The 72089-nt window shown below is 34.9% G+C and overlaps 2 protein-coding genes across 2 annotated transcripts; both read left to right on the forward strand.

Moving 5' to 3' along the window:
* Positions 1 to 5230: 5230 nt before the first annotated feature.
* On the forward strand, positions 5231 to 28908 carry LOTGIDRAFT_197410 (hypothetical protein). Its single transcript, XM_009067732.1, has 14 exons — positions 5231 to 5355; positions 5939 to 6046; positions 6293 to 6403; positions 6725 to 6792; positions 7082 to 7223; positions 7655 to 7786; positions 8027 to 8209; positions 10343 to 10504; positions 11515 to 11643; positions 12950 to 13081; positions 15038 to 15114; positions 19000 to 19303; positions 23714 to 23875; positions 27581 to 28908. Exons 1-14 carry the CDS (start codon positions 5353 to 5355, stop codon positions 27686 to 27688), a joined length of 1821 nt encoding a protein of 606 aa, XP_009065980.1. The 5' UTR covers positions 5231 to 5352; the 3' UTR covers positions 27689 to 28908.
* Positions 28909 to 37623: 8715 nt separating this feature from the next.
* Positions 37624 to 38076, forward strand: LOTGIDRAFT_56260 (hypothetical protein; the record flags this gene model as incomplete). Its single annotated transcript, XM_009067669.1, has 1 exon — positions 37624 to 38076. A coding segment is annotated over one exon (453 nt), but the record flags the coding sequence as incomplete, so codon positions are not given.
* Between the last annotated feature and the right edge of the window lie 34013 nt (positions 38077 to 72089).

Here is a 72089-nt window from a genome sequence, read left to right on the forward strand (position 1 = left end):
AAGCAGATGAATGGTGAGAGAAGTTTTGTCAAATATTTAATCCATATTTTATTTATGAGGAGAAAGCAAACATAAACTCATCTAAACTGCAATATAAAACACCTTTAACTTGTCTGTTGAGTTGAGTCAATCAATTTACCAGTTCAGCTAATGTGTATCAGAGACACTGATAGCATCAATATACATCATTCCTATTTTCAACGTCTGTGGTTCTTGCAATTCCACTAAAACTAAGCGTTTGATGATGTCACTATCCTAAAAACTGTTAATAATATCTAAAGGTATGATATAACGCCTTTTATGGTAATACCAATTACTAGTAAGTGCATTTTGCCAATTTTTCAAAAGTGAATTTGTATGAATTTCAGCTTCAAATCTTTATTGATATTTTAGAATGAAAAATAAGACATCTTTATATTACAGGTCTGACGATGTGGCCGATGAAATAGCCTCTCTTTCAATTGAAAATAATGATACTGAATCAAGTATGAAATCATCCCAGAAAGCAAAGGTTGGTATTGTTTGATCTTATAATTTTTATCAAATTAAGATTTAGATTACAATTTTACAGTGAAACCTAAAGTAGTGTAATTTGACATTGGTTTCACAATCTCTCACAGAGGGAGGCCAGGCCCTCCTAAGATTATTTTGGACCCCCCACCTCTGAAACATTTAGATGACTAGTTGAGCCCCCCTTAAAAATTTTGGCCCTCCCCTGAGACCCTGGGCTAGCTACGGGCCTGATTCTACATTCATTTAGTCACTGTTAGCAATCAGAGGCTGAAAAGTAGCTCTAGCAAAATATTATCTTACAGGAATTCATTCAGACATCTGACTGAAAATTGGAATGGTACAAATCGAAGCTATGAGTGATCCCAATAAATTTGAATTTTATTTTTGAAAAGCTTTTCTTCGATCCCTTTAATTCTCTTGATCTTGTTCTTGGTAGTAAAATATGTCTTGTAAATCTTAACAAATTTCAGGAGAAAACTAAAAAGAAGGTTGTCAGTGAAGACGAAGAGTCAGAAGAAGAAGAAAAGGGAGATAAACCTGGTAAGAAGAAACCAGTAGGATTTGCTGCCCTTGGTTTGTTTGGTGGAGATGATGATGATGATGATGATGTATCAGATGAACAAGAGTCTGATGTAAGTTGAACAATTTATTTTTTTCCCTTAATACGCCCCAGTTTCTCTTGTGTTATGTTTATCGTTATGGTAACAAAATGTCCTAACATCCCTCTTTAAAAGAGATTAGTCAACAGATTTCAAACTCTTTTTTTTATGTAATTCAGGGTCATTAATATCTTCTATTTGCATCATTCAAATTGTTAGTCGGATGTCTGTGGATATTGTTATTACAGACATGCTTAATCGTTTGACGTTACTATAACAACAGCTGCTGAAATATCTAAGAGTCTTTGGGATGGTGACGTCATGAAATGCTTAGATTTAGTGAAATTGCAAGACCCACAGACGTCTGACTGAAAATTTTCTACCGTATTGATAATCCACACCCTTAAAGAGACAATTTTTTTTTTCATTCACAAACAGAAAGAAGAATCCAAGCCAGTAAAAGTTGTTGAGGAACATGTCCATGAAGGTGGCAACAAGAAGAAAAACAATCGAAAGAAAAAGAAAGGTAAAGATGAAGATTTTGATATCGATGCCATCGTGGCCGATATAGATTCCAAAGACAAAGGCTCGAAGAAAAAGAAGGGTAAGAAAGGGGAGTCGAAAGATGGCGATGAAGATGGTGAAACTGAAAGTAAAGCTCCAGAAGTTGAGAAAGTTGAACCACAGATTGTGTCCATTGATGATATTGATGATGATTATTACGAGAAAGATAAGAAGAAGAAAAAAAAGAAGGAGAAGAAAGAGAAGGCAGGAGATGAAGGTGAAGAAGGTGAAAAAGAAGAGGGCACTGAAGAAGGAGGGACGATGAAGTCAGCCGCTCAAAAGAAGAAAGAGAAGAAGGAAAGAGAAAAAGAGAAAAAAAGATTGGTGAGTACTAACATAGTCATTCTAGTCCACCCAGTTGTAAATAGGTACTAATAATCTGTGAAGATCAATGCTAAGGGGTTTGGCCAAGGACCAGCTGGTAGAAAGGATCCTTGTGAAATTGTTATTCTTGTGAAAAATGGCTATTAGTTGTTATTGATGATTTTTCTTTTTCTTGCTCTGTGTTTTTATGACAGTCCATTGGTTCACTGCCAGGTGTTGTCATGGCAGATCATTGATTCAAGGCCCTGTGTTGTCTTGGCAATTCATTGATTCATGGCCCTGTGTTGTCAATGCAGTTGATTGATTCGTGGACCTGTGTTTTCATGGCAGTTCATTGATTCAAGGCCCTGTGTTGTCATGGCAGTTCATTGATTCATGGCCCTGTGTTTTTTTTCTATCAGGAAAAAGAAAAAGAAAAAAAGAAGAAGAAAACAGAAGAACCTAAAGATGATAAAAAAGATGAGGATGGAGAGAAAGAGGGTAAAAATGATGAGGAAGGACAAAAGGAGGATAAAATAGAGGTGGGAGAACTGTCAGAGGATAAGAAAGAAGGTGAAAATAAAGAAAAGACAGAAAAAGGTGGGTTTGAAAGAAATTTCGACATGTTGGTCTTTTTAAAACTCAACATGAATAACTGACAGTAAATATTTATCAATGAATTTACAAATGCATTATGAAGATCTTCAGAATGAGAAAAATTTGTATTTTAGTCACTCAAGACTAAATTCTCACGGCTGCCAGTGGGTGTATGATACCTTACCTGGCAAGTTATCTTTAATGTTACTTTCAAATTATTTTCTCCAGGTACAGAAGGGGAGAAGCCAGTGGAAGAAACAACTAAAAGTAAAAAGAAAAAGAAAAAAGACACGGAAGGAAAAGATGGGAAGGAAGGAAAGGAGACTAAAATTAAAAAACCAAATAAACAGGTGAGTGTGTCGTTTGTTCACTCTGGACCCAAATTTTTTTTACGACAAATATGATTGGAAAATATTTTATTAATCTGGTTCCTGTATTAGATCTGGAATGAATAACTTCATTTCAAAATTTCACATTTTTATTCATCATTGTATATTTCAGATCAAAATGATTCAAGAAATGTTACGAGCGAAGAAGGAGGCTGAAGAAGAAGCTCAGAGAGAACTGGAAGAATTTGAAAGAAAGGAAGAAGAAAGAATTAGACTCTTGGAGGAAGAGGTTAATTGTTGAGTTGCTTCAAACTGTTCCATATCTTCTCTGACTTTCAGAATATTGTATTGAATTCAGATGATCTTAGAGTTGCACTGACTCAGTGATAAAGACACTTGCTTGCTAACCTGAAGGTCCAGGTTTTAATTCTGGCATAGGTCGAGATGATTTGTCAAGTCCCTTTGTGTTACAGGCTGTGAATGTTTAACATCTCTAATCAAATTGAAATAGAAAAAGAGTAGGCTACTCCTGATGTCTTGTCCCTTCTCAGAATGATTGTAAAGCAAGTTCAACTAACGTTTCTGACCAAATTAAAAAAAGTTAACTCTGTAACAAACTGTGAATATTGGCAAAAAGTTAAATTTTTTCATTGCTCAATTCATATCTGTGCCCACAATCAGCCCACAAGGATTCAGAAATGTAAATTTTATTTTAATTTCTACAGAAAAAACGAAAAGAAGAAGAGAGAGCGTTGAAGAAACAAGCTGAAAAAGAGAGAAAAGAGGAATTGAAAGCTCAAGGAAAATTATTAACCAAAAAGCAGGAAGAAGACCAAAGAAAATTACAACAAATGTTAGAGTCTTTAAAACAACAAGGTAGGCTGAGTTTTCTCCCTGTCATTGTGTCGTATTTCCTTTATTATCAGTTATTATTATTACTGCATTAAAATCTATAGGCTGGAGAAAACCTCAACACAAAACCCGAAATCCAAAATAATAGTTCAACAATATGTTGGTAGTATATTAATTCATAAGTGAGTAAGTATTTCATAATGTGGTGGTATCAGGTGTCGAGAGGAGTAAGCATGTCTGGTGCCATCACATGCTTCAAAATCATCAGCTTGACTCCACAAAAATGTATGAAATAGGCAAAGGTTTTGGCACATTACATTCTGGATCTTTTCTCATTCAGTCCCTTGGTCACAAAAGTAAAGGTGTTATTTTTCGTGAACACAATGTTTATAAATTACAGGTTACAAGATCCCTGATAAAGATAAAGCTAAAAAAGCTCCACCAGTTTATGAGGACAGAAGAAGAAAAAAACAAAAACAGGGTTAGTGGTTGAAAGCTTTGAAATTTTCTACAATGGACATATACTGTATATTTGTGTATATAATGCACACCCTTTTTACCCAAGAATTATTTGTATATTTAATAAACAATGCACTCTTCAATACAAGCCTATGTTGTTTATGTAGGCTACTAGTAAATGGCTTTTTTTGAAAGATATTCAATACTTGAGCAATTGAAAAACAATGAATTTTGGAGGTAGCTTTGGATAGTTCTTGTTAAGATCTCGATGCATTAATTGTCCAAAATGTCTGATTTTTTAAGTTTTTATTTTTTGAAATTTTTGTATTTGCTTATGATCCAAAGATGTACTAGAATATATGAATTGATATAGCAAAGTTTTGAGCTTTATTCATATTGTGCTTCTATTTTTAGTTCAAAAAGAAAAAACACCAACTGAAGAGAAACCTTCGACTTCTATAGCTGAGGTCAAAGTTGAAACTAAAGCGAAAGAAGAAGTGAAAGTAGAAGCTGTAAAAGAAGAAGAGAAAGAGGATGTAAAAGGAGCTTGGGATGAAAGCAGTGGTGAAGAGGACAATTCAGGTAGTGGTGCCCTCACACCATCACCATAGCGATCATCAGTGACGTATGGTTGCGAAGGAGAATAGAAGTCATAAGTTTCAAACGAGACTCTCATGCAACCGAGTTGTGAGTTGCATTCGGAACTCATGGCTACTTTCATTCTTTACAACCATACACAAATGGTAATTGCTATGATGTAAAGACACACTAAGAAAGAACCAAAAGCCAAACAGAATATTGATAATAGTAGGAACAAAATCACTGGACTATTTCACAAACCAATGCTGAATTGATATTGAGTGTTAATCTTAGATTTTCTAATTTTAGTCACAGAAGAACCAAAGAATACAGAAGCCAAGACACCAACAGAGGAGAAGAAAGTGGAGGTTAAAAAAGCAGAAGTGAGAAAGGCAGACATCAAAAAGCCAGAAGTGAAGAAGCTAGAAAAGAAAGTGTCTATAGAGGAGAGTGAGGAATCTTCAGAGGAAGAAAGTGAAAGTAGTGATGACAGTTCTGATGATGATGATTCTAGTGATGAAGATTTAGCTCCTATTGAACGAGCTCGTGAAAAAATCATGGTGAGTAAATGGAGAGCAAATGGAGAGCAAATGGAGAGCAAATGGAGAGCAAATTGCTTGTATGTATCTATAATATTGTAACTTGATATAACATCAGGCCCTGGCTAGGAAATACCAGCCACAGCATACAGAGATGTACTACTTCCGAAAATTTACGTAATTCTGGAAATAGAAATGGGTTGCAGATGCATTTCTTTCCGGATAAGCAGAGCTAAACACTTCGCTGCCTACGCTTTCCAAAAGTTCCGGAAATGAATTCAATGGTCACTAACATCTCTAAGCATATTACCTTGAGGAACTTTTTTTATTTCTTTAAATGTCAAGATATTATCTACTGTTGTCACATGGTAAAGATATCACATCCATCATTTGGACAGCTAATTTGAAATCAACAGATAAATTTGCAGCAGGTGCACTTGATAAGTGGCAAAGTTTGTGAAGTCACTGAACATAATGAGAGTAGAATCAGTTGGAGATCAAATATTTAATCAATTGATCATTGTTCTTGGTGTGTATTTACTTTCTTTAAATGATTCCAATTTAGTTTTTGATGTAAAATTTGGTCCCTATTTTGGTATTCTAGAAACACCATGCTGAATGTGAGAAGAAGAGAAATACAGATAATTTACGTGCCCCTGTGGTCTGTGTATTGGGCCACGTAGATACTGGTAAAACTAAAATCTTAGATAAGGTAAGATAAGAATTTCTTTGACTCACCGATTAAGAAATAGTTGTGTTTGATGGCTTCAGTCGGGAGAAAGAAGCAATCATATTTACAAAGATAACAACTTAGTTCCACTACAATTCTTTATGAATCTTTCTCAGATTATTTGTACCCTTTTACAGCTGGGTCGACTTGAATGACAAGATCATCAGACTAGCACCATCTTTGTCAATATTAATTTCCTAAATTTTATTTATTTACTTTTTTTTCTAGTTACGTCGCACGAATGTACAAGATGGAGAAGCAGGGGGTATTACCCAACAAATTGGTGCCACAAATGTTCCACATGAGAAAATTCTTGAACATACCAAAATGTGTAAAGATGTAAGTTATGATATTTCTGATTAGAGAATTGTAAACTCAGGTGTTTTATTTAAAGGTAGTTTGATAATGAAAAAGACAACATGCAAGTCAAGATAACATAAGCCCACAAACAGCTGTCATTGTAAACTAGGTGACTTGTCATCTTAAAAAGACAAAATTTGAGACTTTAAATCCAAATCAACCCCCAAAATGGCGAACCATGACCATTATTAGTGAGTTATTGCCCTTGTAACGAAAATACCATGAAATTTGCATGTTCGTTCATATTGATGTAGAACTTGATGAAAACTTGAATATTGATGTTTATTGTTTTATTATCAGTTTCAGAAGAATCCACTAAAACTACCTGGTTTGTTAATTATAGACACACCTGGTCACGAGTCTTTCAGGTGAGATTTTAATTATATTTCATTTGGAAAAGTCATTGATAACATTAAAAAGTTCAATAGCTGCTGATTTCAGTTTTCATTTTGTTGTTTGGATCATTATTACTTAGCTGTTTATTGGTATTTGTATTCATTAACCTTAAGCCCATGATATCTCATACTTAAAATGCAAAAAATCGAGTTTCACTGAACTTGGAGGTAAATGGAGGTGCTGATCATTTGCGCATTCTATTCATTATGATACGGTATATAACCGAAATATAAAGATGACAATATTGATATTATATTTCAGTAATTTACGTACTCGAGGCTCGTCTCTCTGTGATATAGCCATCTTAGTTATTGATATTATGCATGGTGTGGAGCCTCAGACTCTAGAATCTATTAATTTATTGAAGGAAAGAAAGACGCCATTTGTTGTTGCTTTAAATAAGGTTAGTAGATCTTAGTTTCAAACCTAAAAGTGGATCATAGAAGTAATGATGGTCATGATAATAAAATTCTTGGCAACTCGTTGGTCTCCATTAGACACATCAGGAGCAGAAAAGGGTACGATCTTTTTGTACATTGATTCATTCAGTTGATTCATGCATCATTGATACATTCATTCATACATTTATTCTTGGTTCATGCATTCATACTTTCTTTCATACAATCATTGATTTACTCTGTCATTCATACTTTCACTCATTCATTCATTCATACTTTCTTACATTTGTTAATTTACTCAATCATTCATATGTTCATTCACTCATTCGTTCATACTTTCTTTCATACATTCATTCATAAATTCGATCATTAATTGATTTGATCATTGATTGATTCATTGATTAATTGATTGATTCATTTATTCATTCTGTTGTAGATTGACAGATTGTACCAATGGCAGAGTAACCCTAGAAACGATGTAGTCAATGTTATAAAGAAACAGCAACATAATGTAAAATTAGAATTTGACAAACGAGTCAATGATGTCATATTACAATTAGCCAATGAGGTTCGTTAATTTCTTACAATTATCAGATGCTTGCTCGCTAACCAGAAGATCCAGGTTCCATCCTGGCATAGATGACAGGGCTACCGCAATCCAGTTTCCCCCCGACATAGCAAAAAGAATTACTTAGTGTCTTTAGCATCTGTAGCAATTCAATAATTGTAGTTGCCTCCCCTTAACCATAACAACTCTTCATTTCATTCGTTTTTCTGGCACAAGTAACCAATTTCTTGTTCTTTCCAGAGTTTGAATGCAGCGTTATTTTATGAAAATAAGAATCCCAAAGAATACATATCCCTGGTACCCACGTCTGCCCACAGTGGTGATGGCATGGGAAATCTAATAGCACTGATATCAGAATTGTCGCAGACTCTACTGGCTAAACGTGTTTCCTACAGTGAAGAGCTGAATGCCACTGTCATGGAGGTAAGGACCTTACATATCTCAGTCCAAACTTTTCGACAGCCCTCTTGAACTCGATGATGTCTGCTTTAACCAATAAAATTTCTAGCCTCTAGAAAAATAGCTATGAACCATGTTCGTGTGTGTTATATATTCATGTAAGAACCATACGTATGCTATACTTGATGTCCCACAGTGAGAATTTATAATTGGGCGTTTTTGGAGACAAATGGACATGACAGGCAAATCAACACAAATGAAAAATAAAAGCCAATTTTGAAATAAAAAGTAAAATTGTGAAGCTAAGATACTAAATGTAAGAGGTGGATGGTGTTTTGTCCAAGAATTAGTTCCTACTTTCATCTTATTATTATCATTATCATCTGAAATCCCCAAAAACAAACAGAAAATATTTGAGGCAATTCGTAGAAAATAACTTTATTTTGTCTGTTGAATTAAGGTACAAATGTGAGTTCTTTGAAGATCTAACGTGTGATTTTTTCATAATTTTTGCCTTTGATGAATATAAATTTGAAAATGTGTCTGGTTTTTGTTTCTTTCTCTGGAAGCTACATACTGCTTAGGAAAATATATTTCCATTGCTAAATTTGAATGCAAAATTTTTTTGAGTTTTCGAGAAAATGAAATATTTACATCGTTGCTTACAAACATGAAATTAAGAATAGGGACACAGACTGAAAATAGGTCAGTTGTCTGAAGATCAAATAGCGTAAAACTCTGAGTAATAACATGTTTTTATCAGTTCTGTTTTATATTCTTTATCGCTAATTAAAATCTAACTTAATAAATTACTTAGAACCATTATGTGCGTAATTTTTCAATGATAATACTCTTGTCTTTATTAAGTAATGATACACAAGTAACTAAATGTCCCTCAATGAAATCTGAATTGACAATGTTAAAACAGGGTTTAATTGTACCTTTAATAACAAAACTACAAGTAGATAGAAAGGTAAATAGAGGGTTTCCTGTTATAATCTGTCAGTTGATATCTTCAAGTATCTTTGTAACATCCTTGTTTAATACTTCAATAACAATACCTGGCCTATTGTTATAGCTAGTTTTATCAGTATCGAGGTCTGTACACCACTTAATACTGACCCTTTAAGATAATCAGGGCCTGTCCTGAGGGTGAGGGTGGTGAGGTTGGGTAGTGGGTAGTGTCTCTTCAAGGAACCTTTTATACAGTTATAGCATTCTGAAATGAACGGCAAACACATGGCAGATTTTGATATATTATATAGTAAAAGAAAATTTTCGGCCTACAAAAAATATCATACTGAGCCTTAAAGAAATCATTTCTATTTCTAGGTAAAGGCTATCCATGAATTAGGAACCACTATAGATGTTATATTAGTCAATGTTATGTATTTGATTATGTTCTAGGTAAAGGCTATCCATGGTCTAGGAACCACTATGGATGTTATATTAGTCAATGTTATGTATTTGATTATGTTCTAGGTAAAGGCTATCCATGGTCTAGGAACCACTATAGATGTTATATTAGTCAATGTTATGTATTTGATTATGTTCTAGGTAAAGGCTATCCATGGTCTAGGAACCACTATAGATGTTATATTAGTCAATGTTATGTATTTGATTATGTTCTAGGTAAAGGCTATCCATGGTCTAGGAACCACTATAGATGTTATATTAGTCAATGTTATGTATTTTATTATGTTCTAGGTAAAGGCTATCCATGGTCTAGGAACCACTATAGATGTTATATTAGTCAATGTTATGTATTTTATTATGTTCTAGGTAAAGGCTATCCATGGTCTAGGAACCACTATAGATGTTATATTAGTCAATGTTATGTATTTTATTATGTTCTAGGTAAAGGCTATCCATGGTCTAGGAACCACTATAGATGTTATATTAGTCAATGTTATGTATTTGATTATGTTCTAGGTAAAGGCTATCCATGGTCTAGGAACCACTATTGATGTTATATTAGTCAATGTTATGTATTTGATTATGTTCTAGGTAAAGGCTATCCATGGTCTAGGAACCACTATAGATGTTATATTAGTCAATGTTATGTATTTTATTATGTTCTAGGTAAAGGCTATCCATGGTCTAGGAACCACTATAGATGTTATATTAGTCAATGTTATGTATTTTATTATGTTCTAGGTAAAGGCTATCCATGGTCTAGGAACCACTATAGATGTTATATTAGTCAATGGAAGTATTAAGGAAGGAGAAGCTATAGTAATAGCTGGTACAGAGGGTCCTATTGTCACCTCTATCAGAGGTTTACTCATGCCTCAACCCATGAAAGAACTTCGAGTCAAGGTAAGTTTCTTTTATATTTCTCAGACAATTTATTAGACTGTAGAGGTGTGTATTTGATTGACGGTCTGTGACATTGTGGTCTGTAGTATAAATGATTATTGGCCTGTAGAGGTGTGTATTTGATTGACGGTCTGTGACATTGTGGTCTGTAGTATAAATGATTATTAGACTGTAGAGGTGTGTATTTGATTGACGGTCTGTGACATTGTGGTCTGTAGTATAAATGATTATTAGACTGTAGAGGTGTGTATTTGACTGACAGCCTGTGTTACATTGTGGTCTGTAGTATAAATGATTATTGGCCTGTAGAGGTGTGTATTTGATTGACGGTCTGTGACATTGTGGTCTGTAGTATAAATGATTATTGGCCTGTAGAGGTGTGTATTTGATTGACGGTCTGTGACATTGTGGTCTGTAGTATAAATGATTATTAGACTGTAGAGGTGTGTATTTGATTGGCGGTCTGTGACATTGTGGTCTGTAGTATAAATGATTATTGGGCTGTAGAGGTGTGTATTTGACTGACAGCCTGTGACATTGTGGACTGGAGTTTATACAAATAGACCCAGTGTCAGTCTGTTGACTTGTTACACACAATCTTATTATCATTTCTTCACTCTCTAGCTCTCGACTTGACCACTGTAATACATTGAGTATGATCGTTAAATTGTGTCCCTGATACATTTAGAAAAAAATATCAAAACAGAACCTAAAGCATGTTGTTACTCAGAGTTTCTTGCCATGCAATCTTCAGACAACTGACCTATTTCAGACTGATATAGTCTCTTTTCAGTTCCTTTAAGACAATAGTATTTTCAGACTTATTTTCAGATAGAAAACGTATCCCAAAATGTATGTCTCCATGGATATACTTTTGGAATTCACCAAATTTGGTGCACAGAATCAGTCAATTTGAGAAGAAAATAAACCACAAATACATTCACAATGTCAAGGGAATTCAGTGCCCCTAGAATATTTGTATTGAAAACTATTTGACTTGTCTATTTCAGAATCAGTATGAACACCATAAAGAAGTGAAGGCGGCCCAAGGTGTGAAGATTATTGCTAAAGATATGGAGAAAGCTATGGCAGGGTTACCGTTATATGTTGCTCACACCCCAGATGAGGTGGATTATTATGTGGTTAGTAGCTCAGTTTTATCTCTAGTGTGTCTGAGTTTGCTTTTACTCTGATAATCTCCTTTTTGGTTAATTTGGTCTATTAAGGGTTTCTGAGTCGGTCATGACATGTAGCCTTTGATCCTATGATATTTTTGTCACTTAATTCTGATGATCTCCCTTAGTTAGTACTCATTTTAACTATCAAAGGGTGTTGGAGTCAGGTATGACTTGTAGCCTTTGATCTAATACAAATCATGGAACAACGAAACCACAAGAGGCAGTCATAATCTCTACTTTCGGTTTCGCAATCCAACAATCTGATCTATTGTGTTATCAAGAAAAGGGTTCTACATGACATGGTTTGATTGGTTAAGATAATGTCATTAGAACACAACTGTGGTAGATAACTTGTTAGATTACAATGGAGAAGAAAAATATCTGGAAAAAAAAAAAACAAAAAAGGAAATTGTCTAATTTATATAAGATTTTTTTTGGCCTTGCTTAGTCACAAAGCTGCAAAATTAACCATCAGGATTCTTATGATTAAGAATTGGTTTATGATCAAAGAAAAGCCCTTTAAGGTGTCCTTAACCTGCTGGGTTGTCATGGTAAAATGCCTAGGTAGAATAGTTAACAATAGCCCCTTTGCTCTCATTTTGCTCTTTGATATTGTTCATTAAAATAGAAATAAAAAAAATGTGTAAGCCTACTTGTTAGAGTTTGAATTATGCAAATTGACTGTTATTTTGGTATCTTGTTGACCTTGAGATACGAATAAATTAAATAAATTATAACATTGAGGTAATATATGACAGGAAGTGATGTCATTGTAAATTTACTCCGGAAACATTAATCATTCTTACCTGAATTCTAAACAAACAAATCAAGGTGTTTTTTTTTAGTATGTGTCCTCTGTATTTTTTTTTTGTCCAATTTGATTTATAATTTTGATATCACAGTAATTTAACTCATGATGAAAAAGAAAAATACAAGAGATTATCTTCATGTTATTAACGAGGAAACATTTAGCAACTATGGGTATTTCCGTAAAGCAGAATCTACCTGAATTACAAAATGGAACAAATGATTGTCTCTTCTGAGAGAGAGGGCTCTTTACATTGACATTTTATCACTTGTTTGTCAAAAGATTGTAACATAGCAACATGAATATAGTCCATAATAGACAGGTCTCAACACCTGGAGATCGTAAAAAAAATCAGGTTAAAGCACTACGTAAATTTCCCTCATTGCACACTGCTTGTGATTAGACCAATCATTTCGTTTTATTTAAATCTGTTTTGTATATATATATATATATTTTCAGAAAGAAATTTCTTCAGCATTGGAAGATGTTTTGTCATCTATAAAGATATCTGATAAAGGTGTTTTTGTTCAAGCCTCCACCCTCGGGTCTTTAGAAGCCTTGTTAGAATTCTTACGTACTTCCAAAATTCCAGTAAGTATGTTTACTATTTCTTCAACACCGTTAGCTACCTCAGTCAACAAGCAGCTTTCTAGTGACCTTCTTATATGTCACCTTTCTTCATTAGTCAAAATAACTCCAAATGATCTTAATGTTCCAGTCCATTGATTGGTCAATCACTAAAACTGATTTTAAATTTCGTTTTAATATCCAATCAGATTACTGTTTTCTGAACTTTAATAAGTTTTGTTAATCAGGCCCCATCTGTATATGGCTACAGATAATTTGAAGGGAGTTGGCCAAAGCCTATTTGGTAAACAGGATCAACAGGAAATGTTTTTAATTATATGTGTGATAGGGTTTGTGAAACGACATCAGGCCCACTATCAGAAAGACAGACCATGGCATCATAATTCTTCTTACCTTGAGTGGGATTCAAACCCAAGGCACATAATCACCCAGCAGACGCCAATCCAACTCACTTCTGTCTGAGTTTGAATGTTGCTTGCTCTGGATGAGCTTCAATAACTCCTTTTCAGACAAGCTTATCGTTAGCAGCCATTTTTACCTGAAATCTGACACATCTGGCTGAATGAAATTAACATCCCTTGTGTAAAAGGTTCATAGTTTTGCACCGAGCCACCTGATGTATATTGTTGATAGTAATTTGATTTCTGTGTAGTTTTTTATCGTGCTGTATTTACAATGGTCTCTCTGTTTTGTCGATTTACTACCAAGGTTTGAAATCTGATTATTTTGTGTTGTACTGAGCTACCCCCAGACATCAAAGAGGAATCATTATTACAGTGATATGGAATCTAATGATGTAAAAATATAAGAATATGGCTAATTTTTTCCTCGCAGCATGATTCATCTTAAAGTCTGCACCAAGCCTTACTTTGTACTTTTGAAAGATGTTTTTTTTTCGTCTTGTTTGGTGCAGACTCGTGTAGAAATTAGATCTGTGAAGCCTAGTGCACACTGACCAAACACTGACGGAGCGTCTCAGGTTGTTTTGATGGCTTCCACCCGTGTTGACTTTTGATCGAGACTTGGGCATTTAAGGTCATCTCCTGAAGAGCAACCAGAGATACTCCCTGATCTCTGCCACACCAGACTTAGATTGTGTCATTTCCTAACTTTCAAGGTAGATTCAACCAATGCATTTTGGAAGCATGACATCAATTGAACATCAAGAACATCTTAGCCTTATGTTCTAAACAGGAAATGGAATGGGGGAAGATTTGAAAGCGTCTTGTTTATTGCACCAATAAATCTGAACTCTGAAAATATCATCTGAAACATCAAGGAACTCAAAGATCTAGACTATTCTAGACTATCTTTCTGATTTTCAATTACTAGAAATTCTGTTATAATGTGATAAGCCCTTTTAAAATAATTTTTTATGTACCAAAAACACGTACGTGTGAAAATATGATGAGATAGATTGTAGATTGGACTTATCACCATCTTTATTTGATAGTTAGTGTTTAAAACGTGTAAAATGAAATATAAACACCTAATAATAAAATAAAAAATAAAAGGCATGTTCTTGTGTGGTCGAGATTTTCACACTTCTAATTGTTGTGACATTCGATACCTAGCGTAAAATTTTTTACCTCATTTTTTTTTTTTATCACAAAGTGAAATCCGCCTTTTTTTCTTTCTTAACTCTTAAGAGCACTGTGAACTGCATGTTGTCTTAAGTTTGGTTTCCTCTGAAAAAAAAAATGGCACTGAAAAGAGAGTTCAGAGGTCGTATTCTCCAAATACTTTAAAAATCCAGATTTGAAGAAATACACTAGTCTGATTGGATACTAAAACTAAATTTAAAATTGATTTTAGTGATTGACAAATGAGATGAATGGAACACTAAAATCATCTTAAGTTAAGTTTTCAAGAATAAGGTCCCCCTGGTGACATTGACAATAAGAAAAAGGAAAATGTCATGTATACATATAAATTTTAAATATACATTCTATATTTCAGTATGCTGGTATCAATATTGGACCGGTCCATAAAAAAGATGTGATGAAAACTTCGGCCATGTTGGAACACGACGGACAGTAAGTAGAATGTTTTATTTTTATACGGTTTGAAACAATGGAAAGCATCGAGGCAAGAAAATATATTTGTGCCGAGACAGCATTAGAGATTGAAAGCCGACACTGGACTGAATGTTGAATGCACTGGCAGTGGCTTCAGAATCTTTTTCCTCAAGGATTCAAACCCAAGGCACCTAATTGCTAATTGTCAGCTTGACATGACTGAGGAAGTATTCATAACAATTTAAATTGACATATAGATATATAAGATAACAAAAGATATAAGATATATTGATAACAAAAGATATAAGATATATTGATAACAAAAGAAGTAAATATCAGGTATATATTGATAACAATACAAATTGACAATAACAAAAGATACAATTAATATAAATACATTGAACAAATTTCATATGGGATGGCACAACACAAATTCATATTAACAACAAATAAATACAGGGAAAATAAATTACTTAATTTTTTGATATAAATTTCATCTGGGATAGCATCTTTAAGTTAAACTAATGGAGGATGAATTATTGAGAGTAAAACTTGAATGGAAGTTAGTTGAACGAAGTAATTTAATATACAAAGTCGGTAAAAGTGTGTGGGTTGGAATATTTACATAATTTGACCCAGGTGTATATTGGCCTACCTATCACCCCTACAGGCTTATCTATAATAGACTAGTCTAGGTTATTATTGCCGACTTTATGAATGAGAAAAAGAAATCCACCATAAAACATGTGACATTTCAAATTCTGGCTTTTTCTCCGCTGTTTTTTTTTTATCCAGCTGTCATAAACTGATTGTTGAGATAATATTAAAATCTTTTGTCAGCTTGAGTAAAAAATATGTAGAATTCATTCTCGCGGTGGAGGTGGAGGCATTGTGTGCTAATTTATTGTTTAAATTTTGAAAAGGGTTTTAAGTTAATTTTAATTTTCATAAAATTCGAATTGACTACTGACATGCTGTTAAAATCCTTTGTTAGCTCTCACCAAAATTCCATAGTTTTGGTCCATTGTGTAGATTTGGGAGTCTATCAACTTACTACAGTAAAACTGAGCCCTTAAAAGACTGGGCTGTCATCATCATCATCATCAGTATCATAGTCATCATTATTTTCATTATTATCATCATCAATCATAATTATCAATTATCATTTCCATAAGAATCATCATAGTCACCATTACCATTATCATTTTCATTGTCAATCACCTTCATAGTCATTGTCATTCATCATTATTATGATCATCATCATTTTTATTATCATCATCAATCATCTTAATAGTCATTCATCATTATTATCAACATCATAACAGTCATCATTGTCATTCATCATTATTATTATCATTGTCATCATTATAGTCATCATAATCATTGATCACCAATCATCATCATCATCAATGTATGATGAGTGACCAGGATTTTTGTAAATCATGAAATATTTTGATTCTCTATGGACACTGTCCTAATTGTTATGTATGACTAATAACTGGAATGCTTGAACACGGTCAGTGTGTGTAATAAACTATAGAATGAGGTTATGAGCGATTTGAGTCAGAAACAGATGTTGTAATTTTATTAGTAATGTTTCATTATTATATCATTATACTGTGTGGACTATTTACCGATAATCTATTGACTTATATACTTATTGACTTATATATACCACTAACTTATTGACTTATAGGGTTGTTTAGTACATGTCAGAGAACATTGTTTTATATTGATATTTGAAATGGGGATGGATGCTGCAATTGATCATTGGTATATTCTGTAGTTTCATACTGGGTATTTTTGTGTGATAAATACAGTATATTATCAGTATTGTTTAAAATGGGTATTTTTGTGGGATGGATAATGTAATTTTCATCAGCATATTCTGTGGTTCCATAAAGGGTATTCTTGTGGGATAAATACAGTATATTTTATTTATCTATTCTAATTTTTTTTGGGGGGGTGGGGGGGGGGGGGGGTTGGATGCTTTAATTGGATAGTATGGAACACCTGATGCCAGACTTCCTGCATCTTTTTTGTCAACTCTGAATTACTCATAGAGTTCACAAAAGTTAATAAAGAAATAGCTATTTTGATGACTAATCCAGTGATCAAGGTTACAAATTTAAAATAATATCTACAATATATTTGATCTGACAAACTCAGTGATTCTGAGATCATGGAAAATTTGAGACTAAGTTATATTATATGAAAGTAATATTTTATGTGGTTTTAATTGGGTAGTAAAATAAGTAATTCAGTGACCATTTGAGTACAAGAAAGGCGTTAGTAATATTCAATTCAATATTTTTATGGTCTTTTAATTGGCTACTAAATTCCGTTGAAGGTTTCCTATTCAACGTCCTATCCTTTCTGTATTGATTTTGAATTTATTAACCTATATTCACGCCATGTAAACAGTATTCAATATTGAGTTGATAAATACTGTGAAAACTTCTGCTGAATATAAAAAAACTTAATGTAACACTATACAGATATTGTTAAAAACACTTGTATTTCCTTTACACTAGTTAAATGGAGGTGGTGGATTTTTACAAATTTTTAATGCACATCTGTTACATTTGAAATATTACACACACTTACTGCTGAGTTACATAGGGGCATTTCTAGAGGGGAGGGGGCATATCCAGCATTGAGGATGAACTAGCTTTGGTTCCATCCCCTCGCCCCCCACCCCCCATCCCACATCTCAGATATATTGTCCACTATACAAATATCATACATCAACCGAAAGTCATGAATAATTCTCACTGAAACAGAAAGTGAAGGATACAAAAAATAGTTGAATAATAACTCAATATGGTCCTTGGTTTATTATAAATTTATTATAGACAGGCCAAAAGTCTTAAATAATTCTCATTGAAACCAAAAGTGACAGATAGGAAAAAATAATATGGTCCTTGGTTTATTAGATTTATTATAGATAGGCCAAAAGTTATAAATAATTCTCACTGAAACCAAAAGTGACAGATAGGAATAATAACATGGTACTTGGTCCACTATCAGTATAAATATTGATAATAAAGATGTCTTAGTGAAACTGAAAGTTGCAAAAAAATAACTGAATATGGTCCTATTATAGAGAGGCCAAAAGTCAAAAATAATTCTTAATAAATCCGAAAAAGAAAGATAGTGGTCCACTATCAATACAAGATAAAAGATCATAAATATTTTTAAGTGTAACTGAAAGTTAGATATAATTATTTGAATAATAACTGAATATTTCTAAGGGAAACTGAAAGTTATGAATATGGCGTATAGTCCACTATCAATACAATACAATATAAAAGATCATTAATATTTCTAAGAGAAACTGAAAGTAAGGAAAGTATCTGAAGTGGTTATTGAATATGATAATATCTCAGATTAATAGTAACGTATCAAAGCAAATGTCCTCGTTAAAGGAATGAACTGGTTTGATCATAATTTAATTGACTGGAAATTATGGCCATTTTCTGACCAATTCATTCAACCCAGCTTTTGAATTCAGATGAACTCATTACTTTTGATCCCTTGTTGTTTCCTGTGTTGGGTCAGGGTCAAGGCTGAAGAGGGGTGCAATTAACCTAAATAAAATTACATCTAATTAAATTACAAATTCATTTCTTTTTCTGATATTTTTCTTCTCAATTGCAATCTAACAATTTTTTTACAGCCTAATGACAATATTTTTAACTAATCAAAGCGTAACAGAAGGATCGTATTCTTGATATTAATAAAGAATCGTGGGACAGAAAAAACCAAAAAAAAAGACTCTACTTTGAGTTTTGCTGCAGTTTACAATATTTTAATGATCCTTTGAAATTTCAATATTTTATAGAAATTCTTAATATTAATGTGGTGTTCTTGTTTTTATAGTTTTTCTTTTTCTATTTTCAGGTATGCGTGTATTCTGGCGTTTGATGTGAAAGTTGAACGTGAGGCCCAGGACTTGGCCGATCATTACGGTGTTAAAATATTTACTGCTGACATTATCTATCATTTATTTGATAAATTTATGGCGTATCGCGAGGAAATCAAACGTAAAAAACAGGAAGAGTTTAAACATTTAGCCGTGTTTCCATGTAAATTACGTATCCTACCCCAGTATATATTTAATACTAGAAACCCTATAGTAGTTGGAGTAATGATTGACGCAGGATTTATAAAAGAAGGTACACCCATCTGTGTCCCCAGTAAAGAGGTAAGGAATTTTTCTACACCTATATGAAAATGGGTAATTGCAGTGATCTGATTGGATATGCTTACTAATACAGCCAATCAGAGCTCTTGCATTAAGGCTTAAACAATTAAACTGTGCTTGTAATCAATAGCTATGATTCGCTGTATTCATTAGAGTACTATCCAATCAAATCACTGCATTCACAAACTTCTGTGATAAAAAATTCTGTTATTGCAACTATATTGCCTCTTTGTATATATTACTTGCCCTTCACAACAATCAAGTCTGGTTACAGGTCTGTGGTGATTATGCAATATTTTAAGTTTTAACGTATGATATCAGTAGATTGTGTTACCTGTGACAGTATAAAAGAAAAGACTTGAGTTTCATATTTAGCGCGACTCCACCCTTCTTTTTTTCTTTTGGGGGATTATCTCAGACAGATTATCCTTAGAAATAATCCTCTCAAAAGGTATTAGTCGTGACCTTTTCTCTCGGTTCTGTAGAACACAACTGGGCCATATGATACTTTAGAAAAAGGATATGTATTTGTAATGTAAAGCCTTATTTTGTAAGTGGATATTTTTGAAAAAAACCAAAACAGAAAAATACTACCAACATTTAGCTTGATTTGGTTAAATACTATACTTATAACAGAGGTATAATAGTCCTGCCAGATAAACATAAAGCCATATAGTGAATATTTTCAACAAAAAAAACTGGAACTAAACCTAAAAGAAACTTTGTTGAACAGAGCATTTGGTAAGTTGAATATGAAATGACTTAGAGCATGAGAGGCATAGATATTCTGTCAGATCTTAGTTGAGAGGTGGAGTCAAAAATTAGACACCAAAGGAATGATCAAATGATAAATATTGTTTCCAATCAGTCTGTTAGTGAGATAGTTTATCTTTATTTTAATGGCTACTAATATATCTATCTTAAACTTGTCTCCATCTTGCTTCCTCATCTTCCTTCATATCTTTACTATAACTCTATTTTTAATGCCCTATCTTATCTTAATGGTGGAGGAACTTGGCCAACGATTTCAATTTCTTGTTTACTCTAGCTGTTCTACTTTAAATACACACTTGTTTTTGTTTACTGCGATATGTCAGTCGAAGATATTAAACCGAAATCCTATTTTGGACAGAGTTTTAAATATTTGACAGGTCGTTAGGGCAGAGAGTACTCACTAACAGAATAATGTCAATTAACAAAAAGTAAACAACAAACTAGGACACCTGTTGATTTAAAAACAAACCAACATCCCTGATATTTAAAATGGTTGATCCTAAAAACCTGAGGTCATGACCTCTAAACAAACGTCCCTATTATTTGAATGGTTGATCCTAAACACCCTGAGGTCATGACCTCTAAACATATGTCCCTGATATTTGAATGGTAGAATCTATGAAACTGAGGTCACGACCTTTGATTACCACCTGTTTTTACCAGAATCTAATCTAGTTTTTTCAGCATCTTCTACCTCATTAAATGGACTCCTCTTGGACTTCAGCCAAAAAAATTGGGAAAATGTCCAGGAATCCAAAACCTCATCAGTCTGTTGTTAATAATTAACTTATTTTTGTGGAACTGTAAAATTTAATCTAAAGAATGTAATTTTTCCATTATTTTTAATTTAAAAAAACAGTTGAAGTACTGAGAACTTACTGAAAATTAAAAATTTCCTTTTTTTATTGAGAAAAAGTTAATATTAATTATTCTATTTTTTATTTGAATCCCTGAAAAATTGTTGAAAAAAGAAAAAAATTGTAAAAGATGTTGAACTCCGATTTCACCTTTCACTGGTGACGTGAATATTTTACCCTTAAGGAAAGTGTAACAAATTAATTTTTATGCCCTTTTTTAAAGCATTGTTTTCACAATTCTATTTTTGTGAGTCTTGCAATTTCTCTCAAACCTTTTTACAATCCCTTTAAATAGGTACAATAAATTGTTGAATATTAGGATGTAAAACTCCACTTTTCGTATCAACTCAGCTCACTTGTGAGTTTAATGATTAACACCCATGTTCAGTGAATTTTTATTGGCTTGCACTCAGGGAAGGTCAAGGTTTTTTGCGGTTTCTCAATCTAGAATTAAATTTAACTGTTTTGAAAACAGGATCTGGTTCTTATCATGAAAACTAAAACCTTGAAAATTAACAAGAATCAACCTGTCTCCCTTCTCATTATAAAATAGACTGGTCCACAGATTCTTTGCCAAAAGTTAAAACCTGAAACAGGAAGTGACTGCTTCTTTGAGGAAAAATAAGACGATTTTCCAATTTCCAGTAATTTGCGTTAAAAAAAAAACACACAGGCCACACACGTCTAAACCGCGTAATTACAATTGCACTTGAATCGTGGGTATTTTTTCAGCGGTAATACATTAGTAAAAATAAACAATGAAACCAAGATTCATGAATTAAAGTATTTTGTTGAATGAGCTGTGAGTGTGATCTGTGAGTCATTCAGGAGATTGGTTATTGTTAAAGTTCTGCACTGGCTAAAAGTACACCTGTACAACGAATTTTCCATTGTAACATGCTGACATCAACATAAGTAAACACTATTTAAAGCCTGTGCCAGTGCTTTCTGTTGAATAGTCACTTGTAACCTTTTAATCACCCTAATCTCTACTTTGCAATTGACAATTCAATGAGACCATTATATCGGGTGTCCCAAAAAAAAAACCTCCCCAACTTCGACGTTTAGTATCTCAGCTGTTGGTAAACTTTTTCTATTTCCTTCGAGATATTTGATTGGTTTGGATAATGAATATTACATTATATTGACCAATCACAGCTCATCAAATTAACGCTCCTGAATTAAAATGAAAGTAAAATTTGATAAAAGGAATTCTTATGACATATTAGCCATCAGTATAGAACTATTTTAAATAGGGTTTTTATTTTCACCAAATGTTGAACTTGTCATACGAGAACTCGTAACTGGTTATGCTGACCTTGACATTTGAAACTGAGGATGTAAATATTTTCCTTTTCTTCGATATCAAGATTCTCTGTTTATTTCCTTTGAAATTATTTTTTTTTTATTTTCCTTTCAAGAGGGAAATTGCTCCATCTTCAAAATATGTGAAAAAAATGTTTCCCTTTTGTCTACTGAATTATAAGAATTTTGTTAATATTGAAAATAATTTAAAAGAAAGGGTACATGCTAGTTTCAAAAGATAACATTTTTCCAAAAATCATGTTTCTCTTAAGCAGATAATGATATCGAAAAATCTTTATTCTTAGAGGGAGGAGTCTCACTTTGAAGTTTTTTTTAGGTATCAAAACATTTTTGAAGGCAGGTGCATAAATTCATTAAACAATTCACCTAAATAAAAAATCAAGACATTAAGAAATTAAGTAATCTGATTGGATTACAAAACTAAATTTAAAATCAATTTTAGTGATTGACCAATCAAATGACTGGAACATTAAAATCATCTGAAGTTAAGTTTTCTGGAATATGGCCCAGCCAGTATCTTAGTGCATCTATGTTGAGTTGATTGTCTTCTTTGTTAACGAGTCTATCAAGTCGTTATGAAAATTACAATTGGAATGGTTTCAATCCTGCAAGAAAATAATTTAAAATCAGAAGATTATTTCTCAAAACTTTTTGTCTATAAATTAAATTGAGGAAGAAGCCAAGTTTTGTGATGAAATTTGAAAGTCGTGCTGACCTACCACATCTTTTCTTAAAAACTAGGTTACATTCTTTCAACAACAGTGTCTTGTGTCTTGTAAAGGAAATGCACGCCTTCATCTCGACTACAATAATGGCTCAGTTGGTGTTGGTGTTGTTTAGTATGGTCTTAAGGGGATGCCCACACTTTCAGAATCATGGTTGCTCAGTGAGGTAAATGCAGGTCCAGGGTTCAGTACCAGCAATGAACTCGATGAGTGTTGGTGTTAGCTAGTATGGTCTTAAGGGGATGCCCACACTTCCTGAGCTGCTGTGGCTCAGTGAGTCTCTTGCTCACTAACCTGAAGGTCTAGAGTTCTAGGGTGAAGCTTCAATGATATGCACAGGCCTGTGTTGCATAGATTATGGTCAAGAAAAGATCAGACAAACATCTTAAAAACAAATATTCCTGTTTGTGGTTTGGTAATAAACAGTTTTGTGGAAATGAAATATTTTCTACTTTCCTGCTACATGATAGTTAAATAGATATACGTCATATCTTTAGAATCTGAATTTTTATATTCCACTTTTTGATGTTGATGTTTATAAACTCATAACTTATTAGAAAATATATGTTTTGCGGTTTTGTGATGCATGATAGTTAGGCCAAAACATAATATTTGATTCTTTGTTTTTTCAGTTTTATGATCATGACATTTATCTGTTTTTTGGAAATTATGGTTTACAGTGTTGTGATTTGCTATAACATAATATTTTAATATTTTGTATTTTTCAGTTCTGTGATCTGGGAAGAATAACTAGTATAGAGGCGAATCATAAACAAGTAGATATGGCGAGACAAGGGCAGGAAGTGTGTATTAAAATAGAACCACTACCAGGTCATGCTCCTAGGATGTATGGTAAACATTTTGATCATGAAGATATCCTTATGAGCAAGGTATGTATCTTTGGGTCTTGGTGAAATATCTACAATCAAAAACAATTTGAATTACCATGAAATACAAAAATGACCGGTAAAGCAGACATGTAAAGCACGTTCTGTTGGACAATTCCAAAATTTTGTAAAACACGAAATGATTTCATAATGTCCAAAATGACAAAAAAATGGTTATCACAACATCATGGCTGCTGTGATAGAATCCATTCAACTCAATATTACACAGAATTTGTGGCCAGTGCTTTTATGAGACTAAGTTCTCATCACCATCTGATAAAGATTACACTTTTTGACTGGCTACATATTGTAAGGGATGCTGTTTCCTAAATTTAAAAGAAATTATATTTAGGTCTGTCAGACAGTGAAGAAAATAGGAACCAACATTTCGATGCTCTAAACAGACAGATTATTACTTTTGAAAAATTGTGTCATTAAATATTGTATAAAACTGTTTACATTTTTAGCAAAAATACCAATGTCAACAAATTCTATATATAGGTCAGTAGGTTAATGACAACTATATATAGCTATCAGCTAATCCAGACCTTAATATATATATACAGCAAATCTTAGTGGGGGTAATATAATATTGAATATCTGCAGGGTATTTTTGGATAAATTGGCAATCAGCCAAAATATTACCATAAATAATCTATAAATCAACTGATTACAAATTGTTAATTCATTGACACAATCAAGTGATACTGTCTAGACTTTAAAGGGACGTTGTTGTCAAAATATTTTCCTTACCAGCCTGATATTATGCAGAACAGTTGGATATAAAAACTAGTTTTGTGATACCCGATTAGAATGCCCAATGTCACATTGCCACTGAGCGTATCAGACGATTCATATAGCATTCAACAAATGATTTTTGTCACATCTGTTAAAAGGGACAGGTGCGCTAATTTTTTTTACCAATCATACTTTAGTCTCAGAAACTGTAATTTTTTTAGCCAATCAGTACTAGTGTTCACATCTCACCGTCGAAATTTGAACCTTCAAATCCATGTGTGTCCAGAATTATCCTCGTTAGAAAGATAAAATGACGACTCGTCTTTTCTTGAGGCACTGCCGTATAAAGAAAAGACATCTATAGAAATAGGAACAGAAATTTCTAGTTTGAGATATTTTGAAAGGAATTATGCGATTTTCGTAGTATTCTTTCATATTTTCTAGTATTTCTGAAGACTATTTACATATGTTCAATGCTAAAATCAACCCCCTGATGGTGCACCTATTCCTTTAAAATAGACAATATAGCTAGTCATAAAATAAGTGGTTGGTATCGTGATGAAATTTCTTTTCTTGATAATTTTGTCTATACAGGTGTGAGGGTTAACATCTCATCAACTCATCCCACGCACTCTTATTTTCCTTAATAACTGGTTTCAATTTCTCCTTGTCAAGGTTTCAAGACAGATGGATGTATTTATTATAGGACCCCATCCTTAGTTTACTTCTGTAGGATATGAATAAAAAAATAACAGGATTTGAAGTTGTAAGAAATACATCTTCTCTGAAAGAAAGATTCCATAAATGTTTATGAGTTGAAAACATCAAATTTTTTTTTTTTTAAATTTAAGAAATATTAATTCTCTGAAAGAAAAGATTTTTATTTATGATGTGTGCATTAAGTGAAAAACATTTCAAAAAGAAAAATTCAGAAATATGTTTTCTCTGAAAGAAATGTGATCCTTATTTGCCATGTGTATGCAATTAGTGAAAAATTATTTTCTAAAAATCAAGTTTTCAGCTAAATGGCTTGTCAGAAAAGGGTGCTAAGTTGACGATCTCCAGCTCACAGTGGCATCAGGTGTTTTGAAATAGTAATTTGCCTTGTCTCACATATGCGGTGACAGTTGGAAACCAGCAGAGTCAAAATTTTAATCAGGATAAAATTAAGATTTTGAGAAATACAGTAATCTGATTGGTCAATAAAGCTACTGGTCACAATTCTTGTACATTTTTGAGTTAACAATGCTACACCAAACATTGTGCTTCAAGTTACATGAAACATTGTGAAATTCTTACACAAAAACACCTGTTAACGCCCAGTTTCTTTAACAAAATTCTTGGTTGGGTATGTTTTGAAATATTGAGACATTTTATGACTGGAGTAATTACTAAAGTTACCGTGTTGAATTATGTCCCCTATAATTATCATATCATATTAACAACACGATATCATATACAACACAACTTCTTCACAATGTCAAGCTATTACAAACTCTGTCTAATACCTTGACATATTTAAGCTCTTTCTTGCAGTGATTTCACTGGAGGCAATTACAAACTCTGTCAAATACTCTAACATCAGAAGCCAATTTTCTTGCATCATGGAAGTTTGTAAATGTAATGCAGTGATTTCATTGAATTGTACGCTAGAGAATACAGCCAATCAGAGCCCTGATGAGAAAGACTAAACGTTAGGGCAGTGCTTATCAAGAGCTCTGATTGGCTGCATTCAGTAGCTGTGTCCAGGGCTCTGATTGGTTGTCCTGCTAGCATACAATCCAATCAAATGGATGCATTAACAAACTTCTGTGATACATGTGCCTTGTGATGTCAAAGAATTAGAGTTTGTAAACATGACAACACAACTTCAGTCAATTCAACTTTCTGTTTTTTTACTATGTTGTAGTTGAAGCCTTTGAAAATATTGGGCGTTATTCATATTTAAATGTTTGTGCCCAGATCAGATTATCAACAAGAAATTTCATAATTCTTCTATTGAAATCTAATATGTACCAATTAGAATTAAAGGGGTAGTCTGATTAATCTGCTTACTTCAAAATTTCCCTCATTGTACACTGCATGGTGTTTCCTGTCTTCATTAACACACTCGGTGCAGAAAAGTAGGAAATAAGACTCAATTCATTTCATTTTCAACTGCTTACTTACCCTTTTAGAATATATTCAGTTTGAAGAAGTAGATACATAGAAGTAAATAGCATATTTTAGAAATCTTTTCACCTATAATGTTTTGAAATAATGAAAATTTTGAATGTTGCCTCTTTAAATGGGAGTCAAGGCAATGCATATAATTTTTCAAAAACTTGCTGAACTGGGAAAAGTCTCTTAAATATACTGCTCAGATATCAAAAGCAGAATGCACACAACACTTGTAAAGTATGGTTAATTGTAAGGTTTTAAAAAAAAAAGCCTTTTTCAAAGACTTGCAAATTTAAACAATTTCCGTGGAAAAAATGTTTGATGAAGAGTTTCCCAAAGACCTACAAATTTAAGAGAAAATCATTCATAAAACAGAAACTGTATTTTTATTCTTACTGTGTAAATAGTCTAGTCTTAAAATATTGCCTGTTAAATATTTGAGATAGTGAAAACCTAAAGTAACAATATGATGACAGCTTCTTTGGGTTCGGCTATCCCACAGTTTGTTATTGTTATCAAGAAACAAGCCTGTTTTGATTGGCTAAAGTTAATGTCAATATAACAGGACTTTGATAGGAAGCTTGTTAGATTATGAAGACAAAAAGTGTGAGGAAAAAAATTGAAATCGACAGCCCTCTTAAATGTTCATCAAATTAATCTTTTGAAATAACCTGAAAAACATCGCACCAGAAAACAGCAGCGCTGGAGAGGGTAGAAATTTGATAACGGAAGGAAAGTTTGGTCTTATCTTAATTAAACTGACCACAAAACTAATTAGTTAACTCTACGACCATTTTCTTTCTTTTTCAGATTTCCAGAGAGACTATAGATTGTGTCAAAAATTATTTCCGTGACGACATGCAGAAAAACGACTGGATACTGATCATGCAGTTGAAAAAATTATTTGAAATCATCTGAGATGAACATTAGTTGGATTGAAATTAAGTAATTTTACAAAAAAAAAATTGTATTTTGGTGTGGGTAAAGACATTGTGGAAACGTGCTAGTTAAAAACCAGAGGAATTCAACGCCACCCAAAGTCACACAGCAAAAAATAAAATTTTGTTTAAGGTTATTGAGATGAGTCTACATGAATAAAATCCAAAACAAAACATACTGGCAAAACATTGGTAGCAGCTAATGAACTTTTCACATGAAAGTGCTTGCTTAGTTGTGTAAGATTGTGATATCCTTCATCAAAACTGATACAAGGCAATAAAAGATGGTCTTGTATTAGCTTCAGAGAGAGGTGAGGTATAAAGTTAAGACACACCTAGACCACCTCCCTTGGTACACTGATTATTTTTATGAAGAATCCACCGTTACCAAAATTGAGAATAAGGGGTTTAAATTATTTATTTTGTTTGAGAGTGCTATTAAATATTAAATCAAAATGTTACCTTGATGCAGATGAGAAAATTTTATCACCAGTGAAAATAATCGGCCAAATAAATCCCACATTTTTTATGCCGGTGATTCGTACGATTTTAATATTATGCGATCGGCCAATAAAATACTCTCATCTGCCTTAGAAAAAAAAGGTTTATTCTGTTTATGAGGGAGTATGTTCTACTTGACTTGGTGTTAATTGACTAACACAATTGCTGTATTTTTATGAATCTGGAACACACTCCTCCTATACGAAACTAGGTATGATTCTAACATGGAAATAACGCACACGAACGTAATTCACAGCCATTTTGAATCTCTTCCTCGACTTTTTAAAAGGCTACAATGTTTCAACAAATCTGTCAAATCACATTTAACGATCTAGAAATGGCTATGTAGTTTCGTATGACACTCTTATTTTAAGTCTTGTGCACATATGAAATCAAGGCAGAATTGGGATATAATAGTAATATATCTTTTGAGACTGGGGTCAGCCTCCATTTTTTTTTTTTGAGAAAAAAAAAACTATCTTAAAGTTAATTGAGACTTATTTATGGAAAAATTTTCAGAATGGGAAGCCCCAGAATATCCCGTACAGAGTCTGTGGTGTTAGTTTGTAAATATTACAAGTTTTTGTAAATAAGAATTCTATTTTTCTCAGTCATTGTAAAAATTACGAGTGATGTCTTGATTTGTTGGAATGGAATTATTATAAAAAACATGGAATAAAGAGTGTTGGTGCCTTGAAGAATTATTCCTGTAATTATACTCTCTCTTTTGATAATTGGCCAGAGTGGGAAACTGGATAAAATCTAGGCATTATCTTGTATGGATGGGAGAATATACCAAGGCCCTGAATGCTACCTTTGCATGCTATAAATCCAGGGACAGTTATAGAAATGGAAAACGTAGGCCTATGCTACTGTCCTGGTAAAATTTCTGTTGTCCGCTTTAGCCAAATCCAGCGCAGAAATGTGAAATTCTTTCATTGCCCACTGCATGGTATCGGAATTAAAATGATAGAGAAATGAAGGGCATAAAAGGTCAATTCATTCACTTATTGACTTGAAATAGGACATGACAATGAATATGGCAAGAGGATTTACTTTTTATTGACTGTATTTTATTGATCACAAAGAACATATTATGAACTACATATAATGCATCTGGTTTATTAATAAATATTCGCCTGTTTCAACCAATCACAGAGCAGCTTCAAACCACACCTGTTCTCACACTCAAATTTCATTCATTAATCGGACACTGCAATCTGATCCCTGGTCAGCCCATTCATAAAGCTGGTCAAGTCCCCCATGTCCATTCGCAAACAAACCAAACCATTCATAAATAACAAATAACCGACCGTGGGAACGTTACTTCACATTGGTATACCCCATTCATCTCGATATCCTGGGCGGATCGAGCTTCGTTTCAAATAGATTGAGGGGCTTAATAAATAAATTGAAATACAAAAGACATTAAAATGTTATTTTGGGGTCACCATTGATAGAATTATATTTGCTTTATCAAGGATTATGCAGTATGCTATAACTCTATTAACTCGCTTGAATCTTGAATCTGGCCAGCCTTTTGCAACGGAAAACCAATTTTGGAAAACGTGGCCTTCTTGTTGGTTTTGTTCAATGTTTTCATAAAACCGATTGCAGCCCCCGCCTTCTTTTCTTTGAAGTATGGATTGTCATCAAAAATCGAATTGCCCTCAAAGACCAACCGGACAAAGAAAACTCAAAAGAAAACTTGTTTATAGGCCTACTATGTATGATATTTCGTCAAGTAAACATTCTTGTGTTATGTTTTGGTAAACATAGCACGGTTGTGGTTAACCACGATCAAGCCAAGATATATCGTATCACTAGAGTCTTCTGTTTGCGAGTCATTATTCCATACATCTGTCATAGGGCGCATCCAAAAATGCCAAAAGAGGAGAGGTCGCTACAAGAAGGCCTCAGTACCCAACGAATTTCAGATGGCCTGAGGTGAATTTTGAGCATTTAGAAGGCTTTTCGCTTCAAATTGACCCTTCGCAGGCCTGTGTGAGGGGGGGGGGGGGGGGGCATGACTTAATGACCCCCTTTCTTAAAACGTCACTTCTATTTTAAATAGGCCTACTGTATTGGTGAATCAGGTCGTTTTGTCCAATAAAATCATAGGCCAATTTTGTCCTAGTGGTTAGGCTACGAATTTGCAATTTGTTTTGGAAAGTTATTGCCTATAGGCCTATTTGCAGTCTGAATCCTGCTGTCTCCTTGGCCAAAATTCATAGTGCAATATCGCATTTGAAATGGCATAAGTGGTGGTCTTGGTCCTGAAAAGTCGCTTTGAGTTATTTCCCCTTACGAAAAAGCGCGGGAGAAGAGGATCGACTGCTTGTTGTTGCGCGATGCAGATCGAAGAAATGATGAAGATCGAGCGAAAAATCAAGTGCCAGACAATGACAGATGAATTTGAAGGAAAGATATTGGTTTTGGGGTAAGTATAATTCCTCTTGGGTGAGACGAGCTTGCCGTAGATCGTTAAATCCACCGACAATAGTGACTAACCCAAAGGTCTGTACATTTGGGAGGAGAGGAATCAAACTCCCCCTTCCTCGAAATTAAAGCGACCAATGCTCAAACAGATTGCTGAAGAGGCAGCGGCGTTAGTACGGGGAGTTGCCCCAGAAAAGAGGCTTTTTTCTGATTTTCAGTGAGTTAAAACTATGTAGTGAAGCCAATATAGGCCTACAAAATGTAAGCGAAACCCTTGTTCCCCTGGGCCCTAGCTATGACTATCCTAGTCACTGTAAGATTCAAAGAAAGGGATTCATAGCCTACTTAGAACGGTATTTTAAGCTACCGGGAGTACGGTACCGGTAACTTACAACTAACTCGTGCCCAACCTTTGTTTAGATTCCCTGTAAACAATGTAAATGAGACGAATTCATTCTTAAAACGGTATTTTGTCAGACCGAATTTAATTGCAATCATATTGTGATCAATTTGTTCTCACACCCCCGTCAATCCGGAATTCTGTTTGGGTTTTTTTTCATTTTTCCCACCACTTGAATTTTACACTTATCTATGGAAATACACTTGAATGTGTTTTATGACAACAAGATCTAGTATTTCCTTCGCGGCTCCTTTTAGAAAAACAAGAAATCTCGAGTTTTAAGTGTATTTTCTTTTATTTATCCTATTGTACTTGTAGTGGCTCTATAGTCTTGAAAGAGTACGGAAAAGAGAGTTCGTATTCCTCTGTTATAACCGCTTGAGACGGATGTGAGGGCCCTGAGTAATTGAAGTGAGGAGCCGAACGTCTCGACAAGCAGACCAGTCGCCAGCTCTCCAAAGATGTCAATTGTCAAATACATTATTAAATTTCTCGTTCCGTGGGTACAAAGCTACTCGTCGAGCGGTTTGTAATTTTAAAAAAAACTTTACATTTCCTTGTCCTTCGCCAGTCCAAGGCCATATATCGTATTATCGACAAACGAGGCACATGCTCCGTTTTTGAAACGTCAACCAAACTATAATAGTGCCGGTTTTTTTTTCAAGTATGTATTTTCAATCCACACTGACCCCCATTTGCCCCATTTAAACATGGATTGCTCTAAAATAAGACCTTGAATTTTTTCAGTTTTGATACATGAAAATTCCTCTTTCCTGAGTCTTAAAAAAGCTGGAGAAAGGGCTGCAAATAAATGATGAATATCATACCGGTTATATTAAATGTGTTCAATGTGCATTCATGTGAAACAACCATTGCAGTACATTGGTGCTCTAGCATATCGAGGTCTGTAATCAATTAATCACCCTATTGAATGGTTATAATTTGACATTAGCGGTTGCCACTTGACCCGACAATACAAACTAAACGACTGTTGAACTATTTCATAGTCCAGTAGAGAGTGGTCAAGAGCATTGTCCGGTTTGAATGGTCATGGTTTCATGCACTTGCCAATCAACAGTTACTAGTAATATATGGATGCTACGTCCCCGACGAGGAATCCATTCATAATCAGGGTCCCTCAAGCGTTTCAATGATTTGTATATTCCGGCACATTTTTAAGTGCTTTCTTAAAGTTATTTTTGCTCTTCAAATATCCGCACAGGGCTCCGAAGAAGGGTAACGGGTAAACAAGATAAAATTCCTCCCAAATATTGCTTTACTGCTTGACTGCAAAAGTGTCCATTTTATGAAAAGCCTACGAATAAGGGTTACGGGTAAGCAAGATACATTCTCTCCCAAATATTGCAATATCGTTCTTCTCAGTCAGCAAAACTGTTCCTTTAACGAAAGGGCTTCGAAGAATTGTATATAATGGTCACACATGGTCAGTGAACACAGACGGACAATAGAAGATCTTGCGGTTTTTGTGGTCAGTTGTCATGAGTAGCCATCGGATTAAAATGTTTGTGGTTGTGACCACTACAATGCATGGAGCGTGACCGTCGTAGACGAAATTGATTAATGGAATTCTTGTGGTCGGTTTGGCCGGTCATTTACGACTATAAAACAAACATTTACACCTGGATCTGATAAAGACTATTCTCTATCGTACTCAAACAACCCTCTACTCATATTTACCAGCTCGAGCGGGGGTGGCAATGTTCACAATATGCCTGTAAAGGTCGCTTAACATTCCTTGATATTTTTTACCCGTCAGCACCAATATACTAAGAAGAGAATACTCTCTTGTTACTGATTTCACCCGAAATGCACAGGCCTTACCTTCCATCGGCGTATATAAAACCCCCACAGCAGATAGTCGAAGTACACCGTCAAACAAGAAAGCGGTATTCATTTTGTAATACAGCTGATTATCCTCTTGGTACTGTTTTTCCTGGAGTCGCAGAGGCTGTACCTACATCCTGCGAACACAGAAACTCTACCCACATCCTGTGAACACAGAAACTTATATAGCAGAAGCTGGTATCTGTCCAGGATGTTTTCTTAGACACAAGTTCCTGAAAGTTATCTAAATAGAGGGTTTTTTGGATGTTTACGATGACATTATAAATCTTGTTGATGTCGTAGCTAAAATCAAACTTGGCAATCCATATTTTCAGAAAACCTTTTAAATTTCACATGTTTTGCTTGACTTGTAAAAGCCTAATCGCAAATACTCATATGTCCTCAGGATTTTATCTTCATCTCCCATCTTGTCATTGTATCGTTAATGCCCTTCATATTTACTCAAAATTTGATCTTTATGTAAAAAAATAACCGACATACGCCTTTACTCTCGACACAAAATCTTGCAAAAACACATAAAAAAATAATGTGCATTTTTTTCATGGGGATCAAGTTACAGATATGAATGCTAAATACCCTCGCCTCGTTTCCTGTCATACTTTTATTAGACGTGTATTCTTCCTTTTTACAACTTTATCTTGGTTTGTCAAAATTAAAGATCCTCTTCTTTTTTATCACAAAAATCACACAACTGACGTGCATAATGGCATTTTCTTTTGACAGTACAGACTCGGTGGTGTTACGTCTGATACTTTTCCTGCCTTTCTATAAACATTGTACCTGTATTTATAATTAAAAGAGGTACAGCAATGGATATTTACCAAAACCATGAACTAAAATTCCTGGATCACGAACACCTCTAATTTGCACACAGTACATATCAATAACATTCAGCGGTGCTTTGATCTCAGAGCCATTGTACCCGTGTGCTATAAACAGTGCACGTTAAAGAGACTTCGACAGTTGGAAATCAAAAAAAAGAGCAGGATAATGACGCTGTCATGGCAAAATTTCCCCCATTGCACTCTGCATGGTGTTGTCCGTCTTCATTATCCCACATGGTGCAGAAAAGTAGGACGTACCATTCATTTCATTTCATTTTCAGAGCCATTGTAGTATATTCTTATTGTATTTATATTCTTGCCATCTTAGCAAATTAAAAAGAGATTTATTGTATTGACAAACTGAAATCGACTGGCGGAAGCATCTGGAATCTGGCATGGGGATATAGACACTGACTGTCAAGTGGGTAAACTTCCGCATCCTATACGGGCGACACCACCTGCGGACCTGAATTTTAAGGATGGGTCACTTTAAATCGAAATGTAATTGGATAAGATAAGGGTTCATTTAAAGTGAGTCGTCTATTTGTTGACGGATCTGTGTGAAATACCGCAAGTATCATACTCTTGGTCCCCCTAAATTTTGACATGCAACATCGAACTCTTGATGACACAATAGATAAATCATTACTGCTTCTGCTAAACAAATGTTTAGATTGACGGTATCGGCTGAGTGTTGGGTCCGAGTGTTAACCAGTTCAAAATGGACTGTCAGTGGCTGAACTAGATGAGTGGGGACCTTTGGGCTTAGTGGGTTGTGGTTGGGGCCCCTACCTCGAGAATTTTTGTTTTTAACATATGCTCTCCTGCATTTTTTTAATGGGTTGGGGGCCAGTGGAATTAGTTCAACCAGTCCCTATGGCAGTTGAGCCACTGCGAAGGGATCTGCTGAGTGTTCGGTCCGAGTGTTAACCAGTTCAAAATGGACTGCCAAAATTCGTGTTGACGAAGTATTATCAAGAATACGTAATTAGTACTAGAGATTATTACACCCTATAATGACCTCAATCGTGTTTCTGATTAGTTAACAATAGTGGATATCCTGTGTTGTTTTCTTACCTACGTTTTAATGAAGGCTTGTCGTAACATATCACCTTGTTGATTTTTTTACGGCCGTAGGGCCGGAAACCCCAAGGCCTTCGTACCGGATTTACAAATTTAAATCAGATTACACGCCTAGTATCGCTAAATATATAAACTTTCTTTTTGACATGTTATTTACAATGTTTCTGACACATTTCTGATCCAATCATTCATCCCAGATCTTTGGTTCCAATCATCATATCTTTATATTATTCCGCTGAGACGCACATCTTCAATCTCTGTTGCATCACTTTTTTGTGATAGTGATCTACAAGGCATCTCATTAATATTAAGAAATTATCAATTGTGTTTTACATCGAAATAACATTCAAGATAATCCTTACATTTAGAAGTAGATAGAACATTATATAAATAAAATACTATTATGGACATACTCCGTTTCAATTCGCATACAGTAATCTTTATCAAGCATTGAAAAAGATTACTGTATGCGAATTGAAACGTTGCTTAAATTAAAGTGGAGTAGTATGTCCATAATAGTATTTTATTTATATAAAATTACAAGATGTATATTATTCAACTGGAATGATTTCAAGCCCAAAGATTTATATTGTATTTTACAAGTTATTTACTATATTTCTGACACATTTCTGATCGAATCATTCATCCTAGAAGTAAAGTTCCAATCTTCATATTCTGATATGTTGTACATAAATAAATGCACATGTACGTGTATATATCTTTGTACTAAAATGGTTTTTTAGACAAAATATTTATATTGTATTCTATAGAAATTGAATTTAACGTTATTCACTTGTGGGGTTTTGATCGATTTCGAGCTGAACGTTTGCAAAATTATATGCAGGCGATATATAGATTTTGAACAGACTAAGTATGAATGGAAGCAGCTTGCATCCGGTCTGCCGGTTTATAATATGATGCAATCCATAATCACATGCGTAAAATACATCGTATATTGATGACGTTTTTGCGTTGTGGTTTTAGAGATAACAACATAACGTCTTACATCATGTTACTATGAGATAACTCAAATATTGGTTCAATGTGGATCGACTTGTATATTAATGAAAAATCTGTTTTTAATTCATTAAACACACCGAAAAGGTCACATCATGCGAATTAGAAATAGGATCCCACGCGCCATACGCGCGAGCCATTTCATTCATATAGCACGAGATAGAAGCCTCGATATGAAGTGTACAGTATCTTACACACACTGACCTAAATAATTTATGTCCATTTCTTTCATAAAATCTTTATTTAAGCTTTTAAGCCTGGACAAGATCGCTGACGTATTGCCCTATGTCCAGCCCGGGGGAAAGTCGCATCAATATCTTAATAGAACCTGTGTGAATTGAATTTTCCAACCGAAATAAATTTCATTGACTATTATCATGAAGGTTGTATGCTGTGGAAAGTCACGTGATAGGCCTATATCACCAAATCACCATATTTGGCAGAGGATAAACAAACAAATGCGTGGGTTCGAGGTTTTCACATGCTGCCGTCTTTGCATGCAGGATCGATGCTCTACTCGTTTTGTAGCGCGATGATTTGGAATTTGCAGTAAAAAATCCATTCATTGAAAGCCAGAAAGGAGAATTGTATTGATTATTGGAGATATACTCTTACTCCCCCGCAAAAAATAGACTCGGCCGGAAGTCCCGGGAGGTCATTTATCGTTTTAGGTTCAGATTTCAGAACCAACTTGCTTTTACCGTATAAGACTGCTAATGGTTAACATTTGATTATTTCTTAAATTTAACAAATTCTACTATGTGTTTAGGATTGGAATAAGGATTTTTGAGGGTCTACATGGAGATACAGGTACGTATTATGAGTGTTAACGTAGCGTATAGAGGAGAAAATGACCTGATTATACCGTGTGTTATATAGTTAAATAGTTAGCTATACAGTGGAAAGTCGCTGGCTTGGTCTTCAACCGATATTGTAGCTGTCATCTCGAACCGCGCGCTGCTCGAGATTCGACCAGAAACCAGTACACAGAACACATTTCATCTCTCAGACTTGATTCTTTCCTGCTGCTGAGAAAATTTGAATTTCACATCTGAGTAGTGGAGTCGTGAATATCGGCAATCGTCTGGAGGATACATGTATATATTCAGGATGTGATTTAAAGAACACTACATTGACTAACGTATGTAGATTCCTTGAACACATGGTTTGGCTTTGATGAAATTCTGCTTTCCAGTGTAATTCAGTACTTCAGGGATATACATAAATTAACCTGAATGCCACTTTCTGTCATCTTTGAATCACAAATCATATCAATGCTGTGTTTCTTAATTGAGTTAAAGCTGTTGATAATGATGTTCTGTGTCTTTAAAATTCAAATTAAACGACCAAATACCCACATTGTGCAGATATACTCATAACAATAAAGTCATACTTTGTTTGAGGTGGTCTAGAAGCTTGCAAGCTTTCAACAAACCGAAGATGACCAAGAATTTTAATTGATTTGAAAGCTTTTTATTATTTTTTGAATTTCTTTTTCAGAAGTTTTTGAAAATGTGGAGTTACGGATAAATTAAGTGAATAGATATGCCATTAGAGACTGGGATGAGAGCTTCGACTCTGAGAGCTCTCCCTCCTCCTGACTCGCAGGCTATAACATTGAATCAAGTGCGCTCTGGACCAAGACATCAAAATGAGTACGTGGAAAGCCCGGGTCCACCCCGACAACACACATACAAGGTGCCAATTCATACTCCGGGACATCATGTTACCCATCCTCAAAGGATTACTAGCAGTCAGTCGGCAGTGCGTAATAGTCGAACGCACCTGGCCAACACGGTGATATCTAATCAACCAATTTCAGTGTCACCTCCGTTAAAAAAGGACATCAGTGACAATGATGATTCTCATATGGAATCCATCATGTGTAAAAACTGCGGAAAATGTCAGTGTTCAGCATGTACAGATCCACGAGAACTACCAACTCGATGGTGCTGTGGGGAAACCTGTGAATGCTCGGCTGAGAAAATTATAGACACCACAACATGTTTCTGTGCAGTGAAATGTGCATTTTATCATTGTGGTGGAGGTGGCCAGGATGACAATACATGTTACGAGGATCCATGTGCGTGTGGACCTCCTCATTTTTGGAAGCGATGGATTAGCATGTCGGTGATGTCGCTTTGCTTTCCATGTCTCTGTTGCTACTGGCCGGAGAGATTGTGTCTGAAAGCTGTAACGTCTTGCTACAATAGATGTCGTAAAAAAGGGTGCCAATGTGGCGGTGGTGGTGCCAAGAAGGGCAACAAATGCTCACAGCACTCACAAACTCGCAGACTTCTTATAGAAAGTGACTCGTCGAGCGCGTAAAGCATTTAAAATCCATGTTATATGGATGTGATATCAAAGCGGGTGTTATTGTACAGATTAAACAGCTTGTTGTGACATGGAAACTTTAAACTTGACACCAAAATTCAAATCAGTTTCTGATTTGTTTTAAAATGTCTTTTGAATGATGACTCCAAAAATATAACCAACATCAAAATGGAGGTCAAAACTTTTGTCAAGTCAAGAAGATACAATTTAAAAACCTTTTTCTCAGTATTCACATTATATATTTTCGTTTTTCAATTAGAAATCGAGTCATGGACAGTCTTTCAGTGGAAGGCCATCTGTTATTCTCAATTGAAAGAAAACATATTTTTCGATAAATTGGATGTTTTTTTGTAAATTTGTGGAACTAGGAATCAAATAAGGAGGGCATTGTGTGTTATTCTTTGAAACTGGATTATTGTTAAAAGTGTTATCCATTTAATGATGGATGATAGCAAAATTGTTCAATGGAATATCGTACAAAATATATTATAATATTTAAAAAGTTGAATATCTCTTGAATATAGTGAGGAGATTTATTTTGTGTTTTTGTACAGTTATCTCTTGTAACTGTGCTGGATTTAAATGTTAATATTGGAGATATTTAAAGTCTTTGTTATTAATTTATCGTCATGGAAACAGATTATTATTGTTAAATATTTTCATGTGTTCAAACTATTTTATATGTGGAAGTGGCTTACCCCATTTTTAGCTCTGTGGCCTATTCTATGTAAACTACAAGTTTAAGGGGCTATTTTAACCCTCGCTGAGAACTTGGACAGTGTAACTTCCTCAATATGTAAGTACAATCAATTGGCAAATTTTTGAATTTCTCTCAAAAAAATTTATTGATTCTTAAGTTTTATTTCCTTTCAATTTAATAATTTATTTCTGAAAATTCTCTAAATAGACTTGAAAAATTATGATGACATGACCAATGCTTTTGAGAGCTGGCCAGCGTCAAATTGTAACCCCTTCCACAACAATTAAAATAGGTCATCGAAAATTCATTTTTTTGGTTAACATCTGAAATATTTTGGCCTGATGTTTTCCATCTTCCCATCTTACATCATCTTGCTTAATAATCTAACATTTATTTATTTATTGGTAGTTCTAATTCTTGTCCAGTTGATAGAAATTTGTTTTTAATATCTAGGGATATATTATTTATTGTGACCTGTAATTGCCACTTTCATTTTAAAAATTCATACATCAGAAATTAGTCTGCCAATTTTAACAGTTGATGGAATTATTTTTATATTTCTGCCATCTTGAATTTGTGTTAACGAGGTTTTCTGGGTTAAATTCTCACTAATCTTGATAAGTCTAATATTTTCAAATATGATTTCGGAAACAGAAAGCTATAAAATTAAAAATTTTGTGTGAAAGATGATTTATTAAGATATGTGTTAAAATTGTCAACTCAAGCCTTGTTCACACAAGTTTAATACTGTTATTGCTCCCATTTTATCCTCAATTTTATGCACTGCCATTCTCGTTTAACTCAAGTCATTAATACTGACTTGTCATCCTCAATTGATAGAAAATCAGAAGGCCTCTACCAAGAAAAAGTGTCACTCAAGTGTGTTAAAAGTATAAACTGTATATATATATAATAGATTACATAGTGCTGCTCTCAGTTGAGCAGTGATTAATGTATAAAATATTGTTGACGTTATGATGTTATGATAAAAGAAAACTGTGTTATGATTTTTAAATGTTTTTAATCTGTGATACAAACACCCCCTCCCTTAAACCTTCTCCATGAAACAGGAAGACCAAGATACCAATATCATTTGCTCTCTAATGTGGCATCATCAACAAATTCAAGAATTTAAATTAAAAGTTATGTATTGATAAAGCCCATAGAACAAATATGTACTATAATTATGAGTTATCAATAATGAATAGGTACTTTTAAACACTAAAATTTGTATATGGGTAATAAAGCTAATAAACAATTGTGTACAATATTAAGAATTGGTAATTAGTACAGGAAATAAGAAAATTTGTAATAGCTAAATAAGTTAAACAATGTGTGTACTAATAGAGTAATTATGAATTAGTACATTAAATATCAAGAAAAATTTACACATGGCTAAAGAAGCTAAACCCTTGAGCAATTCAATATCTAATTAAAGTTGATAAACTGATCAAAGTTTAGATAAAATATTCCTACAAACAAATTGTTTTCTCTTTTGTAATAGGAAGGATTTTAACAGAAGCTAAAACACTAATTATAAATGTCCTTCTCATTCAAATGTTTGGATATTCTAAAGCACAAAAGTCTGAACTGATTGCAGGTACAGTATAATCGTACAGAGTTTTCAGAAATAATAAACCGACTAAAGTATACATTGTGTTAATTGCAAAAAACAAAAAATCAAAAGAACTGGGGCCTTATTCTCCAAAACTTTACTTAAATAAAATTAAGATTTTAAGAAATACAGTAATCTGATTGGAAAACTTAAGTTAAACTCAATTTTAGTGATTGACCAATCAAATGACTGGAACACTAAAATCACCCTAAGTTAAGTTTTTAAGTATAAGGCCCCTGGTGTTGTTTTACACTGTCCAAAGCACTCAATCAATCTTCATGGTTGTTACATATTGTCATCTCTCATTATCATTTTTAGTATTCATTCTTTTCATTCTTCATCATTCATCATCATCATCATCATTATTATTAAAGACATTTTATCATGCTCCATTTTATCGTTGAAATACGTGTAAATATAGTACTTATATTTATTAAAGTCTAGAAAAATGCTAAACTTAATTCCTATGTTTTTATTTCAATTTGTCAGCCCTTTACCCTTCGACTTTCAATTGCTCTTGTGATAGAAAGCTTTGATTTTGCTGTATCCTGTATGCTTCGAACAGAACAGGCCATAGTTATAGAGGCTTTTGATCAAACCCTGGAGGCACCCTGACTATAAAAAATAGCCAATGTGCAGAAGATATTTCTGGTTGCAAGTGAAGCTTTCTTCCATTGTACCAAGTGCTTTCCTGCTAAAGGCTTTGGCCGGATAGTATGGAATCTGGTCTTTGAGGAGAGCTTCAAGTGGACGATGTTGCATCTTTTCCTTTTACTCATAGCGTGAATCTGTATCTGAGAGATTTTATCAAAATATTAAGTCACGATACTGCTTCGCTGTAGCTACTGTTTTGCATGCTACTGTATTTGTAAGATGTGTTGGATTGCGATTGTTGCTGGTTGCTGCTGCTACTGCAAATGAAGTGTAAATGATTGATGCTTGGGTCAGTTCTCAGAAATGTGGATGGTCCTTTCGACATGTCGAATATTGGTTGTCATAGCTTTCACTATTCGTACCTTCTTAATCTTACAGACAGGAGAAAAAACAACTATATTTTACAAGGATAACATCTTGGCATTGACCTTCTTGGATTATTCGTAACCATTTACAGCTGGATGGATTAAAAAACAAGAAATAAGTATATTTTAAAGGATAACAACTTAGGTTCACAATCAAGAATCTATCCTACAAGCTGGACGTTGGAAAATGCTGTTAAGTGTCTCCGATACACTTAAAAGGTTTACAAAACCTCATAATTATTTCTGTAAAACAAGAGGAAGAAGCAAACAGCGTTACTGATACAAAATCGGGAGTAAAAGTTGTATAGCTTTTTACAATTCTTTTAATAAAGAGAGTAAGTAGGTTTGTATGTCAGTAGCCACAAGTTTAAATTATTATCAAACCATTTGACGGGCGGAAATCCTTCAAATTTTATAAATAGGCTAATCAACTTCCTGTCATTCAAATATGGTAGACCGTTTTACATTTAGGTTGGGTTGAAAGGTTTTGGATGCACAAAATACATTGTGAAATTTACATTTTGCAATGCTTGGTCTTATGTCTTTGGATCGTAATCTGAAACCTAAATTTCGCAATTCTGAGCCTTATTTCTTGTGACAGTTTTACATTTTGGTTGGGTTTAAAGGTTTTGGATGCACAGAATACAAGTTGAAACCTACAATTTGCCGTATTTCTTGTAAAGGTTTTACATTTTGGTTAGGTTGAAACGTTTTTTATGCACATTTTGCAATGCGGGGGCCTTATTTCTGTTAATTATAAAACGTAAGTGTATGGTCTATGTGGGTCGGTGGCATACCTGACAATACAACACCAAAGAGAGATGTTAGCTCATTGTGTTTTATAATATCAGAGTTCTGTACCTATCCTGGTGATCTGTGGTCCAAGTAACACCCTTTCACAAAGGCGAAAGCGGTACCAACGTATCTGACCTGAATCAAAAAAAACTATACCAGAAAGTACCAATGTCAAACCGCATCTTACATTGTATCAAGTCTTAACTGAACTGAACCGAAATTTGTGATTTTCAAATCTGATTTCAGACGATCTCAGTTCGTTATTCTTTCAAAGGCAATCACAATTTGATCAAGATGTAATTGCTTTATGTTGAATGCTTAAAGTCTCCGATTTGTGAAAAAAAATAGAGAAAATATAATCTCGCCAACCCGTAGTCTTACAGTTTAAAATTTGTTGAACTCATCACCCGGTGATACTTTTCTTTGGAGAAGTTTACTACAAGACAACTTTTACTCTCGATATTGACTAAAGTTTGATTAACGGAATTGTTTTGTATATTCTTCGTTTTGTGACGTGTTGTAAACGCATATTATTGGCAACAGTGTTTTGAGTTTTGACTCAATGAAACTGTACATATGTAATAGTATGTTGTTCTGGCTTGTGTTAGTGGAGTAAATGTTTCCAATCTACCCAACATAAATATTGTTATATCTACATAACATGTGACCTTCTCATTGACACATAGCTTGTGTTTATCCATGTCAAGGTTATTGCTCTGTTCACTTTCACATACGTTTCATTCTCGACTTCTGCTGAACTGCACTTTTCTAAGTCACAAAAATTAATGACTTAATTGAACTTAATTGCTGGTTACCTTTCTGAACTGGTTAGGCCAACGTTCAAGTATTCGCTACCCATATATCGTTAACGAAGTCTGCATCCGTCAAGGGAAACCAATCTTGTTAATCAGGCGATATATACCAGTTCAATGTAAAATGTATGTATGGTTTCCACGTCGATGGTAGTTCACTGTCTTATAGAGTTAAAATGCACTGGAAATCATAATCCCTGTTTTCGGACAACCTTCCAACCCGTTCAATTGTAGCTAGCCCTATCAGTTTTCAAAATGAAATTCAGCGTACGATGAACGTAGTCAATTCCCGTACTTCTCCGTTTAATACCTAATGTGCATATCTGTTGATCGTCGATGTAAATTTGTACACGTTTCCACGGGTTGGGGATGATTCGTCAAATATGTCCCTTTAAATATTTAAACCGAACTCTAACGTACAATGTATCACTGTTTCAAGAAGAATAAATACGAATTGTTGTTATATTCCAACTGAGATTGAAAAGTAAATGTTTCAGTTCTTCGTGTTTTTGTGAAATTTAATCCAAGTAAAGAAGTTTCGAAGTCATCAAGAAAGCCAGAAATAGGTTAATGTGCCAAACACATCTAAGCTGGTGTCAATTTTCAAAACTCATGCTTATCGCCAACATCATTGAAGTCTTAAAACGATTTGAAATTCTTGACATTTGTCTCCACTATAGTTGCCCTATTTCCAGTTTTAATTGGTATATTTCTAAATTTGAATCATTGAACTACTTTTGTTACCACCCGGGTCTTTAATTTCTTTGCCGGTTTGGCGACATATTTTCATCTGATATTTTGGATGAGTTTATTTTTTAGGTGTAGCTTAGTTTTTAATATGTTGCTCTTAGTTGTAGATTGTAGGGGTTTGTGTCGTATTGAGCATCAGTAAGCATCAGTGGTGTCATCGATAACGCCATCAAATCAATCTATCTTTTTGGGTACCCCTGGAGTAAAACCTATAACAAGATTTGAGCAAGTTTAAGAAATCAGTGAGCATCAGCGTTGTCATCAATAATGTCAACAAATAAATTGCTGTTTCTGTTGCATGTTACCCCTATCATCATTATGGATATCTGGTGCCCTCCAATGTAAGCTTATGCAGTATTGCGTATCAGTGAGCATCAGCGTTGTCATCGATAATGTCTACAAACCAATTGCTGTTTCTGTTGCATTTACCACTATATTTAAGAGTTTCTTGTGTACCACTGACCACCCAATACAACTAACACCTGTATAAGAAGGCCATTCAAGGAAAACTAATTTATGTTACTTCAACCAAGTGAGTCCAACTTATACCCTCGTATTTTCAAGGTGTTGAAATTCTAATTGGGCATGATCTCCTAATGAATATTCATCGACAGACCTTGAAAACCCCTGACTGTATTATTCATTAGAGTAATACTTTATATTCTGACACTTCAAATATCTTCGGGTGTCTTTCAAGAAAGTCATAAAACTAGTGTGTGGTTTAAATAGATCGACGTGTTTGTTTGTAAGAGGCATATCCAGTGGAAAAGAAATAAACTGAATGGAGTTTTAGGTTCCACTTTTCTGCACCTTATGGGCTAATGAAGACGGACCTCCAGAAGAAATGCAAGATTCAAATGTACCACATTTTGTATAAGTGGCGGACTATCCTCCGTAAAATGTTCACTGTCAAGAGCATTGGAGCGAATCAGCTGGAAGACAGGATTTTGGGGATTCCAAAATTAATTTTTATTCATTGAGTATTAAGAGTGAAGAAAATCACTGGCCAATGTCGCGAATAAAGAGATCTGCAAAAATAATGGCTGTATAGATAAGGGACCAGGATCATAAGTGAAAATTACAAGTTTGAAGTTTAAGTTCAGTTTGATGTAATGGGTATAAGTAATTTGATGTATGACCCGAGTTTATAGCCAATACACGTCACTCCACATCAAGTTTTATACTTTTTTGAAGTTTTATGTCTTATATGTAATTCATAAACATTTCGTTTAAGTCTCTACAGATCTATGAAGGTGTAGTTCCCACTTCTAAATTTGGATGACTTTCGTCAAAGTTAAATTGATTGCAGTTTCTACAATGATCTACTGCTCTATAAGTATTTTAAAGGGAATTCTGAATATATTTTTCAGTCAACAGGTTGTGTGTATGCTATCGTAACTTATCTTTTGACATATTCAATCTTTTTTCTCGAGAAATTATATGATATTTCGAAATATCACAAGGGTGTGGACCTCAATAAACCAAAGTTTGTTCGCAGCCAATCCTTAAAGTCCTTATCTTGACACGAGCTGAATGGAAAAATATCATTTTGTGAACTCTCAAACTTACACAAGAATTAGTCAGTGGCTTTTTTGATACAGGTTTCTACAATCCTCGTACACGTTTTATATAATTTTTGCCATTTGAAGATTAATATTTCAATTAAAAACCCATTTACAACTTTTATATTGGCTACCTGGATTCTGCCAAAGTGATGTGGACTTGACAGACAGATAAGCAATGGTAGTTTCCGTTATGTTTTTCGGTTGTTGAGACTTTGCAATACCAAGCAAATGACAGTTATTAGTCCCAACTCTGTCACCAGTTCTTGAATGTTTGAATAAATTATTTTTTATGAATAAAAATTTTTTTTCCGGTGAAATTTGGCGACAGTATTTATTTAAAACTTGACTTTTATATTTGAAAGTTTGTACAAGGTTACATAAACATTGCATAGTATATTCATTTATTTCAATTTCAGATCGTATAACGTTAACCTGACAAATTCACACCTCGATGTCTTTGCCGATTATATCAAAATCCAGAGTCCTGGCCCTTGTTTCTCAAAAAATCTAACAATAAGTGTTAATTTTGCACCTGACTTGATTGATATTTTGAACCGAATTTTCCTTCGTTTATGAATGTAAAGGATAATCACATTTATGAATGAAACTTTTCATAATTTTCTACAAGTTTCCGTATTGCAGTTTCGGGTACACGTAATATCCGTACCTTGTGTATTGTTTTTTTTTTTAAAAAAAAATAAGATAAAAGATCATTGGCATTCTTACTCATTTAAAAAAATCGATTCGACCGTATTTGTATTTCGGAGATTGCGATCAAAAAGGTCAAAAATTATATATTTTCTTCAGATTTTTGGAAAATTGGCTTGAACATGTATTTCTATTTCGGAGTTTCGTAATATCTTTACCAAGTGTATTTGTTTGTGGTCGACTGGGTCAAAACTCCGAACCTATACGATAACTAATATTAGTAAGTCACACGCATATGACAAACAGTATATTGACTTATATATATTGTATATTGATATGATAATCTTACTAGACAGCCCTATAACCCCTACTTCACCTATCTTTATTAAGGTGTTAAAAACCTGGGCTCGAGGGTATTAGGTTTCCTATCTATATTGGTATCAGGATGTTGTTTATGTCGTCAATTTCAATATAAACTCGTGATTGACATTTCGGTCAAAATCGAAAGTTTTCTTATATTGAAGATCGTGGCAAATTGTTCTCATTTCGCTTCTATTTCATTTCATTTCGCCTCAAGTGACTACAATTTGCTGAGGACTGCAGAAAGTGCCCAAATAATGAAGATACTGTGGATCTGGCAAAATAATTGCATCTCATTGTATTCGTTGGTTTAATCATCTCACTAAGGTTTAGCATTTTGCTTTTTTCAATCGATTTCCCTTCCACTAGATGCATGCTTTGTCCTGGATATTGATAAATAACACATCCATAGCTGAGTAATGCTTGCAGATAAATGTTAGTGTTAATTCTGGCCGCCGCATCCTCTATGTCTTACATAACATAATGTCCTCCAATCCCTAAACTCCCTTCGCTAGTGTTCCCATGCCTGTGCCAACTGTAGAACTAGAAGATGCTTTCGTCAGTGGTGTGTACCAAGTTCCTCGGAGTTATCCGAGCCAGATAGAGATATGCGTCTGGTATTGCAGGTATTCCCCCCCCCCCCCCCACTCCATCGTCAGTGGTATATAACACATGCTTTGGGTTCCCAAGCGTGTACTCACTGATGATCTAGAAGAGTTCTCCCGATACTCCCTTGTCAGTGGTACATCACATATACAAAGTTCCTAAGCCTAAAAACCTAAACCAAACTAGAATGGACTTGGTATAGTTCTTCCACCCCCCTTCGTCAAGGGGTGCGGACAATTGCTCACCAAAGAAATAAGAAAGAGTACTCTTGCTCGTCGGTGGTATTTAACTTGTACACCGTTCCCAAGCCTAAACCGAGCTAGAGCCAGATAAAGATATTGGCCTGGTATTAATTATATACATGCTACCACCTGTGTGTAACTCTGTCACAATTGATTCAGTGTTGTATTATATTCTACATGTGGTCGCTGATCTTTACCAGAAAATAGACCCGTTATTCAACCATTCTCATGATCTCAACTCAAACGTTTCGTAGATTTGATACGTTTTTTTGGTTGACTTGATATATTGTGCTGCAGCAGATTTTATACGCGGTGTGGGTTTTATGACTCTGGATAAGCTCTAGTGATGTCGATGTGTTTTGACGATAGAGAGGTCGTAGTCAAGATAAAATCATTTTGAGCCCTAAAGAGTCATACTAACAAACCGTTGGAAGAACTGTGGACGAACACTGACGTTGTTTATATGTTATGACGTTATAAAGAAAGACAGTCTGATATTCCTGCCACACTCTATAATGCAGCAACTAATTTGAATTGAAAGGCCTTACCGTTTCTTCTCAGTTGACGGTGCTGTGTATAACTCACCACAAGAGTACATGTATTTTATATTTACATGTATGTATATAACGACGGATATTGCATTGCCAATAAGCTGTCCTACCATCATCATCATTTGCCAATACTAGCGTTATAAAAGGGACAGAGAGTGAACCCTGCGGTCTCTTGCTATACATCGATAGATGTTCAGACTTAGGACTGTGAATTGGATGGGTTTATATATGTCGGTTTGAAGGTTTCTCACTGTGATCAAACGCAAAACCCAATCTGTTAAAAGCATTTTGTTGCAAGGGTAATGCCCCTGAAACATATCACGATGTTACTGTGTTTAAAACAAACTTGGTAGTTGATCATACATTTGTCAACAACGTACTCTTTGATTTTTGCACGTGTTAAAAAGCATGTTATTGCATATTTTAAAATCCTAATTATAACCATACGTGATATCAGTCTTTCCTTTAACATGAAATAATTACACACGTTAGAAGGCTAATTCATGCTCAAGAATGTTCTCGGCTATTCTTTTGGTCGACTGAGTGCACATGTACTATGGCATATGATGCAATGTCATTGATACAGTACAAAATAGAAGAATTTGATACAAAATAATTTAACATTATTTAAACAAAATTTCGATGTACTAGTTGTTACTTATATACACAAATACGCAGGCTGAGAATAGGTAAGTCGTCTGAAGATCGCATAGCGTGAAACTCTAAGTAACATGATTTAACTTCTGTTTTAATATTTCTACACAATACATGCGTACAAGATGGACATATTATGTTGCAGCGACCAAGTACATGGTCACAAGATGTACAGGTTATTACAGATTAAGAATAAGTATAGATATAGATTTGTGAGACACCATAGCGATCAACAGTTGCGTATGGTTACGAATAAGAATGGCGTTCATTAGTTTCGAACTCATACTGGTACTCATGGCCACCTTCATTATTCGCAACCGGTAATTGCTATAGTGTAAGGACGACTTTTATTATTTGCAACTGTTAATCGCTATGATGTGATGGTACTTTGAGTTCTTTTTGACTGCGTTTCCTTGCTGTCTGTACATAATTCTCATACAACTCTTCGGCATTCAATGTATGTCAGAAATAACAATGGTGTTATGTTATTTGTGTTTGGAAACATACCAAACGTATACAAGAATAACACAAAACTTCGGCTATTATCTAGCTTTGTACTCAGTTAACTAGTTTATTGCAAAACACTACAAAGATAACTATGACAAGGCACCGAAAATAAACCGTACTTATACCTGCCATTGTACCTATTAGCTGAGGCACGATAGTCCCGTACATCCAGTTGTATAATGCTAATTATTAAAGGTCTTTAGTGATCGAGAGTGGAATCGTAGAATCGATAGTCCGTTACATCCAGTCTTTAATGCTCATTATTAACGTATTTAACGATCATAGAATTGATGGCCCTTCCTTATAGACGTAATTTATATTTATGGTCACCATTTAATAATCGAAACTAAGAATCGAATAGCTCTTAAGGTGCCCTCACACCATAGATAATCACCAGTTGCGTATGGTTGCGAATAATGAAAGTGGCCATGAGTTCCGAACGCAACTCACAACTCAGTTACATGAGAGTTGTGTTCGAAACTTATGACCGCTATTCTTATTCGCAACCAGGCGCAACAAACGATCGCTATGGTGTGAGGGCACCTTTACATACATACGTTATTTCTTTCGCGAACGTCTTTCCAGACGAGACAAGATATCGTAGGTGTTGTTATGATTTTAACATTAAAGCTAGTGGATTGTATACGTGGTTATTAACAAGTCTAAATTCTATTATATCATATTCTTTTCACCTTAAACATTGAATATGACTACCTTTTCAATTGCTGATATATTAAATACCCATTGACTTGAAGGTCGGTTGCGTCATGGTTAAAGAACTAGGCCATAATGCACGAACGATCTTGATCTAAGCGCTAAGATATTCTTGACACTGTTAGAAGTTAAGACCCACGGACATCCTAACGTTAAGACCGTTTCGAATACGCCGACAGTATCACAGAAAAAATCTTCAGATTCAGATGAGTTCTCATCCAAACGTTGTTTGCCATGTGGAATCTCTGAAAGTGGCAGCACGTTGACAAAGTAAATAGTATGGGCTCACTAGATGCCTGTCAAAGCACAGTAAGATGTCTGTTTGCCTCTTTGATTTGACCGTACCGTACCCTACTGGTTGTATACATCGCTCGATAAGTGATATTTGATTATCGTATCCCATTGAAGCCAGTGGGAATTGCGACTAATTGAAACATAGTTTTAAATAATTTTGAGTAGGTCAATGCCTTGGATAAGGAAACAAAATCGATATTTGATACAATTTCTGTTGTCAGTAATAACAATATATATATTATACACGTCATTTCTTATATAAACTAATAACGTAGTCCGAGATACAAACCCTGCTCTTGGTCAGGAACTTGCTGATTTCTATAAATTATATGCATAACATTCTCTTAGTTAGAGATTTGTTGATTTCTTATATAAACTACTGTATTAATGTAGTCCGAGAACCAAACCCTGCTCTTAATTCAGAAAGCTGCTCACTCATACCCTATTTCTGATGGTCACAGGTTTGGTTATCGAAATATCGAAAAACCGTTAGCTGCTCGTGATCCTCTTAAATCTTTTATATCTAGTTGACGAACTGAATTTGATTACATCCAGTTAATCGCAGTTGCTTCTCATCATTTCAAAATCCGAGTTACTCGAAGTTACTCAAAAGTTTGAACTTAATTTGTTGTATTTGTGTCTCATAACCAACTACTACCATTGAAATGAAGTAAATACGAATTACCACAGATTTTTATCTTGTTTTTAAAATGTACTTTGTTGCACTAAATCCATACATTTTGATAATGCAACATAGTGTCAAAGTACTCTTCGGAACAGGACTGGTTGACATGATCGGTAATAAGATGCACAAGATAATAGTTATATATATCATATTATGATAAATAGTTAACGAACAGTGAAATTAGTTTATTTTTTAATATTTAGAATTAATTAATAATTAATAACTCGGTTAAATTAATTAAGTAAAAAATTTAATAAATTACTCTTAGGCATCATGCCATTTTCATTTTTTTTCTTTGAATATGATGATGTTGCCACAAACAGACGAGAGCATTTCCCCTTACCCCTTGCCCTTTTCCCTGGATATCGTTATTCAAGACTGACTTTTCAATGCTAGCCATTTAGTCAACGTTGAGAGTACCTATCAGAACAAATACAAGTATGTTCACCTCCACTGTCTTCGTACTGTTAGATTCTACAGCAAGACCCCCTTTACACTATCAGAGCACAATACAAGTACGTTCACCTCCACTGTCTTCGTACTGTTACGATCCTACAGCAAGACCCCCGTACACTATCAGAGCACAATACAAGTACGTTCACCTCCGCTGTCTTCGTACTGTTACGATTTTACAGCAAGACTCTCTTACACTATGGGATTATTAGTTTTATTCTAAGAGAAAGTGCTTCGTTAAGGTATGGTAAAGAGGTTTCTTGGACTGTCATGTGACGACAATATCTCGATATTAAAGCTGCTTAGGTGATAGTGACATACACATTTTAGTTTCTAATGGAATTTCAAAACTCCCGGACGTTTGCCTGAGAAATTGAATGGCCTCAATTGATCCTATCTGTGTACCCCATACATAAAATGTTTAGAAAACCTCTTTACAAACCTTTTAATCCTCGAAAGAGGTGCTTCAACTACAGTCGTTAACCTACATTCAGAATGAAAACCAACCTGTTGTCCCAAATGTTGATGATGTATTGCACTACAACACGCAAACGAGTTCAACCAGATGAAACATTCAGCTATTTCAAATATGTCTCACCTTAAGGCACTAGAGTTTTATCTGGTTTTTATCGTTAGCTTGTTCTCCAAAATACTTGTCCCAAAGGCATATTCATGGTAGAATTTCCTTAAAAAAGAAATTCAATGCATAAATAGTCCTTCCCATCCATCAAAATTCAAGAGGATCTGTGGCGGCAATTGCACAACGCTGTCTCGATGCCCTGAAAGAACAAAAAAATGTTGCTTGCTGAAGACCAAAAGTCGGAATTGTCCACGTCATTCCTTCTTCCACTGATTATTGTTAGACAATAATGCAACTGGGATCATAATTCCAATTGTCATACGATTTGTGTGGTAGGTACCATTAATATATTTGCAATATACTGTGTGACTTACGATATTGTATAGTCATGGCATCTCACCAGATCGAAATAGATATCGTGGTGACATCAAATAAGATCGTGATAGATATCATATGTAAGTTTTGTATCGTAATGACAAACCTTCAGCAGATGATCATTGATTGCATATGGACTTGAGACGTGATAGCATCTCGCCAGATCGTGATAACTATCATTATATGAATATTGAGGTGAAATTTAATTATATGGTGATACATCTCATCAAATCGTGATAAATATCATATTGATTGTCGTGGTGACATCCCATCAGCAGATCGTGATATGAACTTAAATAAATATCGTGTTATATTATTATGGATATCGTGATATAATTTCTTTACATCGTGATGAGTGTCAATTGTTATTGCTGTGTATGAATGTTTCTTGGTGTAATAACCGTTCATCATATCGTGATATATATCTATCACATTTACGCTTTTGTTAATCGTGATAATATTTAAAGGTGCATCTTTTTATTGTGATATTATATGGATGTTTAATTTTGTGATAACACACACGGTTGCTCCATCATCATTATTAACTTTGTTTATCGTGATAACGTTTTCATATGGATTATATATTTCGATACGTCTTACATGGATGCATTTTAACTCTTTATCGTGATAGCGCTTCATGTGATACAGATTGGACTTCATGTGACACAGATAGGACTGCATGTTCAACAGATATAGCGTGATATGTGTTTTTATATGAATTGTACTCTGTGATTCCGTCTCACCTTTGACGCTCCAGCATCAGTATAATATATTGTGATAACGTAATAACCTCATCGTTATATTCTATGCATACAATTTCATCGTTATATCATATTTTCATGGATAGTATATATAATGTAATGCATAAACATATCGTGATAACGTTTCATGGTAGAGGTATAATGGATAAACCGAATCTAATGTTTGTGCATCGTGAGAACAATTAATATGATTACCTTTACTGTTATTGCATATACTGAATATTAATGACATTGCTAAAGGAAGGCATCATTTTATGCTACTATGTATGTGTTATATGTTCAATTATATCTACGGTTTGGTTCGACAATAGTGACAGACAGTCTTTTTCTGGTTAACTGGTTAGACAGATCTATTTGGTGAGTGAATTTTTATTACTTTTTAATTTTAAGACACCCCGTGACGAAAATAAATTATTCTTGCTTTTGAAATCAAATACGTTGCCCTCTTTACATTGAATAATATTGACAAAGACAATGACTGTACTTTTTCTAATATTTAGATATGTAACAAAGACTGGATATGCGCACATCTTCAGACAAACCAGACAGTTGTTCGTAAACCAGGAAACAGTCAGCTGTAATGTGGTTCTCAATTGAAGTATCCGGTCTTTTGACATGATGTTTCAGCTCCGTGTGCAAAGGCTCCGTGTGATACAGGCTTTTGACGCTAAAGTTAAAAAGCATCGACAGTGAAAAATTAAAAGAAATTTATATCATTGTATACTTCTACATGGCATTGCTATTCTTCCTGAGCCGAACCAGGAGCAAAAAGTAGGACGTAAAACTCGAGTTCATTTCATTTCTAATTATAATGTTATAACAGTTCGTCAGAATTCCAATTTTTTATAAATAATATAGCTTTGTACAGAGGTCGATAAACATCTCTTACAGATTAACCTACTTCTCATCATCCGGTTTTATTATACACCGCACAGCAGTTGGCGAAGACTGTGGTTTATAGAAAAATTTAGTGTGTTTTCTCAGTGTGTATGGCTGAATATTATAAAACTACTTCATTGATATAATAAAACAAGCACCTGCTACGAGTGTTACCGTCCCCTTTCACTCGTTTTATTTTCAATACACACTTGAAAACTTTCTAAATGTCTCAATTGAAGAGAGAAACAATTAATTTCAGGTGTTACACAACTTTCCGTCGGTAAATAACAAGATTGGGTTGTGCTTCATTTCGCCATATCATGTACGAGTATCTATCGTTCTATGAAAATCTTATCGTTCTATGAAAATCTTTGTGAGTTAAAAGCCTGCTTTTGAAAGCTCTGGTCGTGGTCTGCGACATGGGGTATTGTCATACAGTGGGTTGGATTTGTAACAAACGACACCTACTCACCTAGAGCAGACAATCCAATACAGACTGGGTAATTCCAATGTATAAGCCAATTATCATGGTTAAATTTATCTCATTGCACACTATTTGGTATTGTACGTCTGCATCGACATGAGCCTGGTGGCAATGGAATAGTTCAGTCGGTAGAGAGAGATGTTTTTTTCGAATCCTACTGAATTTTAGAACAATTCTTCAGCAAGGCCAAAGTGGCCTGGGTCGCGAGTGTCACCGGTTAACAGTTGGTTCCCGACCCCTTGAAGCCTTATACTACAGAGTGATTTACATACTTTTTCAATTTACCATCGCTTTGATATTCCGAAATAAGAAATACGAAACTTGTCATTTTCGTTAAAAAACGAAGACGGAATGTGTGGGACGGACATTTATTCCGGAAAAATCAGACGAATGACGTGATATGGAAGATAATAGTTAGGAAAGGCTTTGATGTCGTGTGGGAGGACTGAGTGGGTGAATAAATCTACTTTCCATTGATCAACTCTTCATTTCCTACTCTCTTGGCTTTTAAACACTAAAAAATATGATGCCTGAAGATCTAAGAAAATAATGGCATCGGTTTACTGGAGATGTAAATTAAGATTCAGATCAGCAAGTTTGTTCCTTCTTCAACCCCATCTTTCGTATCTACTTCTAAGACATTCTATCTGGCAAGGAGGCGTTACTACGAAGGACCGGAAAACAGGCTGGCCTGGGTTTGCCCCACTAGTGAAAGAATGACTTGTGGTCACTGCTCGACCCCCTCACTTGATGCTTCTTAGAAACGTCACTGCGCGCGCACTCCAGGACAGTTTGGGCAATGCCAAAGTCAATGGCTTATTTAGGCGGTAATCTGAAATTAGAGAATTTGACAAAAATTGATTTAGCAATAGTTATGACTCACAAATGAAGTAATCGTAAAGATAATATCCAACACGAAGGTTTTTGCAATTGCATGAATTTGCATGAATTTGCACGAATTTGCACGAAGGTGCTAAAGCGTAAATCACTACAAAATGCAAATCACGAGAAGATAAGGACATTGACTGTGGAACGAAATTGAACGCATCTTATCCGACAACGTGTTTATTAAGCCATTTGAGTTAAACCGCTAAAACCGTCGTCGAAGTATCTGTTTATTTTATACCACAAAGCTTATACCAGATGCTGTTTCCCGTGTCTATACACTCCTTGCTAGATGTCAGGGGTATGTCGGTATGTGGTTTTTCCTCTCTTCCATTCATGTTGATCTTGTTAGCACATTGTGACTAAAACATTATATAAAATAGTATTTCATTGACATTTACAGCATACATTTTAAAGAGGCTGTAACAGATTTGAACTGAGTAAATACCATACGAGGACGAGAGAGAACCATTTGAAATTGAATTAATGGAGTTTTACGCCATACTTTTCCGCACCTAACGGACTAAGACGGTTAGGCATGGATCCTAAAATAGCTGACCTGAGAGGATTATTGAAAATGAAGATCATGCAATAAACTACTGGAATTTGTCGAAACGCTCTATGGTATTCTGTTGTAGTGCACGATAACACAACTGTCACTGAGGATGGATCTCAGTTTTAATCCTTTACAATCCAAGTGTAATCTGTTGTAACGTTTAATAATATTCATGTTTTAGAGAAGCTTTTCAGAAGGAATATAACACAGGAACTCGGTCCACTTCAAATCTGCAGAAAATGCATTTGGTATCTCTTGTTTGTGATTGTGCAATTACGCGCCATATCTGAGGAGTCCAAAGGAACGAAACTAATGGCTTTACAATTTGCAGTCAAAACTGTCAAAAGCTACAAAACTGGTGTCTAGAGTGAGGTGAGAATCGTAATCCCAGCAAAACCCTGGCCATGAAGTAACTTGTGTAAGATGTAAAATCGTACAGTTGTGATAATGCCTCTTTAAATCCCAGGATAAACAGTTTTAAAGGTGACGATCGTACGATACAAATTTCTTGACAAAAATAACACCCATCGACCACCTGATATAAACAAACCTCTCCTTCAAATTCTAGACAAATATATAATTTGCTGAAATCACATGAGATGTTACATTTGATACACAGTTGTGTGCTGGGAACCGGTAACAGATTCGCGCAAAACAGTTACTATCAGAGCCATGTTGTCTTTCCCGCGCAATCTGCAGCTGATATGGCACTATACCCACTTCATATTTCATTGAGTTAGAAGGACAAATCTGTACAAGCAAAACAATTCCAGTTATCTAATTTCTCATCCAGAGGATGACAAAATGGAAAGCAATAATTGTATGGTAGTGCATTCTTCAAGGTCAGTAAGCCGACAAAACTATATGGTAGTCTTGAAGTGCGTTCCATAACCAACCTGAAGTATTCAAGATGTAAATGAATTTCGCTGGGAAATTTTGACCGGTGGCGTTAACAAACCCTTCGATATAAGACATTTTTGAATCTCCAAAATTTGGTTGCCGAAGCAAATTTATTTTAGTTTTACTGATTTTGTAAGATTTTTGTTGTGTAAATGAAGCAATATATATTTCATCTGATGGGAATTTGAGTTAAACTCAATAACGACCCTTTGAAGACGCCGATCTCATTTGATATCGCAGTAAAGCACCGGATGGCTACAAGAGCCACTCAGTTAATCACCGGAATGAAGTAGAGTCGGGTAAATAAATGACAAAATATAGATGATAAGAGGGGAATTCGTTCAGGTTACATCGGGTTTAGGTCATCAGAGCTATAAATCTGGTGTCCTTTCCATGTCACTATCACCTCGAACTCGGCTTTTTATCATGTACCCTGTGTAATACAAATTTTCGCCTTGTCCCTTTCTACATATCTTATGAGCTTTTTTGACATCTCAGCTCATATACTATATGGTAAAACGGTCTGTAATTTTCCCACCTGCTCTCCAACATTACATCCAGTTGTTAATACACAAATATGTTAAAGTAATTAGACTGCGGTTGTGTCATTTACTTGTTTTTGTTTACTCTAAATCTGGGTAAAACACAAGGCAAAGAGGACACATAATATATAAATCCAGATGTACAGCTAGCTTGTTGGTGATGACGTAACCTAATTTACTGGGTTATTTATATCGCACTAGGTTTCGGTCATTGACAGAAATATATTTTAAACTTCTAGCTTTTAATCCATTTGATACAATCTTGAAAACTTAACAGCGTGATGCGAAATCATATCAGAATTAAATCGAGTTTTACGCATAACATTTCTGCACTGAATTGAGCTATGGATGTTGACAATTCCTTGCAGTGTACAATGAAGGAATAATTTGAGTAACTGGTCGCGCATCCTCGAAACGATCTTAGCGCTATGATGACCTGGGGTCCTATCTTCCAACAATGTTTCTAGGATATCCTAAGGTCTTATCTTCTAACAGTGTTTCTAGGATATCCTAGGGTCTTTACTTACACTATTTCTATAATATCCTACTCTAGGGTCTAAGCTTCTAACACTGTTTCTCGGATATTCTATGTTTTTAACTTCCGACACTGTTTCTAGGATATCCTCGGGTCTTAACTTTAGACACTGTTTCTAGGAAATCCTAGGGTCTTAACTTTTGACACTGATTTTTAATCAGTTTCCCTCGTTCAATGGTGCAGGTGGGGTTATGGTTTTATGCGAATGGGGCAGTAAACCCCGGCCCCCTGTGCTGAGGCTGCGTACAATAAAAAATCCCTCTCTAGGAAAAAAAATTGCCATCCGTACTCACTGTGTGGTGTTGTCTGTTTTCTTGAGCCCGATCTGGATGAGAAAAGTAAGACGTAAAATTCAATTTCGTTTCATTTTCAAGTATTTAGTCACTCAAAATAACAATCACTGTCAAATTAACATTTCTGTTTTCTAGACCCCTCGAAAAGAGACAGGAAACTTTAAAAAATTGTGCAAAAAGCCCTTCATTATGTCTTAAAGACTCTTGAGTCGGGAGAACGACACGGAGAAGACAGACTGGACACTTCTCCTCACCACAGACCACCTCTCGAGAAGGTCACCTGCTTTAGTTGTCCTTTGCGCCCCTTGACAATGATATAATAAACACTCATCGCGACAGCTCTGGGCGTCATGTACGTGTAAAACACACTATTTAACAGACTCATGGTGACAGTTTGGTCACTCATGGCACTGTAGCAATGACTGTGGATGGTGTAGAATTAAGACAGCTATTAGGCGAAACCTGAATCAGATCTGTTATGATGAAGAAAGAGGCGCTAAATGAATTATGGAATATATTTTATCGCCTGCATGAAATACAGTCGCAGTCTGCGAGGTGTACCGTGGGTTCGAATCCCCACAACGTTAGTAAACGTAATGGTACTTCAAACCCAATCCGATAAAATAAAATTCCCGAAGAAATCACTGCGCTATTTTTGAATACCTGATACATTTTCTTTGCAATGGCTTTAGTGGTCAACTTGCCAGCATTAGATTTCTGTTATGAAAAAATGGCGACAGTGGAGGCCGGAGGTAAATAAAAGTCTATCAATACAGCAGCCGTTAGCTTCTAGAAATTCTCGTCGAATCCGACTCGATAGTTTACAAAATAACAACTTGCTATTTTACCATCTTTTCATTTTCAGACGTTTCTATGGCAACCTGTTCCAACTTGAAGAAATCTATTTATAGTTTTCTTTGAAGGTTGTAATCTCTTTTACCGAAGGGAGGAAGCGCATTTAAGTCTTTGAACTATCTCGTTTCTTTTTATATCTGAAGTTTGGAAGATAGGTGTATAAGACCTAGTACTCGCGACCTACCAACCACACTTGTAGACTCTGATATAATCAGAATGTTCATTTGGAACGATGCCTAACAGTCCACCTCTGATATTGAAGATAAAACTAAACGAGATGAATCATTTTAAGATTTTTAATAAACAGAAGTCGGGGTATGATTGGAGATACAACACGAAATAAATGATAACATATTCACCACGAAATTAGATATAGTCCGAACGTCTACCTTACATAATTGAATTATCGGGAATTTTGACGTAATCCGAATCTCAGTTCTAAATGGATGAGTGAAGTTAAGAAGTTATTACGATTCCGAACGTCTGTACTAAATGCTTTAATTTACACGAATTTTATTTTAATCCGAACCTAAGCCCTTAATGAGTAGGATATATCTCGAATTTTGGTTTAGTCCGAACCCCAGTCCTAATTGAATGAGAGATATTACGAAATCAGACATAATCCGAACGTCAGGCCTAAATGATTGAACTAATACAAATTTTTACCAAACTTGAGATAAAAGAAGATATTAACCGATCAAAAATGCTTGACGTGAGTAACTCAAAGAAAATACAAGAAACCAAAATATCTAGAGCTAAAAATCGGATCATGCCTTTTAATAAACCGAAGCCCAACCCGTTCCTCGGGCGTGATATACGGGTGGGATAACTTGCAGAATACCGATATCTCATTTGTATAGCACGTCCGAGGAACAGTTAGGTGTTTGGAAAACGGAGGGTTTGATTCTTCCAAATGTACAGGCCTAAGGTTGAACAAATATTTTATTGAGATCTGCCGGGCCAGCCTTTAAGTAGTCCTTTGTCCTTCAACATCTTGTCCCACTGACCGACTAAAGAATTTAACGACACACTTCACCTCTACTTAATTTGATGTTAGTTTTTTTATGTTATGTTATTGAATTGGAAATTGTTGTTTTTTAATCACCAGTAATGGACCAATTATATATTAAAGCTATTGATTTCAAAGTTGTCAGAACAATGTCGCTGTGGTTATCTAGACTCGTTCAAATTAAAGAGACTCTCAATCTGGTCATATTCATGATTTTCTTCAATTTTAAAGTTTATATGTTCTTCTGTTATGGGAAATACCTTGGAACACAACTGCAAACTTCTACCCCTAATTAGGTATATGAAATCGAAGACCCTCATAAATTGTTAGTAGCTTTTGCGATAGTGACGTCATAAAACGGTAAGTTTTTTGGGAATTTCATGTGCCACAGACTTCTGATTAAAAAATTGTAATGGTGGAAATTGATACTATCAGTGTCCATGATACACATAAAAAGTTGAGAAAATCTCTTTATAATCCCTTTAATAGACTTGAAATAAGGGCAAAGTTTATTTACTGTCACCCTGAAGCCTACCCATTGTGTTGCACTAAGCTAATTTATGCAGATATTATCATAATTACAGTTGATTAATCACGCACGAAAATTGGGTTTTAAATACCATAATGATTCATTAATTAATTTCTTTCGTTAATATATAACTTACCTAATTATTTATAATTACTGTGAATAACTATTGTTATATTGCAACCTAACGGTAACTTGAATTTAATATCACAAGGAATATTATTCTTTACAGGTTTTGGACAACCTATCCTACCTTTTCTCCCATATGATCTGGTTATACATATGCTGTATAAATCGCGGCCCCGTTCCTACAGGCTGTGTACATTAACAATCCCTCGACTGTTGGTAATCTAAAATGGGAAGGCTAATGCCACTGTCCTGGTAAAGGTGTTCTTATCGCACACTGCATGGCGTTGTCCGTCTTGACTTGCCCAATTAGGTGGAGAAAAGTAGGACGTTAAACTCCGTTCATTTCATCTCTTGTGATATACTTGTATCGGATATGCTAGAATATTGTCAGTAGTTACATCAAGGTAGTAAATACCGGACTATATGAGAAATGTTGAAATGTAAAAATCGTATCTTCCTTGTATTCGTCTCACTAATATCGATTTTGTGTGGGCAGGAGACAAATACAAACTCGGAGGATGTTGGCAGCCAATAGTAAACTGTTTAGATTTCTTTACAATCAATAGACCAAGAGTTAAAGTTACTGGACCTGGTGTTTTTCTTAATGCTCTAAAGACTGGACATGATCACCTTTATAGAACTGGGGGTCCTAGACTTATTTTATCCGGGACGCATATCAACTCATTACCAAGCTGTCAAAATAAGAATTCGGAGACTTGCTGCTCCAGAACTTGAACATATTTCCATTCTTGTGATCGTCGACTCAGCTTTTATACCAAATATAAGGGACATACAAGATTTACTGGATTAACCCCCAGATCAAGATGCGGGTTATGTCGCCTCAGTAAACTTTGACTAAACATGACTCAAAGAAGAATTTTGTCACATCCAAGATGACACGTAACCCTCAGAAACTTACGAAACGAAACATACAGTTTTTCATTATGAAATACTTACTCATTTATATTTGATGTACTTACTCATATGAAAAGTTCATTAGCTGCTACCAATGTTTCGTCAAAATGTTGTTTGGATTTCGGGTTTCGTTTTGCGGTTCGAATCGTTAGTACTTGGTTTAATTATTATACCGTGTCTCATACGAAGGCTTCGGAAACTTGTGATGCATTTATTTCTAAAACATCGTGAAATTTATATGGGTATGGGTAACTTTAAGTGTCTTCATTGATAATTCTTAACATATGGACGCCCAAAGTTGCTGAATTTTGGATGTAGTCCAACTTCCTCGATGCCTTCATTGATTTGAGTTGAAAATAGAAATTAAACATTGTAAGCCGAGTTTAAACACGGTTTTGTCTACATTCAAACCATGAATTGTGATGGATAGGACTTTCCTCGTAGCCCACGGTCGTCTTTTTTTTGGCAATGACTATTTACCACGGAGTAGTCAATTTAATTAGGTCAATGTCATTAATAGACTAAGTGTGTTGTACCTTCCGTATCACAAAACCTCATTATCATATGGATATCTTCTTCAGTCGGGCTTCTGTGGTTCTTGCCATTGTACTAAAATTGAGGAATTTATGATGTCACATCGCAAAGGCTCTTAGATATGATAAGAAGCTTTTGTAGTGATGTCATGAAACGCGTTAGTTTTAGTGAAATTTCAAGAACCACAGACGTCGGAATGAAAATTGGAATGGATTAAATAGATGCTATCAGTGTCCCCGATATTTTAAATTTAGAAAATCTCTTTACAATCCCTTTAATTAAAGAGAATATTGTACGAACGATTGCTGAAATGACGGGTCTAGTTCAAGGTGACATCCTAGATGAGACGAATAACGAGTCGGAGAAACGGTGAGTTGGTGAAAAGGTTTTCAAGGCGAGTTTCCTCCTGTCAGTGAAACATCTGTAAAAGATAAGGCAGGTCTTTTCCTCTTCATTGATTGTTAATCTGATTTTCAGTTAATTAATAAATTAATGTACAGTTGCGTCGTGCATGACTCCCTTGGAACTGGGGTTAACCAATCTTCAATGTTATCTCTTAAAAAGGCGGTTTAATCTTATAGTGGAAGGTACATTGTAATATAATGTTATACTACCATTGGTGATGCCGTATTAAATAGGAAGTCGACATAGTAAGGAGTTTCGGACTAATTGTCTAGAGAAATTACCGCGTAACAGAGCAGATGGCACCCACCAGAATCTCTTCTGTATTTAGCGGGAAGGAAGGAAGTTCACTTGGAGCCAAATTTCTGAGATATCTGGTGAATGTTAAAGTAATATATCCACAAAAAGATACATCTCGTGAAAATAAGATGAACACCATCGAATCAGATGCTAGATTCTAGATGGATTAAGGAAATGGAGTTTTACGTCCTAGTCTCATTTGATGTCTCCAGTCATAAATCTAAGGTTTGCGAAAATGGTAAAAAACTTAACTTTCCTGTATTCCATAGGACTGCGTTGCCAGTATTTTTGGGACCATGACGATATTGATATAAATATAGGTTTAAAAGGCTCATAAGTATAAAATAAGTATAATAGCGATACGGCATGTACCCTGAATGAAATCTCTTTAAAAACTCAACTTGAGAGGATGTCTTCAATTATAACCTCTTTTCAATTTGGAATAATAAATGATTTATTCCTGAAACAAATTGTCTGTTTTTCATTAAAATAAAGCCATTTCTTGACTCAATCTCGTAAATTTGTCTTTTTCATTTTTCAAGTCTGTTATTCTGTCAAAAATTATTATCCCTAACCTATGAGATTGTTTTATGGCGAGGAACAAGCAAAGTCCAAACTTTGTGTAAAATCCGTCAGTCAAGGATTAACGCCATGTCTTCAACATTTTATTTCATGAAAATAACAATATATAGATTTCATGATTGATTTACGAGAGTTTAAAACAAAAACGCTTGCACTAAAGATTTAGACAATGTACTTTTAAGGTTAAGGTACAAGTGCACTTAGAGATGTTTTCGATATTTAATTTGTTATCGAGCACTTTCCCTTTTTTAGGTTTCAGACGTTTTCACTTTAAAGTTTAGAAAATTGTTGTTTTGAGGTTTGGACAATTGGTCTTTTTTAGCTTGGACAATTGGTCAATTTGTCTTTTTTAGTTTGGACAATTGGTCAATTTGGTTTGGACAAGTGGTCAATTTGTCTTTTTTAGTTTGGACAATTGGTCAATTTGTCTTTTTTAGTTTGGACAATTGGTCAATTTTCTTTTTTAGTTTGGACAATTGGTCTTTTAGATTTTAAAAAATTGCTCTTTAAAGGTTGAGACATTGACTGTTTTAAGGTTTGCAGGTACTTGTTCTCGTGTTTGCACTCCAAGACAATCTCGGATCTAAAACGGCGTGCTTAAGGACATTTATGACGTAAAGATTTTCTCTGAAGAAAGATCGAGCTTGACTCAATGAGGTAGACAATAACGGGAAGATAAACAAAGCTAAAAATAAACAAAATCTGACAAAAATGCCCATCAAGTTTTCATGAATGAACATAGCTGAATGCTATAAATTCACTGGATGTTTTGATGTCTCGACTAACAAAAGAAGGATTTGTTTTACGTCATTTGCCTTGGTGGTGATTTACTATGTATGTATACGATTATTTCGGTCATTTTCAAAAGCTATCCACGGAGCCTCGGTGACTGGGCGAGTTGGACTCTAACTCGCTAACCTGAAGGCCCAGGATTCAATGCCTGGGTTGAGATAATATCTTCTTCTGTGGATTATTCAACCCGGTAACACCCTGTCAGTGCATTAAGCGCTTTCTGGCTTGCCTGAAGGTCCAGGGTTCAACTCCATCATAGATCGAGATAATATCATCGGATTTTTCAATCAAATTTCCTCCTGTCAGTGAGTAAAACACTTTCTAAACGCCTCTTTACCTAAAGATCCACGGTTCTATCCAGCAAAGGTCGAGATAATACCAATGGATTTTTTAGCCCGGTTTCCCCCCGACAGTGAGTTAGACTCTTGCTTTTTAACAAGAAGGTCCGGGGTTCAATCCTGGCAAGGTCGAGATAATGCTTGCGGACTTTTCAATCCGGTGTACCCCAGTCAGTGAGTAAGACGCTTGCTCGCTAGCCTGAAGGTCCAGGGTTCTATAATTTTTCAATCCGGTTTACCCCTGTCAGTGAGTGAGACGCTTGCTCGCTAACCTGAAGGTCCAGGGTTCTATAATTTTTCAATCCGGTTTACCCCTGTCAGTGAGTGAGACGCTTGCTCGCTAACCTGAAGGTCCAGGGTTCTATAATTTTTCAATCCGATGTACCCCAGTCAGTTAGTAAGACGCTTGCTCGCTAGCCTGAAGGTCCAGAGTTCTATAATTTTTCAATCCGATGTACCCCAGTCAGTGAGTAAGACGCTTGCTCGCTAACCTGAAGGTCCAGGGTTCTATAATTCTCCCCCCTGTCAGTGATGCAGGTTTGAGGGACGATTGCTCTACCATTGTAAATAAATCTTTAAATTAATACATTTATAAGATTTCAAATGTTATGTTTATTTTGAAGTTCATTTGGCATTTATTACGTTATCAAAATCACGTATTATGAAAAATGTATATTTTGTGAAACTAAAACAATATTTTTCTGCACCGTATAATTATCAAAATTCAGATCGTATCTCGTAGAAAAATAATATCACTTACACGGAGCTTAATATGTGACGTCACAGCTTCCTGAATGAAAGCACGTATTTCATTGAGAATTTCAATCGTAATTTTATGTTTTATTTCAATGAATGTTAGTTAAAATTTTCCGTTATCAATGGGGAGACAAAGACATTAATATGAGCTGAAAAATTTCGGCAAAAGTTTATCGAAATACATTTTATTGGTAGGCCTAAACGTAGCCTTATTCAGGGTTGTAGATTAGGTAGAGGTGGGGGAGGTAGACAGATGCCATCTACAACCTTTTGTAGGATTTGTCACGATGTGAGGTTGTTTCTTTTTCTTATCAGTCCATATCCGGAATGAAGAAAACAACAGTTAGATGTGAAAATAAGGAAATCCATTGCTAAGGGGATGGGGAGGGGACATTGCTTCCGCTTCCCCCAATGCAGCTATTTACCTCACGTAAAGATCTCATATAAACAAGCATACATGGGCTAGGATTAGCATTTCCTGCCGCTGCGATAACCCATCACAAGGATGTCGTTCTTTCTATATATATAAAAAAGGGAAAATTCCGGGAGATACATACATGTCTTATCGAAAACAGAAAAAATTCAAACGCGAAGATTCAGTTTCATCCTCCATTAGCGCGAGGCAAACAGGCGACAATTGTATAAATGACGCCATCTGGTGACCAACTGATGTCAAGTTGTTTGTGAATTACGACAACCGGAAATTGGCCAACTTGCTACTATACACAACCCCATGGCCTTTTCTTCTCACATCGTCTGTTTCCGCTTCCAACATTTTTATTGCCAGTTAAAGGGGATTGTCTTTTCAATTTCAAATGCCAGTAAATAAATTCTAGGCCTTACAAAACACTAATTCTATCTTCTAAACTGGAGAGTGTTCAATAGTTTGCATTCCAATAGGCAAAGATGGAGTCCCTGGTTTCAAACCTTTTTTTCGGACTTGGACCCTTGGTACTTTCTTAATTGAATTGAAGTCCAGATACCATAAAATAAGTGAATTTTTGGCTCATTCATTTCCGAATCCAATGCTTATATTTTTCAACGCCATTATTTGATAAAGAAATCTGCTTACCTAAACCCCAGTTAAATGTGGGATCCATTTCATGCTCGCAAAGTACACTCGTACTTAAAGTCAGTGCTGTTAGAAGATCTATAACCGAAGACGTACCAGAAATAACTTGTTATGCTTTTTATGTCGATTATCAAAGCTACTTGTGTAATATTTGGAGGTCGATTGATAGACTCGTCTTTCATAATATTTCTTTAATCATCTTTGACTCAAATAAGTTCAAATATAATAGTCACTGGAAGCGTGCTCTGCCAATCCTTACTCAAGTTTTTGTTTGCAAATGACTTCAGAATGTATGTTATTTCAGTGCATTACTATTTTTGTGGCAGCTAATTCACCCTTTCAGACTTCGAAACTCTGCAGAGAAGGTTAGCACACGTTTATGATTGAGTTCTCCTTTGCGGAATACGAGTTTGAAAATGTATCCTTTTCTAACATCTCCTAATTGCCCTTTGACCATAGCGATTACTAGTTGCGAATAATTTAGGTGGCCATAAGTTTCGATCGCAACTCACAACACGGTTACATGACAGTTGCGTTCAAAACGCTATACTTATTCGCAATCATACGCAACTGGTGATCGGTATGAAAACGATCGATTGTAGGTAAAATCGTTTAGGAATAGATTAAGAATCACCTGATCGATCGTTTTGAGTACAAGATCTTAAACATGACTGGTATTCTTATTTTCCGTTTTATTTTTGTCGACGTTTTTGGCTTGAATAAGATAAAAGGTATTTTTGAGATATTTTTTGGAAAGTTTGACACGCTTTAAATTCCAAATGTCAAGTGTAAGAATAGAGACCACCTATCCCAATAATAGCCCGGGTTTTATCTATAGATATTATATGTCAATCATTTTGGGTGAAAGGCCGTGAAAGAACGTCAAATTTATTATGTCAATTAGTCAATCCAATGGCGATATATTAAGAACGACAGAGGAGAAATGGACATATTTTCAAATTGTAGGATTTGTCTTTCGTCCCCAAATGGTTCCATGTGAAAAGTATTGTCTATCTAGCAAACAGGTTGTGGCCCATACTCGGTCCCTAAACCTAATGCTTCCTCTGCTGGTTGCAGGGGTAACTAACTATGCTTGCCCTTCTGGAATCACCATCATCGAGAGAAACTACATGTCGATATGGAATTTAGAACCCCGCCGATGTCTCGTTTGTCTGCAAGAAAACTTGCCAGCGGAAGTGACCAATGAAGTAAATTGAAAGAATGAAGCTATATCATCTGGGAAAGCAAATAATTGAACGACTTTATCTGTCCAAACGGCCATGTAACAATTAATCAGTCACAATTTCCAGAGAAAATAATCTCTGTCGTCCTGAATATTAAAAATTAAATCGTTTAGCTCTTTAAAACCTAGTGGAACATGACCACATACGTAAATAAGTTTATAAGTGTATTATATCTACATACATTGTTCAATAAAACCACAATATATTGAAGGTCATCGGAGCAGAAACGACAGCGACCAGCTGGTCTATAGGTATATATAAGTTACGTTTTAAAGATACGATATGAACCAATCGTGACGACAATCATCTTCACAGTGTCAATAAATAAACCAAGTACTATCAAAACAAAACAAAGCATTGGTAGCAGCTAATGAATTTTTCACATGAGGAAGTATATCAATTATAACTAGCAAATTTCTATCAGTTTCCTCGATTCACATTCACATTTGTTTTTAGAAAATCCCTTTACAATCCCTTTAAAAAGAGCCAATGAACGACACAGAAAATGTTTAAGAATAAACGGATACAGTCAAATTCCCCAAAAACATTTTACCAAAAATACAACATATCGGGGCTTTTGTATAACCATTTCTATAAATACCACATACATTCTTATCTATTCAAGTGAATAAAAAAGATGGGTTATGCAATTTTTTACTTCAATGAACAAGGAGTAATATGAACTTTTGAATTTTTTTGACTTCGCATTATCCTTGTCATTTAATCTATTTGTAGACAGAAATAATGAAAATTCTAAACTTTATGCATATTTTTATTTTTGTGTAATAACGTATGTCATAAATAATAATATAGTTTTCTTTATTCTTTTGATTAAAAAATAGCATGCACACTGGTTCGGCATGATTTTAAAATGGACTTTGTACCCTCTATATTTTCGACTTGAATTACATACTTATAGGGGGTCATATATAGTACTGTACTAAATTGTATGCAGTGAGGCCGAGGATGTACTTAGAATGATCATCTATTGCTATAAGGAAGTCATTTCCTATCCGATATCCGTGTCCGTATAATGTTCTAGCTAAAAGTTCCGGTGTAATAATTATACTGTTTCACAAAACGTATTTGTCTTTCTTTCAGTTCCATTTATTGAGGTTCTGTAGCACAGTCGGTTAGTGCGTTGGTTCTTTAAATGATATCATTTGCGTGGTTACGTCGTGTAAATGGTGGTCGTGGGTTTTTATCACAGTCGGTGTGAGGAAGTCCGGTGACCTTGAATAAGTCATCTTCACTCATAATACCAGTGTAAATGGAAAAGTTACATATCGAGAGAATTGGCCTAGGACTAGCTGATAGAAAGGGTCCAAAATGAACCTTAGTGAATCCTTGTAAAATATAGGTGTTTCATTCCTATTATTGGGTCGTTCAGAAGAAAAGAAACCCCAAGATTTGCTTTATTGAATTCATGGAAAGAGAAATAACAAAGTAACCGTTTTATTCGAACGCAAGTCGAAGAAGCAGGGCTATTATTGCTTGATGGAACGAAATATTGAATAATGGTGGATACGGAAGTGTCTGGTGTTTTCTCTCAGTACCATATTGATCGGATGATATGAATGAAAAGTGTAGACCAGATTAATATTTCATGTATTTTGTCCCAGGAGATGGAAGGTCTAGTCTGTTTTACTTCATTAGGTTATAAACAATGGTCTAAAAGAAATTTCGATCTGAGTCCGGAATCTTCCTACTTTGGGATATTTAAGTAGCATACCATCCATAGATTCCCATTCCACACTCATATTTCCCAAGTCCAATTAATTTTTCCCATTAATTTGAATATCAGTGGTAGATTTGACATCAATATATGAGCAATATGAGAAACTTTGTGGACCCACAGTAAGAGCCAGAATAATTGGATAAAAGCAATATCAAGGAGCATCAATTCAGATATACACATTGCACACCTTAACCGGAAGTAACTCTGTTGTGACCAAGGTCTGTTGAGTGTTTGCTGAAAGAGTACATCTTTCATATACCAATGTCAGTAACGATTGTTGAATCCTCACATAAGATTCTATTTATATTAAATATAACACAGTAACTATGTGGACTCGCTGAATGCAGATGGCTTTCAGCGACACTGGTACCAGTAGTGTTTGGATTTGAGCAATATCCAGCAGCATAAAGACACACATACACGTCCAAACCGTAAGTAACTTTATTGTGACGAAAGTGAGCTGAGTGTTTGCTGAAAGAGTGAGTTCTTTTTGCCCAGTGTTAGGTTGTAGGAGAATAGAATTCCAATATAAAGCAGGTCCCAAGTCATGAAGTTAGAACATGCTGTTAAATTTAGCTCAGTTAGTATTTGAAAAAGCAAAGTGTAATTGAATATCAGTTGTATTAAATCCCGTTCATAAAAAATAGAACACATTCTACTAAATCTCTTTGGGTTTCCATATGTTACATTGTTTATGAATGGCCATTGTTAAGATGTCTAGACTATTGCGTCTGATTTATTAATCAATTTCAGTTTTATTGATCATAGGCATCTAGTCGTCAAATTTCGTTTTATCCTTTAGCTTCCCTTATCATTTTCATATTGGCATTCCCACTTTACGTTCGTCTACGTTTTGTCTGATTTATTAATCAATTTCAGTTTTATTGATCAAAGGCATCTAGTCGTCAAATCCCGTCTTATTCTTCAGCTACCGAAATCATTTTCATATTGGCATTCCAACTTGACGTTCGTCTACATTTAGTATTGTAGACTACTGCGTCGGGATTAAATAATCGATTTCCAGTTTTATTGTCTTCAAATTTCGTCCATTCGTTCTACCCTAAACTCTTTTCAAATCCAACTTCACGTTCGTGTACATTTAGTACTGTAGAGAAAATTGACTTAATCTCTTGAAATATTGAGCCGTATATTCATAACATTTCCTGTATTCATTTGTACAATCAGAAGCAGAAAGGTAGTAGGCCTGCGTAAAACTCCATATGTATTTCATATACATTATTGGTGAGATTGACAACTTCTTGGTTTTTAAAGGCAAAATTAATGACGACATAAACCTCGTAATTATAAGAAGAATTCAACGAACCCTGTCGTTACTTAAAATGTCTTTTCCAAGTGATGTCTAACATTCAATTATTATCATTTATCACATTCCGACCCCTTGAATCTCTTGCTATTTATAAACGAGTCAGTCAAACCCTAATTCTGTGGTTAAAAGGGCTTGGAAGAAGGATATCCTGTTAACAATTGGACCCTTATTGATATTCCCTGTGTTATTTAAACTATCTATATTGACCCGAAGGGATATTCTTCTCCACAAATTACTTCCATGTTGTTTGAAATGAAATGAAAGAAGATGAAGAGTAGTTCTACGTCTGATTTTCTGTACGTTCCACCGGAAACAAGAGATCGCCATCTGTCAATAGGGTAATGCAGGAGAGTAACTATGGCCCACGTCACGCTGTATCGGCGAAGTGTCGAGTGTAAAAAATTTTTTACAGACCCGATTTTAATGGAACCGAAGGTAATTGGAGTTAGTTTGAATGCGCTGTCAAAGGTATCGAGTAAACAAGCTCACAACCGTTTCGTTTTTTTTTTCTGCAGACTACTTCTGCGTCTGTAATCTAATTTCTTCCCATTATCCTTCAACATTAAAGAAAATTATGTTGTACTCTGACTTCCAGGTTGTTGACCCAGATTTGATAATTGAAATAATCTATTTTGTATGAAACAAAACGTAAAACATTAAAAAATATTAATGTGCTGTCTCTTTTGTGTCAAAATTTGTGGTTAATGGAAAGGATGAGAATCTCATTAACTCGTTTGTTTACTGTTACATGATGATGGATGCTTCCACATCTATTTTTTACCAATGATTCGACTTCAGTTTTCGAACTGTGTACATGGCTCTAATTCGACATCTTAATCGAAGATTTATAACAGAACGTTTTATTAACGTCATCAAGTAAAATCCAGGGTTTAGGAATGGGATCGTTTATTTTGTGTCTACCCTTTAGGACTTATTCCAATCTAATCTTATAACTCTTATATTCTTAAGGTGATACGTTTCGACTCTAGTCGTCCATAAACTATACTAATTACCAAGGTTATGAAAAATGGCGGACCAATGTTATCGTAACACAAACTGTTAGATAGTTAGTCACAAACAATCCTAGGTTTGTCCAAGAGACGATAATGTTATAAGGTTGTCTTACAATTCATGACTTTGTGGTTACTGGGATTGGTATAGTGTCTTTAATTTCCTTTCATATTCCATAATTCATTTATACTAATAGAAACATTAGACATCGTACTAATATAATTATATCCACAGCCTGGTAAACTAGGAGCGGTCTTCATCACAATCGATGATGTAATTTTTTCATAACAATTACACGCAAGACAAGAGATCTTAAAGTACTTTTTACACGTTTAAATCAATGCTTTAAAGGGGGGAGGGGGTTGGGGTATGTTCCTTCTTCTCAAAAATAAGAAATGTTTTATGAACATGCACCTTTTGGTACACAGAAACACCTATTTATGTAATGATATTCTTAGCGGTAGTAAATATTGTTTTCATTGGGAGCGGGCACCTGCTTCCCTGAAACAAGAACTGTTTAAAAAAAATCATTCGGACGAATGAAAGAAATCGGTCAGCAGCTTATTTTGTTTACGAGGAAATAAAGTTTTAATTTAAAAAAAAAAAGTCAATAAAAGAAATCCAGAA

This window comes from Lottia gigantea (genome assembly GCF_000327385.1).
Source record: "Lottia gigantea unplaced genomic scaffold LOTGIsca_85, whole genome shotgun sequence".
Lineage (NCBI taxonomy): Eukaryota > Metazoa > Mollusca > Gastropoda > Lottiidae > Lottia > Lottia gigantea.

Coding starts and splice junctions, on each gene's coding strand:
- LOTGIDRAFT_197410 (XM_009067732.1), top strand. Junction 6,404..6,724: donor ATACCAAAATGTGTAAAGAT/GTAAGTTATGAT, acceptor TTTTATTATCAG/TTTCAGAAGAATCCACTAAA. Junction 23,876..27,580: donor AAGATATCCTTATGAGCAAG/GTATGTATCTTT, acceptor TTTCTTTTTCAG/ATTTCCAGAGAGACTATAGA.